General features: G+C 44.7%; 1 long non-coding RNA gene and 2 other non-coding genes across 3 annotated transcripts; 1 reads left to right on the forward strand and 2 right to left on the reverse strand.

Moving 5' to 3' along the window:
- Positions 1-13,501: 13,501 nt before the first annotated feature.
- 4930571O06Rik (RIKEN cDNA 4930571O06 gene) lies at positions 13,502-47,028 on the forward strand. The gene is made up of 3 exons (NR_110476.1): positions 13,502-13,604; positions 28,673-28,741; positions 46,783-47,028. It is a non-coding gene; the product is annotated as an RIKEN cDNA 4930571O06 gene (long non-coding RNA).
- Positions 15,696-15,826, reverse strand: Gm25766. Its single transcript, XR_003947700.1, has one exon. It is a non-coding gene; the product is annotated as a small nucleolar RNA SNORA17 (small nucleolar RNA).
- Positions 24,730-24,891, reverse strand: Gm24291. The gene has a single exon (XR_003947631.1). It is a non-coding gene; the product is annotated as a U1 spliceosomal RNA (small nuclear RNA).
- Positions 47,029-72,089: the final 25,061 nt, after the last annotated feature.

Genomic DNA, 72,089 nt, shown 5'->3' on the forward strand with positions numbered 1-72,089 from the left:
ATAATAATAAATCTTTTAAAAACATAAGAGTAGAATACTGGTAATAGTGAGATTGGCCAGGATAAGGATAGAGAGAGTGGAGGAATGAGTTAGAAATGAAAAATAAATTCTAGTATTTTCTACCCAGTAGACTGTCTATGGAAAACAATAGCAGACTCTATATTTCAAGATAACCAGAAAAAAAAGATGTTGGGTGTTCTCATTACAAGGAAACATTGACTATTTCAGTTGTTGGATATGTAGATGGCATTGGTTGCTATCCAATATATATCTGCATTGAGACTTCACACTGTGTCCCACAAACATGCACAATCATTGTTTTAATCATAAAAATATTATATAAGATAGTAGAAACTCTAAGAAGCTTGACCATCATCGAGAGAGCAGATTCCTCACTTCAAGTGTCCCTCAAGACTACCCACTTGATGATTCAGTACAAGTCTCTGAACTCTCCACGAGGTCCTGGCTGTTTCTTTGTAATGTGCTCAAAGATAACCATCAAATTGTTCCTTAGATCCTTGAGTCCCACAAACACCTCTTTTTCTTCGTAAAATTAAAGGAGCATCAGTGGCAAGGAAAATGATTGCTTCTGGAGTCATCCTCCAAGTACATTGTATTCTGTTCTTCTAAGAAGTAGGAAAGCATCTAATTCCTCGTTAGCTAAAATGTGGTCCAGGAGTGCTACCTCAGACCAGCTGCGACAAAAAAAAAAAACAGCTTTCAGCAAAACTCCCCAGTGATGTCCTCAGGAGTAAGAACCTACCTACTATTGATGTTTGACCTTTTGCTTACATTGAAAAGCTAAATATCTCCCCACCCCCACTGAGGCCTGGTTGCACCTAGGGATGAGAAAGAGTTTGCACATGCCCAAGTGACGTACTCAAGTGACACTATGTAACCTTGCCCCTGCCCCAAGATATCCCTGATTGGTGAATAAAGATGGCTACAGACAATAGTTAGGCAGAAGAGAGATAGAGAGAAATAGGTGGGATTCTTGGGTTCCTGAGCTTAGGGTCTGAGGAGACCATGAGAGAAGCAGGCAGGGGGTGGGGGGGGGGGGGGAAAGAGAAGGAAGACACCATGGGTTAGGTGTGTCATGTGGTGGACTGGCCAACTGAAGTTTAAGAGCAACCCTAAAGGAACACAGCAAGTTATATTTTGGGGTTATTGATAGAAAAATAGATTCTAATAGCATAGAGGGTAGATATCTGCCCAGCTCTAGTGCTGATTAAGGCTTATTATAAAGATAAAGGTTAAGGCCCTTGGTCCTGTGAAGGCTCTATGCCCCAGTGTAGAGGAGTACCATGGCCAAGAAGAGGAAGTCGGTGGGTTGGTGAACAGGGGCAGAGGGGAGGGAATAAAGGAAGGGGGCTTTCGGAGGGAGACCAGGAAAAGGGATAACACTTGAAATATAAATAAAGAAAATATCTAATAAAAAATAAATTAAAAAAAAATAAAGGTTGTATGTCTTTTATGTGAGAATTGAATGCTCAAAGGAGAGTAAAAACCCCTATTGAGATTGAATAATTTTCTTTTTTTTTTTTTTTTTTCCTTTTTGGTTTTTTTCGAGACAGGGTTTCTCTGTATAGCCTTGGCTGTCCTGGAACTCACTTTGTAGACCAGGGTGGCCTCGAACTCAGAAATTCGCCTGCCTCTGCCTCCCAAGTGCTGGGATTAAAGGCATGCACCACTACACTCGGCTTGAGATTAAATAATTTTCAACCATAACCTGGTAATGAGACTGAAGAAGATGATTTTTTTTTTCTAGAAAGAACACTGAATGTTTAAACCTTGGGGCCTGGACCATGTGGTCTCCTTGGCAGGCAATTTAATTTGTTTTGAGTTGCAGTGAGATTCTTATGGTAAAGCCTGAGGAGGCCTTTTGGTAGAGATCCTGAAAGCCCCAATCTCAGCCTTGGCCTTTGCTAAGGAAGTCTGGACCCTGGTTTCTGGGACTCTGTCCCTAAAGACGGATGTGCAGACAAAGAATGAATCTATCCTGCTTCAAAGCCGGCAAAGCTTTCATTACTATTTCCATCAAAAACTCCATAGCACATCTATTCTGGTCTGTGGGTCTTTTTATCCTGCCCTGCAAGGATGAACTGATGTAGCCCAATAGAAAGTCATCAAAGCAGGCACAATGAGTGTGTGTCCCCTGAGGCTTCTTCTCTGCAGCACAGCCTTGTAGTCCAGATCACCATTAGAAGGGCAGATATATTAGGACAAAATCTTTAGTCCTCCAACCAAGAAAGTAGAAGAGGCAGAACTTTGGAGTTAGTGGTAGGTGCTTCCAATAATAAAACCCCAGGTAAATAAGATGGCTTAGTAGGTAAAAATACTTATGTCAGAGGCCTGCCAACCTGAGTTTAACCCCCTGAACCCACAGTGGAAGGAGAAAAGTGTCCCGCGAAGTTGTCCTCTGACCTCCATATACACACTTTGACATGTTCATGCATGCACACACACACAATAACAATAATAATGATGATGATAATATTAATAAATAAAAGTTCAAATGCAATAAACATATCCTAGATACTGATTTAGAAACATGTCATTTCTTCGTGTATAATGATTAACAACACAGTTACCAGGAGTGATATGAGTGCCAGCTGCTCTCTGAAGGTAACAGTCTATGTCTGACTTTATGGTTCTTCATATGCCACTCCCAAATGTCATGCATTTCGGTGCTAACCAAGATTTATTTATTTATTTTTATTAACTGCCATTCACTTGTTTGTTTGCGGGTGGAGCTTGGAGGACTCAGTAAAGAACATCTCCAATCATGTGTGTCCTGGAACTCAGGTCATCAGACTTGGCTACAGGCACCTTTACCTGCTGGGCCATCTTTCTGGTCCATTTATTCAAATTCTTATGCAGTGAGTTTCCATGCTCTAAAATATACTCATTTTTCAGTGCACATTGCGTTGAGATTTAGAAAATATGTAATTATAGTGTTATTTCTTTCAACCCCCAATACTCCAATCCCCATTTCTGTACCCATCCTAGGCAAGCACTGCTTTGTCTCTATAGACTTACCTTTTATAGGAATTGGGTATTCAAGAAATCTGGTAATATGCAGTCTTATAAGCCTGACTACTTGCACTTTAGTGTAATGATTGAAGTATCTGTCGCATACATCTGAAAATTGTTTATCTTTTGATTAGGAAGTAGTGTTCCAGTCTACGAATTTCATCCATTCGACCACCAGTGAAGTGTTTGGGTGGCTCTGGCTCTTAGCTGCAGTGAGTACTATCATTTCTGCCTTTGTCTTCAGGCCCTTCTGCAGATTCCAAGAAGTATGATCGAAAGCTAGAGGCATTTGTACTGTGTTCATCACTGGTGGAGTTGGGGATGCAGGTGGGGATGGGAACAAGAGGGATCAGGTTGGGGGAGATGGAGGAAGAGAGTCCTAGGAGAGGCAACTGGAACTGGGGGAGTATCTTGTGGACAAGCTAGAAAACTTGTATGTGGGAAGCCACATGTGCCACCGCTGGCCACCACGCATACATAGGCAGTAAAGTTTTTTGCCAAGATGAGGTTTTGAGAATTAACCAATCAGATGAGAGACATATTAACCAATCAGATGAGAGACATGTTAACCAATCAGATGTGAGACATGCAAATGAGGTAGTAAGCATAACCCATGCATAACCAATCCGGGTGTGAGACATGCCTCTCCTAGGCCTATATACGCAGCACCAGTTCTGGGCTTGGGGTCTCTTTGCCTCTGCAATCAAGCTCTCTCAATAAACGTGGGTAGAAGGATCCTGTTGCGGTGTCATTCTTGCTGGCGAGTCGGGCGTGCGCAAGACTTGTACAATAGAAACTTCCAGGATCTGCTAAGGAGGGTGACCTTAGCTAAGACCTCTAGTAATGGGGAATACAGAGCCTGATCTGGCCATCCCCTCTAATTAGGAAAGACTTCCAGCAGAGGGACTAGGACACCAACCCAACCACAAAGCCTTCAACATATAATTTGTCCTGCCTACAGGATGTGTTGGGGTAAAGGTGGCACAAAAATTGTAGGAATGGCCAACCAATGACTGGTCCAGTTTGAGACCCATGGAATGACAGGAAGCCCATACCTGACACTGCCTCGAGACCCAAGACCCCAAGGCTGGATAGCCCAAAGACCTAGAATAGAACCAAACACAACTAAAAAAAGAAAAAAGTCAATGAAATGATTCCTAATGGTACTCTGCTATACTCATAGATTGCTGCCTAGTCCAATTGTCATCAGACAGACTTCATCCTGCAACTGACGGAAACAGATGCAGAGACCCACAGCCAAACATTAGGCAGGGCTCAGAAAACCCTTCAGAAGAGGAAGAAGAGGGATTATAGGAACCAGAAGTTTTTTTTCTTCCTTTTTGAGTTCTGTGGACTGTATCTTGGGTATTCTATACTTTTTTTTCTAATATCCACTTACTAGTGAGTACATACCATGCATGTCCTTTTGGGTCTGAGTTACCCCACTCAGAATGATATTTTCTAGTTCCATCCATTTGCCTGCAAAACTCAGGGTGTCCTCATTCTTAATAGCTGAGTAGTATTCCATTGTATAAATGAACCACATTTTCTGTATCCATTCTTTTGTTATAGAACATCTGGGTTGTTTGAGTTTCTGGCTGTCACAAATACGGCCACTATGAACATAATGGGACACATGCCCCTGTGGCATGGTGGGGCATCTTTTGGGTATATTCCCAAGAGTGGTAAAGCTGGGTCTTCAGGTAGATCCATTTCCAATTTTCTGAGGAACCTCCATATTGATTTCCAGAGTGGTTATACCAGTCAGCAATCCCACCAGCAATGGAGGAGTGTTCCTCTTTCTCCACATCCTCTCTAACATGTGTTGTCGCCTGCAGATTTGATCTTAGCCATTCTGATTGGTATAAGGTGGAATCTCAGGGTCGTTTTGATTTGCATTTCTCTGATCACTGAAGCTATCATAAGTGGGGAAGGAGGGGGGAGGGAAGGAGGGAGGGACCTGGAAGGAAAAGTGGGAGAGTGGAAGGAAGAGGGGAACCTGATGTGGTATTGGGTGAGGGAAAAAGACTGAAGCCCTGAGGGCCAACACAAAGAATGGAAACAGGCAGCCTCAAGAGATGGGGGGGGGGGGGGAGAACAGAATGTACCAGAGACCTAGGAAGTGAGAGACTCTCAGGACTCAAAGGGAGGGACATCAGATGAAATGCCCAACAGTAGGGAGGGGGAATTTACAGAGCCCACCTCCAGCAGGAAGACAGGACATCAAGTGAGGGATGGGGTTGCCATCCTACAGTCACCACTCTAAACCATAATTACAGGGATGGAAATGGAAAGGAGCCTGAGGAAAAGAAGTTCCAGCGACAGGCCTAAAGTGGGATCCAGCTCAACGGGAAGTCCCAAGGCCTGACACTATTACTGATGCTATGGAGAGTTCACAAAAAGGGATCTGTTATCACTGGCCTCCGAAAGACCCAACAAGAAGCTGAAAGAATCAGATACATATATTTGCACCCAACCAATGGATAGAAGCAGCTGACCCCTGTTGTTCAATTAGGGAAGGCTGAAAGAAGCTGAGGAGAAGGGTGATCCTGTAGGAGGACCAGCAGTCTCAATTAACCTGGACTCTTGAGATCTCTCAGATACTGGAACACCAACCAGGCAGCATACACCAGCTGATATGAGGCCCCCAACACACATACAGCAGAGGACTGCCGGGTCCGTGTTCATTCAGAGATGATGCACCTAACCCTCAAGAGACTGGAGGCCCCAGAGAGTTTAGAGGTCAGGTGGGGTGGGGGATGGGGGGCATCCATGCAGAGACAGGTGGGTGGGGAGGAGGTATGGGATATGAAACAGTCAGAGGGTGGATCGGGGCATTAGGGGGGGAGGGAGGAATAAAATATGGAGTGTAAAAAATTAATTAATTAATTAATAAAAGAAATAAAGGGGAAAAAAGGAGCCAGAATGGGACAAGGAAACCACAAGAAAACCCACAGAATCAACTAACCTGCACTCGCTCATAGGGGCTCACAGAGAATGAATGGACAAGAAGAGAGCCTTCATGGGACTGATGTAGGCCCTCTGCCTACATGTTATGGGGTTATGTAGCATGGCTTTCTTGTGGGTCTCCTAAAAGTGAGAGCAGGGGCTGTCTCTGACTTTTTTTGCCTGCTTTGGGGACCCTTTTCCTCATCTGGGGTTGTCTTGCCCAGCCTTGATATGAGGCAAAGTACCTACTCTCACTACAGCTTGCTATGTCATGTTTGGTTACTATCCATGGGAGGTCTGCCCTTTTCAAAAGAGACATGGAGGAGGAATGGGTGGGGTCAGGGGAGAGAGGAGAGGGGGAAGAGGAAACCATGGGGTGGGTAGGGATATTTAAAAACAAAACAAAAACAAAATGGAATGATCTGACCATAATAAAGGTTATATGTGAAAAGCCCATTGCTCTCATGACATGCCAGGTAAAAATCTGAATGATTCTCCTCTAAGCTCGAGAATAAGATGAGGACCCCACCCCGGAAGAGGCAGATGTACTTATGTTTACAAACAAAAACATATGTACAAAACTCCAGGCTTCCCACATGACAAATTCTAATAAACAAACTCAGTAAAATGTTAGGATACACAATCAACACCCAAATCAGTTATTGCTTCACATGCTAATAAAATATCAAAGGAAGAAAAATTTTTAATCACACTTACAATGCCGTATGTTAAAAAAATCAAAGCAAGAAGATGAAAGTTTCGTTCACTGCCATTGGTTGTATTTTGATAGTAGGCTGTTGTGGGTTTTCTTTAAGGTTTTTTTTTCAAGTGTGTGTGTGTGTGTGTGTGTGTGTGTGTGTGTGTGTGTGTGTGTGTGTGTATGTTTCTGTGAGTGGGGTTGTACAAGTGAGTGAGTGTGCAAGCAAGCGTTCATGAAAGCCAGAGGTTTCAGGTCCCCCTGGAGCTGGAGTTGCTGACAATTGTGAGCCTGTGGATGTAGGTGCTGAGAACAGAGCTCAGGTCGTTTGGAAGAGCAGTACACAGTTCTGAGCGTAGAGCTGTCTCCCCAGCCAGGAGAGTAGACTTTTCCTATAAGAGAATTGCTAGTGTGTCATAAAAACTACCTTTACCTTCAGCATGATCAGCACAACAGAATGCAGGTGAGTCCTTTCTCGGTTCTAACCTACATACTCAATGAACCTGGGTTTACTTGTCACTGTTAATACTAAGTGATGTTTGCAAAACATCTGTGCCCAGCCTCTTACACCTGAGCAGCCGCAAAGTGATGCCAGAAGACAGGGGAGAACAAAAGCCCACGACAGTGCCTATGAGATGCGATTCCACAAACTGTCTGCATTTGTCAGAGTATAATATTTGTATAAGGATGAACCAAGAGCAGTTAATGAATGTTTAATCTAAAATCCTGGCATAGACACGTTTTCTCTCTCTCTCTCTCCCTCTCTCTCTCTCTCTCCCTCTCTCTCTCTCTCTCCCTCCCTCCCTCCCTCCCTCTCCTCTCCTCTCCTCTTCCCTTCTCTCTCTCTCCCTCCCTCTCTCTCTCTCTCTCTCCCTCTCTCTCTATCTCACTCTCTCATAGGTTTGATAAAGAAGCTCAAATTCTCACTAGTTCTCTCAGACATAACTATCTCCCAATCCCACACCAAGCAAAGTACACAAAGCTTTTACTGGAAGTTTAAAATCTCCCCCAAGATATTGAGGGGAAAAAAGTAAACAGTTCACTGTTTCTTAAAGAACTTGGGGATGTTTTGATAGATTTTTTTTTTCTGAATACGAGGCAACACAACAGCTGGGCATATATTTTAATTAGTTTAAATGTGGGCATATGGAACTCCCTAAGAGATACAAGATTGCCCGCTGTTAAGATTCTGTGCGTGCCTTCCTGATAGTATCTCGCCCAATTATTTAAGAAAATTAAAAAATAATCTTCATCAGATGTTCATATTGTGTCCTCCATGTCCAAAGAGGATCAACTTTCTTCCAAAGCAGTTACAAAGGCCTTCTATTCTAGATTAATCAGGGAAAATACTATTCATTTCCCCAGATGTCTGTAATGTTATCAGCTAAGGACACACACACACACACATGGATGGGTGTCTATTACTACAATCCCAACCTACCACTGTAGGGAAAGGACATGAAAGACCACACCTTAAACAGAGAAACAAAAAGTCAATCAAATACCATGTTCTGTATTGTATTTCCTGACCACATTTTACCTGGGAACCAACACAGAATGAAAAATAAGGAAGAGGCCTTCCTGCCCTCTGCCTCTCCTCTTCTCTTTCCCAACATGGACACACACGCAGGCTGTCCTTTACCTGGCCGGAGGTCTTCCAAGGCAGTACTTTGAGTCGGCCTCTAATTTCCTCTGTCTGCTCCAACCTCTTATTAGGAGAGGAAAAGAAGAGGTAGCGTTTCTTCCCATAATAATTTCCTGATAGACTACTATCACCCTGGCCAGCCACCTAAAACCTCGAGTGGACATTTGCAGGGTCCACCCCTCCCCAACCCGCCCTTACACTGACAGCCATATTCCCAGGAACCTAATTGAAAGCTGCAGGGTTGCTCCACAGCGCTGTTCTCTGAAATATCTATGCCACCTCCACTGGGTTTTTATCAATCTCGAGGGTAGAAGCTCTCACTGGGAGGTGAGTTTCACTAACCCTCGTTTTATAAGTAGAATAAAAAAGAAGCCAGAGCCAAGAAAATATATAGGCCACTCTCCTGAAAGCCGTCTATCAGCTCAGCCAATTTCTCGCTCTCTATCGAAGACTAATTTCCCCTCTGAACCCAGAGAAAGGTGAGGTTGCTTCTTTCATGCGGCACAAAAGAAGGGCGTCATTCATGCCTACCAGTCCACGCAAGACTTCTGAGTCAATGTGGATTACAAAGGGACAATGGGTCTGGGGTGACACAGAACAGACTTTAAAACATACTGCACAAGGGGAAAGGACCCAAGAGACCCTTTAATAGATGCTTAGATTTTCCGAGGGTCTAGGTTTCTTTCCAATAAAGGTTTTTCTGTACTCGCACTGTGTTCATACATACAAGAATGGACATCCCAGTCTAGTCAATTACCCAAAATACTCTTACGTTAATTTCTCTAAGTTTTCTGAAGTTTGGTTTATAATTCTACAAAATTTGTCCGTAAAGAGAAAGAAGCATGAAAGAGGGTGGAGAATTCTGCTTCCCCTTCAGAAAACTCAGACAATGCTGATACATGTTCTGTGAGCATCTTCAAGACAGCTCTAACCTACACAGCTTTTCTGCAAGATCAGCAATTAATGGCGCTTATCTGAAATAAGTGCTCAGAGTGCAGGATTGCCTGAGAAGGTAAATTGAAGGCAGGAGAGGTGGTTCAGCAGGGAATAGCCTTACCAGACAAGGCTGACAACAACCTGATTCCCATCCCAAACCCATATGGATTGAAAATGGGCACTCCTTGCCGGGCAGTGGTGGCACATGCCTTTAATCCCAGAATTTGGGAGGCAGAGGCAGGCGGATTTCTGAGTTTGAGGTCAGCCTGGTCTACAGAGTGAGTTCCAGGATAGCCAGGGCTACAGAGAAACCCTGTCTCGGAAAAAAAAAAAAAAGCAGGGGGCACTTCTGGTGCTCATCTGTAATCTGAGCACTGTTATGGAAAGGTGGAGGCAGAGACAAGAGATCTGCTCAGACTATCACTGCATAACTTATCCGGAGTACACAGCAAGGTAGAAACAAGAAAGACCCTGCCTTGACAAGGTAGAAAGAGAGAGAGAGAGAACAAACTGCTACACATGCATCATGGCACAAACACACACACACATTAGATAAATTAATTAATTAATTAATTAATTAAATATTTTAAGTAGATTGAACTAGAAACCCTGAAAAATGCCTATAACCTTAGCACTTAGAAGGCTGAGGCAGGAGGATTAGCAGGAATTCAGACCAGCTTGGGCTACATAGCAAGTTCTAGGTTCGACTAGGTTAAAAAGCAATCTCAAAAAAAAAAAAAAAAGAAAAAAGAGAAGGTCACCTGTGGGGCGAATGGCTTCTTCAATACCTATATGCATGTATGCAATTATCAAAAGATAAATAAAAAGTATTTTTTTAATTTTAAGAGGTTGGTTAAATTTTCCCATGAATTAGCTTGTTGGGTTATCTTGCCTTAGATAATACTTGTGGTGATGTTTTTGTTAATGTTCAATAAAAACGCATATTTAAATTCAGCAGAGTTCAGCAAATTAGGCCTTTTCATTTCAGCCCCTGGTTCTACCCAGGGCCGAACTGACCTGGACAGAAGAAAGGCAGTCTGACAGAAGCTGGCCTGGAGCCATTCGGAGTTTATGCTTGCTGCTGCAGCACATGGGGCTGAAAACACTATTGATTGTAGCCCTGATTTCTTAAAAATGTCAGGGACATTTTACACTTCTCCTCAGAGGCACTAAATACCAGGCCTGCCATTAACCAGATTGTGATAACAGACGCAGATAAAGCCTGCTGCAAAGTGCACAGGTAAAGTATTCCTTCAAAGGTCACTCTACTGCCGCAGCATGGTGTAATGACCCTCTTCTTCGAGGGCTGCTGATATCTCACAAAAGATACCCTGGCCTAGCTCTACAACTTCTGCCTTCCCCACAAAGGGGGGCATTTCACAACAAGCAATTCAGAGAGCTGAATCCTGTCTCCCCTAACAATCACTGGACACAGCACAAGCCTTATAATTAACTCTCCCTGCCCCTCGTTTCCAACAGGAACCCTCTGCAGTTCACCCGGCTCCTCTCCTTTACGGCAGGAAGTCAGTAAGCCTATTTTGTTGTGCTGCAGACTTCTGAGTCCCTTTGTCTGCGTGGACGGGTCTCTGGGTGCACATGGGCAAGGAGTCGGCGGAAATGACAGACAGATGCACACAGGAGATTGTGTAGAATCTGAATGTATTTTGTCAGGTCGAGCATCAAACTTTTTATACAGAAGAATAACAAGAAACCAGGAGAGATACAATCCACCAAGTTACAGTGACACAATACAAAAGGAAATCAAAAGAAGGTGGGGAGCAGGCCAGTGCCACTAAAAAGAGAGCCAGGTGTAAAGCTAGTCTATTGTTAAGCCCACCACCAGGGGCCCTGCTATAGCAGACCTTCTCATGAATACTGCAATACCACAACCCCCCTATTTCCTGGGCCCTGATAATTTCTTGTATGAGTGTAACTTTTAAGTATCTGTGGAGAATCTCCATTTGTCAGAAGAATTCACCAACTTGCTTCTAATATGCAACGTAGCCTGTACTGAAGATTTCTATCTCAGTGGGATTCCCTGACTCTTTCTTGGTATTCCCTTGTTTGGGTGAGATTGGCTGTTGTCCTTAGTAAACACTCTGCAGACCAGCCTTGAGCTGCTGGCTCTGTCTTTTGTAATGCTTAATTAGTTACTGAATAGGTAACTTCCTTACTGCATTTCTACCGGATTCCAAGCTCCTCAGCTTCTGGAACATTGGAACACTGGTGGGAGGCTTTAGCTATATCAGAGTTCAATCTTAAAAGGCACTTAAAATAAAATAATACTAAAAGAGAGCACGCAGATCCATATACTAGACTAAGTCGGGGATAGGGTGTGAGTATACGGGTTAATGAGAACGCCAAAGCTCCAGGAGGTGAGTTCCTTTTGAAACTCTATGCCTCATGAGTGCTCCCAGGCTTCTCAGCCTGTCAAGCAGACTTCACTGGAGTGTGCGGGGCACCCTGGCAGTCCTTGACCGACAGATAATATCACAAACCATGTAGAGAGGCAAGATTCTCATTGTAATCTAGGCCTCGATAGACAGGCTTGCTCCACTCTGGAGTCTGGATAAATCCTGTGTCTTGGCTCTCCATCCTCTGGCTTACCAACATGAACAGAATGGCCAAGAACACGGGAGAAAACTCTTCTGTAGCTGGGCTTGACAGTCCGGCTGAACGTGGCCATGACCACTATCCTCAGAATCTGGGCCCTTCTTTTATCAAGATGCCCATACCATGAACAAGGATGCCTCTGACACATAATCTTCTACCTTTGCACCTCCCCACAAAGCATCATGACCAAGGTCAATTCAAGGATACAACCTCCTCCTGGCAGTCTCTAACATAATCCCTGTCTCTAGTTGTTCACAGTCATTTGTCACTGCAGTTCTAGGGAAGCCACCCCCTCTCTTCTAGCCCTGAAGGGCACCAGGCACACACCTGGTGTACCACCTACTTACAAGCAGGCACTCACACATACACATAAAAATAAATGAAGCCTTCAAGACAATGACTGCTGGTCTATCTGGTCTACCTTTTCTATGCAGTACCCTGATACAATTAAATGACTGGAACATCTTCAGACCAGGTTTTTCTAACCAGAACTGCTTTACTTATTAAGGCAACGTACAAATCGGACAAGGCTTGTTAAATCCAGTGGAGCTACAAGGAAACTAAAGTCTGTTTTAAGATATTGGCTCAGGTCACAAAGAGCTGCCATTGTTAAATAGCGTGTGCTGGTGCCATTAAAATTTTATACCATTTGGCTATAATTTTGCCACATTACATTATCACTAGAATCACGGCTTCCAGCAATACTATAAAACTGTCTGAAAGTCAAGGCAAGACTATGATTAATGAGCATGTACTCGAACTCTGACCCTTATACGGTAAGGTGCTGCAGTGGATTTCCCTACATTCAGAAACACCTGGTTCAAATTTGCTCATTCTTGGCAAAAGGGCTTGAGAAATGGCGATTTTGTTTGGTTTTATTTGTTCATTTCCATTTGCGAAGTGAAGACAATGGGTCGGTGTTGTAAGTTGTTAATGAGAAATGGAGAAAGTGGTTAAAAAGTTTTTTAAGACTTTAAGTTTCTGTGTGTCTGTCCATCTGTCTGTCTGTCTGTATGCATGTGAGTGCAGGTGCCCCATAGGTCAGAGAGTGTTTCAGATTCCCTGGATCTAGACTTCCAGGTAGTTTTAAGCCACCCAGGGTGCATCTTGGGAACCAAATTCCAGCCCCCTGCAAGAGCAGCAAGCAGGCTTCACCACTGACCTGTCTCTCTGGTCCCTCTTGAGAGTCCTGGAACATAGTCAGACTCAGTCCTCTTCCTTACACCATCATCCTTCATCCTGTACTCAGAACCCTGACTTCTCAGGAGTGTTCAAAGCACAGAACTCAAGGACTACAAATATTCTGAAGTGTGGAATGACAGACTGAAGCCAAAACATTTGAATTTTCATTTAAAAGCAAGAGTTTTAGTAGATATTGGATGAGGGTATAGTGTCAGAAGAGATCCCAAGCCTGTGTTCTTAGCTACAGCACGTATTTGATACCCTATGCCCAGGACTGTGTGTTTTATATCTTTTCTTTTCTCTTTTTTTTTTTTTTTAATTTTACATTGCTTTCTGATTGTATGCTCGGCTCAGGGAGTGGCACTATTATGAGGTGTGGCCTTGTTGGAGGTGTGTCATCACTTATGGGGTGGGCTTTAAGACCCTCATCCTAGCAGCGTGTAAGCAAGTCTCCTCTAGCAGCCTTCAGATGAAGATGTGGAACTCTCAGCTCTGCCTAGATGCTATCATGCTCCCACCTTGATGATAATGGACTGAACCTCTGAATCTGTAAGCAGCCCCAATCAAATATTGTCCTTTATAAGACTTGACTTGGTCATAGTATCTGTTCACAGCAGTAAAACCTTAACCAAGACGTGATTCTTTTTGAATTTCACATCATGTACACCAATCTACTTCATCTCCCTCATTTCCCCCTCCCCTCATAGCCACCCTTCACCCTTGCAACCCCCCCCCCCCAAACAGAGAAAACAATCTCATTGTGGGAGCTGTAGTGTGTCATAATGTGTCCCACAGTACACCCTTTTGTCCACATTTCTTTGCTTGCAAATATTCATTATAATGACTTGTCGGTCTCATACAAAGCCTCTGGCTTCTGCTACTCTAACAATACTGGAACCTCACTGGAACTTTTCTCAGATATCCTGTTATTACCCTGTGTCCTGGAGATCCTATAGTTTTGGCTCTGTAGGCTTGGCCTCTTCATTCACTCCAGCAGTTCATTGATGGGGTAGATGTCAGAGTGGACCCATTGAGATTCGTGGATCTGGATCTGAGAGGCATCTGAGCTGGTCAGCCAGCCTACATGGCCGGTTCATGAGCAAACCCCTCACAATCAGGGCTAGCCCTACCCTGCTGCCCAGGCAAAGATGCAGGGCCTGCTCTCCTGAGCACTGCAGCAAGTGAGGAACATGGCCAGTTCTTCTACTCTCATGACCCAGGATCAGCAGTCCCACCTGCCAAAGATGGCAAGGATGGGGAAGGGAAGAGCACTTCACCCTTGCCTTTGCTGCCAAAAAGCCTTTGCTGCCAAAAAGCAGACAGGCTGCAGAGCCAGCTCTCCCACACACAGACCTCACCCATTCCTCTGCCATCAGGGTTAGCTTTTCTGTGCTGCCCAAGTGAAGTACAGGGCCTCCCCTCCAGAATGATGCAGTAGGTGAGGAGCAGAGCCAGCTGTCCTACACTCATGACCACTTTGGGGCCAACTGTTCCACCAACGATGGCATCAAAGGCAACAGGGAAGGGAAGGGGTCTTTGTCTTGCTGGTGTCACCTCACAGCAGACAAGAGGCACCTCCCTCACACTCGTGCCCACAGGGCAGGCTCACCAGCAATCCCTACATCCAGAGTCAGCTCTTCTATGCTACCCAGGTGAGATATGGGCCTGCTCTTCCAAGTGATGCAGCAGGCGAGGAGCAGGGACAGCTCTCCTGCTCTGATGACCCCTCAGGGCCAGCTCTCCCACTTCCCTTAGGTGACAAGGTGTGAGAGTGGGGGCAAATCTCCCTCACTCATGTCACTTCACAGCAGATAAGTAGCTGGCAGACAAGTGACAGGGCCAATTCTTCTATGCTTACCCCCTTGGGGCTGAATTTTCCAAATTTATATCCTTGGGGTGGCATAACTATAACTCCCAAAACGGGTGGTGGGGCTTTCTCTCCCGAGCACTGCAGCTAGCTGGGGAAGAGTCACTTCGGCTGCTCTCATACCCCCATGGCAAGCTCTCCCCAGATGCCCAGGTGAGGAGTAAGGCCAGTTTTGTACAGCCCTCAGACATTAACATTTTCCCAGGAGGCAGCACAGACCAGGAATATCTGCTTGGCCTTTGGTGGTAACCATTTCCTACTGATTCAGAACAACAGACCCAGACTTGGCCCTTGGTGGAGGCACAGGCCAGGACCCCACTATGGTCCCAGGTGTCATCAGCAGCTACTCACATCAGGCTGTTCCTCACTACCAGACTCCAGTTCTGCCTCTCTTCATGGTGTCCACATCCTTCTGTTTCTCTTTCTTTTCCCTTTCTCCACCACTTACTTTCTCCTTTTAGTGGTACCTGGGGTCTCTGAGTGTCTGGGGTTGTCTCAGGAGTTGTCTCAGGCATGCTATGCTTCATCTGTGCATTATGGTCTGCCCCCACCACCCCCTACTCCGGGCCTGCTTGGTACCAAACTGATGGTAATCTCAGGGTAGCTTCCTGTCTAGGACCCATGGTACTGGTCTGGTGGTCATCTTGTGCTCACTCCTCAGCCCATCCTTCTGGAGTAGCCCTATGCAAGGGTCATCTGGGATTATTCCTGTGCGGGGGGGTGCGGAGAGTGATGCCAGACTGGTTGTTGTCTCAGGATCACTTTATTCAGGGAATGTTAGGCTACTAATCATTCAGATGTTCCTAGGTCAGAACACTGAGCATAGACACAGCCTCTCTCCTCTCTGCCACCTACTGACCCGAATGTGACGCAGCAGCCATGCCTACAACACCTCTGGGGCAAGATATTATGTTATCCTAATTTTTTTTAATCTCTCAGATTAAGAATGGTATGATATACACTGTAGTGACAATTTTGGAATGTTGGTTTCTTTAAAAACACAGAAACATTATGGGAATATGTTTTTGTTTTAATCCCAGGTGTGGGATACTGGGCTGCTTCAGATTGTTGATAGCAGTTGATTATGATTTGCCTCGGGCTCTAGCAGGGGTGTGATTTTGCCAGGTGCAGATAGTTTCTGTGATTGTATGATGTTTGGAACTCTGGGGACTTTTGATAGGATCTATGAATGCTAGGATCCCCAGAGGTGGGGTTGTTGGTCATGGTGGTTGGTTGTGGTTTTTTTAAGGAGTCATGTGCAAAAGAGAAAGAAGAAGAAATTAGATGCCCTGGAGGTGACGATCAAATTTGCCCCAAGCAACTCAACATCCCTAAATCAACAAAATTAGTCTAAAAATATCATCACCCCCTTTCTCTTTTTCTCTCTCCTATCTAGTATGGGGGGGGGGGGTAGGGTTAAAAGGTCACAAAGTAACAGCTATCCTACATCTTATTCTTTGCAGTCTCCAGCATCAAGGCATCAGTGAAGGGTCTGAGACCTGTATCACCTTACACTTTATCTTCCTAGGAAAAAAATCCTAACATCAGAAAATAGCTTGTCCAGCCGCATATGTAGCAGAGGATGACCTTGTTGGACATCAATGGGAGGAGAGGCCCTTGGTCCTGTGAAGGTTCTATGCCCCAGTGTAGGGGAATGCCAGGACCAGGGAGCAAGAGTGGGTGGGTTGGGGAGCAGGGGGAGGAGGGAGGGGATAGAGGGTTTTTAGAGGGAAAACCAGGAAAGGGGATAACATTTGAAATGTAAATAATGAAAATATCTAATAAAAAAGTAAAAAAGAAAAAAAAGTAAACATTTATAGAAAAATAGGCAGTCATGTTGGCTATGATACTAAAAGCACGTTGTAAAGTTTAAGCCAAGGTGCCCAACGATCTGTTAAAAGAAGCGATCAGTACATAGGACCATATTCAACCTAAAGGAAACTTTTCAAACCATCCCAAGACTCAATATTAAATAAAAATGATTTAGTTTGAAGCTGAGCAGAAGATGAGTAGACATCTCACCAAGGAGCACAGGGAGCGACTGATAGTCACATTGAGAGGTGTTCTATTGGACGTTAGAACATGAAAATCAAACCACAACGAGACCTAACTGTATACTTGCTAAGGTGGCTGAAAGAGCAAAGACCACTGAAGCCAAGGGACCATGCTGAGTGGTGACACAAAATGCCAGCAAACAGGGGGTTCCATTGTCCATCCCTCATGTGTGGAAGGAATGGTATGGTTATCCTGGAAAATGGTTTTTCTCCCTCAGCCTGCCCACCTCTGCATCTCTGTGCCTTTTCCTAAGCTGTTATCTTTCAGACCACAGTCTATCCTCCAGCCCAAGGAAGCAAAGGGGACTTCACCTGCAGGCTTTGAACGAAGGACATTTCCATCCCATAAAATGTATATCGAACTCTGTCTTTTCAATTTATAAGGCCCACAGGTGCAAATTTGCCACCCTGTCCCGTTACCTAGTTACCATTCACACAAACTGCATCACTCAGGTATCTGATGCCCACGTCTCCGAACGTGGCCATATTATTTACTGTGGTGCCCAGGCTCCAATTGGAGACACCAGCCTACACTTGGCTCTCTCCCTTCACAACTCAGGGCCGGCCATGCATCACATATGTGTCACAGGTTGGCATCTTCTTTGAAGAGCCCACCAGAATAGTCAGCATACCTCCCCTGCTTCCCCCGACCCCATCCATGTCTCCAACAATGCGCCTCACTGAGCTCCCAGCCTCTATGGCTCCTCCTCTTGAGTTCCTCTGATTCTCCGACTATAGAGCTGATGCCTTTTTCTCAGGGAAGGGCTCCTGTGACTGTCACGTCACTTAACTTTCTTCTGTTTTAGTTTGCTCCCCATATTTATTACTTCAACTTTTTACATCTACGTGGCTGCCTGTCCATTGTCATCTCCCTGCTCCAGAAGGTGAGACCCTTGAGAACTGAAGGCTCATATGCCTTCCCAGGTTTCCTCTCCACACCTCTCATACTGACCAACTCCCATGCGTGCAATCACCTACAGCAACCTATTCACACCTGGCTTCCAGCAGCCACAGAAATTTTGTGCATCGCCCCCCTCCTCTGACTGCATCCCTTCCGTGATTTCCCCACAGCTCTGCCAATAAGCCCGGCTTCTTGATATCCTTGAGGCTTATAATATCCTCCTTCCCAGACCTTTTTGTTCTCTGCTGACTTTGATTAGTGATGCTTCCCACTTGCTCCACTGGGTCTGGCCTGTGATTAGGCCACGGCTAACCAGAAACAAAAGTCTGGAATTCCGATGACTAGCCAGAAATGACACTACAGAGCCCAGAGGGCCATGAAGAGGATAGTCTGAATACTGAGCAAGCAGTCCCTGAGCCTTCGTGGATGAGGGACAAGCCTGTGTCCTAAGCTCTAGAGAGACAGGGCCATTTCTGTCTTCTGCTTGATTTCATGGTGAAAGCAGGCTGGGCTCTGATTTAAGGGCTTGTCAGTAGTGACATCTGTGGAAGAAAGCAGAATAAGATGGAGCCCTAATTGGCATAGCAATAGTAGAGGAAGCAGAAAGCACTCGATTTTCCCTAGACTTAGAAGGAAGAAGGCCCTAAATCTCAGATGCTGTGACGAATAAACAAGATGCCTAGGAGAATGCCAGAGGCAGTGGGATGCTACAGAGAGCTAGGGTCTACAGGAAAGGAACAATATGGAGCAAGCACTGACTTCGTGATGGAGCTGGAATTTGAACCCTGCATTTTCTGCCTCCACACCCTTATTTGGATAAGACACAGTTGGTGGTCAGAGCACTGATACCCATGTTGTTCTCTAGAGTTTGACATGGGAGCTGGGGCAGCACTCAGACTTACTGATGGCTATCTAGTGCTGGGAACACCGTTTTAGACTATGTTACATTACCATCTCTTGAAAAGGTCTATGCTCCCCAGGGGGTTATCTATTACCAGTGGAAGCACAGAGCTGAGACCAAAATTCAGTATGTCTTACTTGGACTCATCCAATCACAGAATGTTCTAGGATCTCCAAACACTGTGAGTTGAGACTAAATCTCCTATCCCATGTGCCTACTCTCTTGAATATTTGATATCTACTAACTGTTCAAAACAATCTCAAATAATGTTCTTGTAAACTTGGATATAACAGAAGGAAAGCAATAGTTTAAGCAGACATAAAATCAAATGAGCTTGTTTTTAAAGTAAAATAAATTCAAGTCTTTCAAACACACTTTGATAAAATAGTTTTCTGATCGACCTCTCTAATCATTTCTAAGTTAATAATTTCTTCTCCAGACAAACTCACTCATCAGCCGATAAAGCATTCATTCTATCAGCCATCTGCCCATACATCATACACCTTGTGGCTACCTATTACTAGTTGCAAACACTAATCTTGGGTCTGAAGATCTAAGGCCTAACAGGGCAGGACTCTATCCACAAAGGAATTTATAGTCTAGTAGGAGATACTGAGAATAAATCAGCAAGTTGATTGTTATGGCAACACACCTTATGTGTAGTAAAGGATGGAGAAGGGGAAATGAGGAGAGCAAGAGAGGGAAAGATAGGAAAAGATTCACATAGCAGGGGAGGATACACCAGAGTGGAGAGTGAAACCATTTAAAAGCTGAGAACTAAGTGACGAAACACAGAAGGGGTCTAAATGGAATTCTCATACCAAGAATTTTCAAAGGATGTTTAGTCTGTGTTTCGGTGGAGACACAGATTTATCTGGATATAAAAATACACAAGGTGGCTAGTGCTTTGCCCAGACTGTTCTAATCCATGTCCTCGATCTGTGCTCTGCTCCTACTGTGCTGAGAGAGATCTTTGGTACCCTTAGGTCCATTTCTTCAAAGACTTCCTGGCCAGTAACTGCTCAGTTCCTGGTTCCTGAGACTCTTTTTCTAACCCCTTAGTCCATGTTCAGAGTTCTATTTTACTAAAGAAACTAACTTAAAGTCATTGTGGTGGTTTGAATGAAAATAGCTCCCAGTGATGCATATGGAGTGGCATTTTGGAGGTGTGGTCTTGTTGGAGGAAGTGTCACAGGGAGTGGCCTTTGAGGTCAAGCCTGGACCCATGACTCACCTTCTCTTCCTGCTGCTTTCAGATCCAGATGGAGAACTCTCGGCTCCTCTCAGCACCATGTCTGCCTACTTGAGGACAAACACTGATGTGTTCATGAGTCTTAAGTTATTTCTAGGTTCAAAGTTATCTGACAACAGAATTCACTTGGATGGTTACAAATCCATTGCTTATCAAAGTGTCTGCTTGTGAAGGGAGTTCTACAAAGTAAATTTATCAAATCGCAGCAATAACAAAGCTCTGATTTGTTTTTATTTAGCTTTAATTCTGTTGACCTTGTTCAATAGCAACATGAATCTGTGTTGGTTGGTCCTGAAAATGTCTAAGTTTATAAATATCTATAAAGATCATAAGGATTAGTCATTTATATTATGAGCTCAGCTTGAGTTAATATTCTTACCCACTTATGTCCTCCATTTAGGATCTTGATCTTTCTTTCCCTTTTTTTCTGATATTATTTTAAGTCCTGTTACAGTGTGATGGTTTCCTTTGCATCAGGCGTAGTGCCAGGAATTTTCTAGAAGGGATACGTAGCCTAAGTTTTAGTGGATAAATAGAAGCTATCTGAGTAGACCAGTTAGTACAAAAGAGGGCCAAAGCTTGGCTCAAACATCCCTAAATCTAAATCTCACACCCTTCCTCTGCCCTGGTTGTCTTGTTTTTAGAACTGACCTAGCTTATACCCTTAAGCTTGCCACTTCATGCACTTGCTGGTCACTGATGCTTCAACAGCTGGTTTCAGAGAGATAGACAGACAGACAGACCCAAGATCTTAAATGCCAATGCTATTCTGAGTAGAATTTATTGTCTCTTTTGTATTATTGCTTTCAAATGTAAAAATTATATTTTTGTTTATCATACACTTATCTTTTGAATTCACACGGCTTAGAGCAAATGTTGAGATAACTTTCAGTGCTTCAACTACGTTCTACCTGTCCTTTACCTCCAGTGTCCTTCGTGAATGTTTCGGTTTTTGGTTTGTTTGTGTCTTTTGCGTTAGCTACTGCTCCAAAGATCGTAAAGGGACAATGGCAGGATCTGATCTCAGGTTTTAATAGGAAGTGGCCTTAATGCTTTATTCTTCAAAATATCATCTGCTGTTTTGGGACCTAGCATTTGTTATTTTCCAGTGGCCTTCTTCTCATCCTTCCTCCGTACAGTGATCCACAATAGCTTTTGCATTTTACTGAATAGCCTTTCAGCTGCGATTGATATGCCTGGGATTGTTGATATAATAAAATATGTTGATAAAGTCTGTGATTCCGAAGTCCTTGTGCTACTGGAATGCATTTCATTTGCCGTATCATATAATTTAAAAAATGGATATCTGGACTCAGACATCTAATAGTTTATTTGAAATACTTCCTTTTATATCTGTAATTGGAGTCCATGTAATTTTCTCTTGTGTGCTATCTTCATGATACTTTAGGCAATGAATTAAAGACATATCATTTTTCCCCCTGTGGAATGGAATTATTTAAATAACGTAAGAATTACATGACGTCTCCGTTTAGATTGAAAGCAGCAGTAAAACCAGCTGAACCTGCCACCCTATCTGGATATGGTTACTGGAATACTCAGAACTTTCTTCTATTTGGGGTCAAATGGTGTATTTTATGTTTGATAACAAACTATTTCTCAAAGATTTTGAACATGTATTATCTTGGTTTGTGTGAGATGCCTTTTAATATGCATTCTTAAGCTTTTCTGTATTTGTAGATGATAATTTAGTGTTGGCATCTAGAGCCCTTCTCTCTTTCCCTCTCTGTCTCTCTGTCTCTGTCTCTGTCTCTCTCTCTCTTTCTCTCTCTCACACAGACACAGACACACACATTCAGTTTTACTAGTTATTATTCATTTCAAAGATGATGCTATTTCAAGTCCTGAATTTATTTTGCATCATATTACATGGATTATAAAATATATTGCAAAAACTAAGTGTCTGTGTCTTAAGATAAAGGCTAGTTTTTATCTCATGTAAGAGATATCCCAAAACATGCAGCCTGTCATCCCACCAGCACAGTCAGGAACATAGACTTGGTCTTCATGCCTTGCTCCTAAATGCTACCTTCCATTCTTGCAGTCCTTGTAATCAAATGACTGTCTGAGCTCTGGCTCTTATTCAACAGTAGGTGGGAGACTAGAGAGCTAGAAGGATCCTGCCTCAGTCAGCAGGATGTAGCTCCCTTTGTTTTCCTTCCCAGAACTTCTGGACCACACTTCATTCTGTAACCCCTTGACACTGAATGACAAATAAACAAATAAACAAAGGGCGACTGAGGATGGAGAGATGGTTTCATTGATTAAGAACACTTACTGCTCTTGCAGAAAACTCAGATTTGGTTCCCACAACCCAGCTCATCCAACTCACAACTCTACAACCCCTATTCTGGGGAATCCATCACCCCCTTTCTGGCCTCTTCAGGCACCGCACGCATGTGATGCATAGACATATGTGAAGGTGGCATGTGCACACACATAACATAAAAATAAATGCTTTTTTTTTAAAGCAAAGGATATTTAGAAGTATACCTGTGTAACTTCCCATGCTGGAGAACTTTGTGGTGGGCGTGGTGGCTTGTGACTGTCATCCCTGTACTGAAAAGGTTGAGTAGGGGGATCCAGGCCATCCTAGATCTGGGCTACTGGAAAGAACCTGTCTTTAAAGCACAAAAACAAAACACAGAACCAGAATTTTCTACTACAAATCTATGTATTCTATCAGCCATATTTCGGTTTTGTGTCCACTTCATACTTCTGTAAGCCTTTATCTTTCATCTGAATAAGCTGTTTTTCCAAAGTTACGTTGGCTTGCCTTCTTTTCTAAGTCATGCTTTACGATAAATGTTGAGCTGAAACCTCTCGTACACTGACAACGAGCTATACCCCTGAGGTACCTGGGTTACTTTACTATGTTTCAAGTCCTTGAAGTCAAATATATTAGTTTAGTTTTATCTTTAGAAAACGACAACCAGGCTGGGAAGATGGCCCAGTAGATGAAGCACTGGCCGCATAAGTATAAATACTGTAGTTCAAATTCCCAGAAACCCTGTAAAATCCACACAGACATGGCAGAGAAGTGTCTGTAAGTCCAGTACTTGGGAAGCAAAGACAGAGAGGTCTGGCTGGCTAAAGAGGCTAGCCAGAATTGCTGAGATCCGGGTTCATCTATAGACCCTACCTCAATAAATAAGTAGAGAGTGGTCAAGAAAGATATTTAATGTCAACTTCAGACTATGTGGCACACACACACACACAAACAAACATAACACATACATATAAACCATATATAGATATATAGATATATGCCCAAAAATGTAAAAACTGCAATTAAGCTTCTAGGAATCTAAATTTTAAGTCCTGTGTTTTTATAGGATCGTTTGTTAGACTCCAGCCCTCTGCTGTGGGACAAGTGTTTACAGAGCTGCTTGGAGGTGGTTGAAACTAAGAGCATTGGATTTTAGGGTTTATGATCTTTGAACATATATTCCCTGAGCGTGGTAGTCATTTGACATATTAAATACCTCTTCTCAAGCGCATAGTGCCTTCTCTCTCATAATTCATTTAACCAATTGCCTTTTTGCCAGACATTTAGTGGTCTCCGATTCCTCAAGATTGTAAGTAATGCTGTTTCTGCCTTCCTTATGATATATCTTTGTCCATCTGTGTAATTATTTCTGTAGGCTCAGTTTCTGGAAACAGGATTGCTATGTCAAAGGGCATGCGCATAGAAAATCTGATGCCTTTCCAAAAACCACTTACCAGCTTGCTCCTTCTGGTTTCTGGAAAATATACACTGTCTGGCTCTCCTGTGTTTTAGATGATGAGGTCGCTGGTTTGACATGAGCAGACTTGAAATCATAGTGGCTGGACCTCTCCTTCATAGCTAACACTGTGTAAAGCCAAGAACTGCGATGCCAGGACTTTGACTGCCACCAAGTCCTAGTCCTACTAACCTTGCTCTCTACCAAAGCAAACCAGGGGCCAGAGCATGGTTTTATTCAAGTCAGAATTCAGAAAAATGAGCTGAAGCTCTCTATCTCAAAAAGGATGCAGGAGGAAGAGGAAGAGGAAGAGGAAGAGGGAGGGAGAAAAAAAAGAAAGAAAAAGAAATCCTCCATTTTCCAAAAGAGAATGGTTTCAGGGCCTTGAAAACCGTAGGCCCTGAAAGCTGAACTCGGCAGAGATTTTTTCCCCCAACATATTCTTAGATCAGAAATACTATAGGGCAGAGGCATGCTCTATCTTTTCTTTAAAATCAGTTCTGGGGCTAGTGAGATGGCTCAACAGTTAACAGCACTGACTGCTCTTCCAGAGGTCCTGAGCTCAATTCCCAGCAACCACATGATGGCTCACGACCATCTGTAACGGAATCTGATGCCCCTCTTTTTGGTGTGTCTGAAGACAGCTACAGTGTACTCATAAACATAAAATAAATAAAATAAACCTTAAAAAAAGAAAAGAAAGAACATCAATTCTGGTCTCACCTCCTATGTCACTCTTAATAAACTGATCTTACAAGTGAAGACCTATAAAAAGGATAAAGAAAGGGGGCGCCACAGTGCCCCTTCTTAATATTTAAAACACTCTGTAAAAGAATAGCTACAGATTAGACAAAGGGAAGAAGGCAGCTATCTAGGTGGGCTCTGCTGAGATCCATCAGGGAATGGCCACTTCCTCCTGGTAAAACATGGCCGTTTTTATAAATGCATGCTTTAGGGGAGAGTAGAAACTCAGTCTCCCACAAGTGATGTAGTTGAGGCTCCCACATTTGGGAAAGCTACAAAGGGCCAGCATATCAGAGTGCAATGGATAACCTTTCCTGCTGAAAGTAAAAACCACAACCCCTTTCATGATCATATCTCCCCTGCCAGGTAAGTATTATAAATTCATTCTTGTTCTCTTTTTCTTAAGCTCCTTTTTAATCTGTTCTCTTACATGATCACTGCCCAAAAGAATGATATCTAAGTCAGGTCTCTGGGCCTGGATAAAGAGATGACATTCTGAACTGACAGAAGGTCATAAGATTACTATCTAGGACAGGTTTCAGGTAAAGAACAAAGATTTACTATTGTCCTCTCCCTTAGGAGTTAATCTAAATGGACCTGTCAATCGCCTGAACAAGAAAACACCCCTCAGGAAAGATCTCTGTTCTAGTGGCTTTGGAAACAGTATAAATCCCACCTAAACGTGCAGGGCTAGCACACTGGTCTTTCTGGCCATTGTCCATACTCATCCCTTGGGAATTTGTATCTTGCTAATGGTCCATCTGGTCATGGTCCACTCTCATGGTATAGGATCTTATAGTATAATAAGCTCTGTCAGTCTTCTATTACATCTGGCACTCTTCACAGTCACCTCTGAATTCTTCCTATAGAGACTGCAGGAAACAGGGAACTGAGGAGAGTCCAGAACACAATCCCTGTCAACTGTGATACTGTACTGTCAAGGCTGCTGTAGGTGGCAAATGGGTGACATCAGTCAAAACTCAGTTGGGCAGGGTCTAAATGCAGAGTCCTACTGTCAAAGTCTGCATCACTGAATCAGTCCCATGGACACACGAATGTGACCTCTCTGTGTAATCTTCCTTCCACCTGCACACAAACATGTGCTGTGTGTGCAGACTTGAAAACATAATCAAGCTGGGCAGTGGTGGCGCACGCCTTTAATCCCAGCACTTGTGAGGCAGAGGTAGGCAGATTTCTGAGTTCGAGGCCAGCCTGGGCTACAGAGTGAGTTCCAGGAAAGCCAGGGCTACACAGAGAAACCCTGTCTCGAAAATAAAAAGAAAGAAAGAAAGAAAGAAAGAAAGAAAGAAAGAAAGAAAGAAAGAAAGAAAGAAAGAAAGAAAGGAAGAGAGGGAGGGAGGGAGGAAGGAAGGAAGGAAGTTAGGAAGAAAGAAAGGAAGGAAGGAAGAAAGAAAGGAAGGAAGGAAGAGAGAGAGAGAGAGAGAGAGAGAGAGAGAGAGAGAGAGAGGGAGGGAGGAAGGAAGGAAGTTAGGAAGAAAGAAAGGAAGGAAGGAAGAAAGAAAGGGAGAGAGAGAGGGAGGGAGGGAGGGAGGAAGGAAGGAAGGAAGGAAGGAAGGAAGGAAGGAAGGAAGGAAGGAAGGAAGGAAGGAAGGAAATAAAACTGTGGGGCAGTGGGCGCTGGGGAATAAAGGGGAGTGGGAGAAAACTCACATCCTGCCAGAGTCCTGGTGCTCTGGGCAGACGGACGAGGAAGACTGCCACATGCTTTCCACGAGACCTGAGTGGGTGTCTGGATGAGGGAAGCCACTGACCGCAGCTCAGCAGGTGGTGGGGCAGTCCTAGGCACCCGGTTCCCAGCCTCCAGCATCCCACGCTGGATACCTCAGAGGAGCTGAGAACAAATGGGGGCCCGGGGGATGGCTTGGTCAGCTCTGGGGCTGAAGGGAGTAGAGGGCAGGGGGATAGGGGGTGCTGGATGGTTCCCCCAAGGGCAAAAGTCCTTGGTCTGGGCCCTGGCTGGAGCGCAGGAAGGTCTTCTGGCAAGAGGTTAAATGCAGAAAGCTTATCCTATTGTTCAAGCACGGCAGGCCTTGATGAGCAGAGACAGTCTATGGTTTTAGAGCTTTATTGTAGAAAGGCAGGGAGAAAGAGAGAAGGTAGAAAGAGGAGAGACTGGCCATGGCCACGTGGAGAGAGGGGGGAAGGGAGAGAGAGAAGGAGGGCTAGAGATAAGAGTAAGAAAGGTGAGAGCTTAAAAAGAGCAAAGAGGGCCCAAGCAGCTCCTTTTATAGTGGGCTGGGCTATCAGGTAACTGTGGGGAGGAGCATACCTGGCTATAGTCAGGTAACTGTGGGGGTGGAGTCTGGCCAGAATGCCAGAAGCTTGGGACATTGTGTGACTGGTAGTCACAGAATAATGGAGTTGGGGGCTCTGTGGTTTCAGGCACCTGACTCTGGGAACTTGGCTCGCTTTTCTGTCCCCTGTAGAGTTCTCTACTGGGTCGCTGCCGGAGCAAGCCCCATTCCACCAAAATAGGCTGCCTATCACAGTCCCACATATAACCTAAAGACACTTAAATTAACCAGGAAAAAAAAAAGCACTTTGATGCCATAAACTATAGTAGAACTTCATCTGGTCAAAGAAAACTGCACAGTCACTAAGATATATTTGCAACTTAAATGCAAAGCAATAAGGCAGTCGCTGGTGAGAGAATGAACACCTCGCTCACAATCTGCGTCAGAGCCCAACTCTGGAGTCTCCAGTCACCCTCAATTTTGTAAGGGAAAACCTGTGCCAAGTAAAGGGGAAAATATTACAATAACCCCTCCTTAGAATTTGAAATACGATTTTACAAATGGCTTGGTCAGCACTTGGTACTACCCTTTGGTGAAGCTTTCGCCCTGGCAAGGGCAAACCCACTTTTGATAAAGAGAAAAATCCCACCGGACACTAGAAGGTAGGAATAAATATGGCACACCCAAAGATGAGATAAGAAGCAGTGGGCGGGTACTGGGGGCGGGGACGAAGGGAGGAGCTACCTCTTCCCGGAGGCATTCACATATCCCAGGAGCTCCTTCTTCAATGCGGTTATTTACAGATGTTCATCTTGAGCCTGCTGCTCTCTGAACTCTTTCCCCTCTCCATCTCTCTGTTTTGGACACTAGCCAACATCCTAAGGCTGCTTGCCTTGATACTCTTGGCATCGCATCCTGCCACCCTGCTCCCCGTACTCCATGCAGCTGCTGACAGACTGCCTCCGCTCATCCTGTTTTGCTTGCTTGACCTCTGGTTCATAAAGCATTACTTTTTCTCTCTCTCTCTCTCTTTTTCTGATCCAGCCTCTCTCCCTGACAGCTGCCAAGTATCTTCAGCTTCCTGCATTTTCCCCCCTCTCAAACTCCAGTCAATTTGTCCTCAAGTCGGTTGCTAAGTCTATTTTAAATTCTTTGATGTCTATGACAAAGAAGCTGGAAGAGGGATGGCGTGTTCCAAGTGGCAGTTACTTCTAAGGCAAAGAGAAAGACTGAACCCCGTTGGAGTCTGAGGTGAAAGGATGAGTTAGTCTAGGGTTGAGAAGAAATACCTTGTATTCGATGTATATCTCCTATTAAGATTATGCTTGAAATTTTGAAGCAAAAGCGGAACTAAAATTAAATAGGATCCCGGTGCCTTTTTAAAGTTGTCTTTAATATCCCGTTACCAGCTTTCTTGGTTGTACTTCAGTGTCTTTACAACAGCACAGAGGAACTGGCTCTTTTCTCGGTCACGGCTTTGCTAGGGATACACACTGGTTACTTCCGTTTCTGTTGTTAATAAAGGCCCAACAGTCAGGTATGTGATGTGCACGCTCCTGATTATAGAACTGAAGACTGCTTTGAAGAGAAGGCCAGCCTGGGCTGCACAGACAGCCATCGTAAAAGTTTAAAAAAAGAAAAAAAGCAGAAAAAATTCAGCGGAAGACAAAGGGCTTTGTTACTTTGTTACTTTGTTTTCACCAGAGAATGAAGAATCACAACACCTCTCCCAATGCAACATCCCTCTTTCCCCCCCTCCCCCTCCCCCTCCCCCTCCCCCTCCCCCTCCCCCTCTCCCTCTCCCTCTCTCTCAGCTAACACACACCAGTCCATGGCTGTGATTTTTTTTCCCCTCCAACCTTATTTCTGTACATAAGTGTCATCTGTCTTTTTCTTTTAGGCACAACATGGTCATCCCATGGCCTTTTTGGAGTAGAGATAACCCTGGCCCGGTAACCATGGCAATAAAGTAAGTAAAAGGATACAATGAATGGTTCGAATATGACAATGGAGATGGGGCTGTTCACACTTTGTCGCAGAAGATGAAAAGATGAGAGGACACTTGCAGGATCCTCACCTGACAGTCTAGCTGTTTCTCCCTCCTGCCAGCCAGCTAGCTCCTTGTGAGGTTTTGCTGTGGGGAGTTAGTAGTTCATGAGGATGCTGGCACGGATTACCAGGGGCTGGGGGCTTTATTAGAACAGCAATAAAGCTATAGACAGACAGACAGACAGACAGACAGACAGACAGACAGAGGGCAAAAGTATGGCAGAGGCTTGAGGAGAGTGATTCAATCAGTCTGGTGGGGTCTAGGAAAAAGATTTGGAGCCCACAGGGCAGAGGAGGGAGCCTCTTCTTCTGGGGTCTTAGAATGAGAGAGGTTCACAGCGAGGAGCTTCAGGCAGGCTCTCTGATGCCTGGTTTGGAGGCAGGGAAGGGGTGGGGAGTAGGAGGAGTGGGTGTCCAGAACACCAATACCCACTTTGATGTGAACTCACTTCCCCCGTGGGTGTGGCCTCACAAGCTGTCTAGCTCAGAATCCATAGACAGTGTGTCTCAGTGGGGTTCCTGTCGAAATCTGTGAGTAGTGCTTAGCTACTGCAAATCAGCAGCAATGCTACAGCCTACAGGAAATAGGAAGTTAACAATGTGGAGCTCCATGAAGTAACGTCTATGCACTCACCCTATACAGTGGGGTAAAACTCTGCACTGGTGATGGATGGGCTGCTCCTGAAAGCGACCTCTCAGCCCTGTTCCCAGAAGTAACCCCAGTAAACTCACTGGCTCCCCACGTCGAACCTGGGTGGATCCATTACTTTGGCTTATTGTTGATACCCTATATGGTTGACTAGACGCTTGTTCCTGTGCAAGAGTGAAGTGGAAGAGTTTGATGACTGAAGAAAGAATTTCTAGGTTGGCATTTAGTCTAGACTCTGTCCCACAGTTACCTAGCAACAGCCAGGTGTGTCTGACTCACTATAAAAGGGGCTGCTTGCTCCTCTTGCTCTCTTGCTTCCACTCCTTACCCCCTCTCTTCTTGCCCCCCCCCCCTGCCCATGTTCTCATGGCTTGTCTCCTTCTTCTTCTTCTTCTTCTTCTTCTTCTTCTTCTTCTTCTTCTTCTTCTTCTTCTTCTTCTTCTTCTCCTTCTCCTTCTCCTTCTCCTTCTCCTTCTCCTTCTCCTTCTCCTTCTCCTTCTCCTTCTCCTTCTCCTTCTCCTTCTCCTTCTCCTTCTTCTTTTTCTTCTTCTTCTTCTCCTCCTCCTCCTTCTTCTTCCTTCCTCTCTCTCTCTCTCTCTCCCTCTCTCTCTCTCTCTCTCTCTCTCCCTCCCTCTCTCTTTTTCTCTCTCTCTCCTCCCCTCCCCATGCCCTGAATAAACTCTACTCTATACTAAACCATCCTGTGGCTGATCCCAGGGAAGGGATGCCTCAACATAGGCCCCAAGAGGCACCCACTGTCCCCACACCATACCATGCCTCCACCAAACATATCTCTTGTCTCTTTCTTTTTATAAAACACAACAGTATATGCCTAAATAAAATCTGCCTTCAAAAACAAATGGAGAGCCGGGCGTGGTGGCGAACGCCTTTAATCCCAGCACTCGGGAGGCAGAGGCAGGCGGATTTCTGAGTTCGAGGCCAGCCTGCTCTACAAAGTGAGCTCCAGGACAGCCAGGGCTATACAGAGAAACCCTGTCTCGAAAAAACCAAAAAAAAAAAAAAACAAAAAAAAAAAAACAAAAAGCAAAAAACAAAAAAACAAATGGAAATAAACAAAGAACTACATAGAAATGGGTATCAAATAAGTAGCCAAATTTTTCACTGTGACAAAAGGAAGTCTTCATACCCTGTGATCTCTACCTTACCCTTCAGATTTTTTTTTTACGTACTTATTATAAGTTTAGACCTCAAGACAAATCTTACAAAGAACGACTTCCCCTGGAAAACCTGGCCAATGTGGTTGGTGTCAGAGTAGCTTGATAATGAGTGTGAAGGTTTGTGTCTGTCAAGGTTTGGGGAAGAAACTTTCTCTTCCAAGTGTACTCACAGATTACTAAGTTCCACAAGAAAACCTAGAGGACTCAACATTCACTCTGAAAGAAGGTAAAATTTGATAAATCATGAAATAAGAACATTATTTTAAGACTTTACCAACAGCATGGAGCTACGGCCATTTGTCCCTCCCCACCCCCAAAGAAGCAATCATTTAAACCTGGGATTGCCTGGCTCTGAGGTTTATCCTATTTTCATTTTGCTTGCTCTGATGAGGTACCCTGACAATGAGCAGCTCAGGGAAGAAAGGGGCTCGTCAGGCTTACAAGTCCATGTCACAGCCTGTCATTTGGGGGAATCAAGACAGAACTGAAGCAGCATTTTATATCACACACACAGTCAAGAGCAGAGAATAATAAACACACCCTTGCTAGATTACTTGCTTGCTTGCCTGACAGCCAGCCTCCTTCCTTGCTTCCTTCTTTCCTTCCTTCTTTCCTTCCTTCCTTCCATCCTTTCTTGTTTGGTACCTATGCTTGACTATCTTAGGATTTTACTGCTATGAACAGACACCATAATCAAGGCAATTCTTATAAGGACAACATTTAATTGGGGCTGGCTTACTGGTTCAGAGGTTCAGTCCATTTTCATCAAGGCAGGAACATGGCAGCATCCAGACATGCATGGTATAGGAGGAGCTGAGAGTTCTACCTCTTCATCTGAAGGCTGTGAGGAGAAGACTGGCTCTCTTGTGGTTAGGAGGAGGCTCTCATTGCCCACCACCACGATGACACACTTCCTTCAACAAGGCCACACCTCCTAATAGTGCCACCCCTGGGCCAACCGTATTCCAACCACCACATTAGGCAACTCTCCTTGTTTCAGTTTTATGCAGTTCAAGGCACTCTTCTCAGGTGACTCTCTGTTGTGGCAAGCTGAGAATTAAAACTCATCTGCAAGGGTCTGGTTTCAGGGAAGGAGTTTAAAGCAAGACAAAAACTCCATACTAAGCTTGGCCAAATATCTTTCCCCTCATCAGAGTCTACAAATAAGAAAGTTTATTGGAGACAGGAATTTGCATTGAGCAGAAAAATCATTTCTCCAAGGCCTGTAAGCCACCCAAGTGAATAAGGGAAGGTCAAGGTCATATAGAAAGGTCAAGGTCATACAAACCCCATTGCTGCTGTGAGCACACTCACCCATAGTAGTCTCTCTTTCTGTAAAGGAAGTGACAAGTCCCCTGAGTGCACAGAGTCTGTCTGCGAATCTCTTATCTCCTTACCAGACTCCCCAGCTGCCCAAAAGAATGAAAAGCCCCATGCTCATTTACCCAAGGAAAGTTCACAGGTCACAGGACATCAGAAGCTATGATAAAGCACCAACGTAACTTACAGAAGAGTTTATTGGGTTTATAGTTGCAGAAGATTAGAGTATATCATGGCACAGAGAGGCATAGCATTGGGTGCCTGGAGCAGGAAACTGAGAGCTAAGTCTTAAACTACAAGAAACAGAAAGAGGGAAGTACAGGTGAGACAAGACTATATGTTGCGGGCTGACCAGCAGCTCGTGAGGAACGGTACAACTGAGATGGCAGCTCGAGCTGAAAGAGAGGAACTAGACGGAAAGAAGAAAGAACGGAGCCAAGTCAAAGTAGACTCTGATCAAAGCTCAATTTTACTATTCCAACACGCAGTTTATGAAGGAGGGGAAGGGGGGGCGATTCCCACCAAATGATCCTGGAATCCAGTAGCAGGGTGACCATGTGTATGGCTCTGGAACAGCAAGGCAGCAGGTTCCAGCAGTGGGCGTGGCAGAACGATTGAGCGGCAAGCTCCATCCTTATGTAAACAGTGGAATCTTAAGGCTGGGGGAGGGGAGGCTACAACTATAGACACTGGAAGCCTGCCCTCAGTGCCTTATTTCTTCCTATAAACCCCACCTCCCAAAAGCTACACAACCTCCAAATAGGAACCAAACATTCAAATGTCTGAGTCTAGGGAGGCCATTTCATTCAAACTATCACACCGCTCTTCTCTACATCCTTAGAATCCCATCTTTCTTCCCAGAATTCCCTCCCCTCTCCTGCCCAGCAATCAAGGACTGTCCTAGCTTCTGCTACAACTGTGTGACTCTCAGAGACTTAGAAACCTGGAACCACACTGTAAATGCTGTCTGGATCCTGCTATCATCCCCAAGTCTCCCCCCTGGAGAACAAACTTCTCAAGCTCCCAGAAAAGGAGCAGCTAAAACCATCAAGCCCAGATCATAGCCAAGGATCTAGGACATAACCATACGTCCTGTGGAAAAGGAATACCCATGTGAGGAAGCAGAGACCCATGTTCTTACAACTAATCAAAACAATACTGAGGCCCAGGGTAGCAGCCTGAAACTGAGGGTTGAAAGGGAAACTGAAGAGCCTCTTCAGCACTCCAGCCAGGCTAGTGAGCGTTAGTCACCACAGAGTCTTCCACTTGAAGGAGAGGGTCACCAGTGCCTGTGAAGACTGTCTCTGTGGTTCTGACTCACAAAGGAAGATTAAGGTTGACAGTGAAAGGAAGACGGGACAAACAGGCCTCCAACAGCCCATCCCCACCCCAATCACAGGTAAATCTGGGAGCATTCAAAGCTGATCACCAATGGAAATCAGCCACAGGAATGGCAAAGCGTAAACCTAGCCCAACTGCTAACCAGGCAGACCCCACTCCCCTTAATAAAAGTCTACCAGAAGAAAAGTGTTGTTGCAGGATATTTGATCACAACCTCAAACCCCGATATTGTGTTATTTACTGAAAATACCTCTTTCTAATTGTGGTGTGACTCACCCTTAGCACACACCTGTGGAGAAACCCTGCTAATTAAGATTGCTGTCTACCATTGTCTGGACAGCTGTCTCGAGCTCCATACAAAATGGGGGATCCCTTTTAACTGCAGAACTTCTTCTCGGGCCTTGTCTGGGGAGCTTGAAACCCCCACATCATCTTCCTGTGGAATGTCAGGTCGCCTTGGTTAGATTACAGGTTCAGCTTCCCATCTCCCAGTGCAGGAAGCACCTGGAATTTCTGGAATGTCTCTTCATGCAAATGAGGCATTCTGAAGCACCCTAAGTCATACCCAATGATCATTATCCACCTTAGAAATCCCTACTCCCTTACCCAAAAACTATAAAGCCTTTGACTCTCCCCAGTTGAGCTGCCTCTCTGAAGCTGATCCCCTCGTCATTTCTGTCCCACTCATTGACCATCCAAACCCTTTTCTTTGACTCTGCCCACTTTGTCCACTTGCAGGACAAGAGAGGGCCACATCTCCCTTAATCTCTCTGACTAGAATAACACCCTTAGTACAGACCTTTAATCCCAAACAATGAAGGTAGAGTTAGTTTGTAGAAGGAAGCAGCCATGTTTGAAGGTGATGTCTAATTGAGTGGCAGAAAAAGTGATGAATCAGAGAAAGATTTGACAGAACAGGATATGGCCAACTCTCATGAGAAGAGCCAGGAAAGGGAAGCTGCTTAAGAGAACAGTGCAGAGAGAGAGAGAGAGAGAGAGAGAGAGGGAGAGAGAGAGAGAGAGAGAGAGAGAGAGAGAGAGAGAGAGAGAGAGGAGACAGTTTTACCAGGACAGTTATAGAGAGACAGGTTGCAGAGAGAGAACAAGCCAGACACAGGTGAAGTCAGAATGAGCCAGAGAACAAGAATGAGCCAGAAGATTAGAACAGATTGCCAGAGTTAGTTTCAGGCTAAGCAGAGCATCAGGAGAGGCCAAGAAGCTAGATTGGATCAGTCAGCTTGGAGAGGAGTTTGAGACAGCCAGCCAGCCTGAGATCAGAAAGAAGAAAGGGTGAGCTTATTCAGCAGCAAGTCACAGAGGCTGTGACATTCTAGGCTTAGATGATATTGTGTGGAAGCTAGAAGCTTCCAAGGCTAGGCCTAGGTTGGCAGACTAAAGCAGTAAGCAGGAGAGTAAAAGATACTTTCACTTTTATTTGTTATTTACTGTCTTTAACATGATGGTTACCTTTGTACAGAAAGTAAAGTGTCCTTCCCCTCTTCACCAAAAAGGGGGGGGGGGGGGGAAGACTAAAGAGAAATCCTGTCATGAAACAAATGAATCTGACCTGAGAAAAGAGATCAGTGACACTATTCTTTTGGGGTTAGACCCTTGGCACTGGACAGGAAGACAGGAAGCAAGTAGAAGAAAAGAGGAAGAGAGGAGAAGGAATGGGAAAGGGAGAGAAAGGGAAAGGAAGGGAAAAAAAGAGGGTATTCAGTATCAGTTATGAGACACACACTTATAATCCCAGTCTTAGGAGGCCCAAGAATCACGAGTTCAAGGCCAGTCTGGGACACATAGTAGTGAGATATTGCCCAACACACATAAACCAATGAAAAGATGATGTTGAAAGATAACTTATCCAGATAGCAGATAATTAAAAACAGAAAAATAGATATGCCCTAATTTATTATGCACATATGCTAATTTGTTGCATGCCATACTTATTAATTAAAGTCTGTGGTAGAAAGGCCACAAAATCAGCATCAGAGAAAGACAGTCAGATGCCCATTCTAAGGAAGAAAAGTCAGAGATTAAGTTCTGATACGCTCATCAGAGGACCCAACCAAGAATGGACATGGTTAGCTGAAAAGAATTTGCCCCAAACCAAAACACACATTGAGAGAGAGAGAGAGAGAGAGAGAGAGAGAGAGAGAGAGAGAGAGAGAGAGAGAGAGAGAGAGTAAACAAAGCCTTCCAGATCCCTGGGACAGCTCAAGGTAGCTCCCACAGCAGAATAGATAACTGTTTAGTCCTCCCTCCCAGCAGGCTTTGACTTTACTATATATGTATTTATATTTTCACGTATTTTATAACCCTTCTATTAGATCGTAGGCCCTGCGGCTGCCTCTCCTCCTCTCCCAGGAACCAAGCACTGCCAGCCTGCAGTTCTCTCAAGCAGGAGTGTGCCCTCTCTGTGTGCCTCTACAACAGGGCTATAAAGAGTATGCTGTGCTTCAGAGACTCCCCCATTGCAGCTGCAAGATTAAGTTTGTGGTGTCTAGTGCCTTCGTGCCCTTTGGCATGTAGGCCAGGCCAAGCTAGATCATGTGGGATGAAGCTTGCCCAACTCCATGAAAGCCCTTAGAATCAGGAATCCCCTTGCTCTCAGGCTTTGAAGGGAAGACTTTTTTTTTTGTTTGTTTCCTTTAGAGACCCTGTCATGTTTTACATGGTGGCTGTGTCTCCCAGCAATGTTATACCACAGTCTCCATTTTGACATAACAATTCCCTTTATGGCATCACACTGAGAGAGCACAATCATGCACTCTCATAGCAACCTTCCATTGTGATACCAAACTGCTACCTTGATACATCACAATGTTAATTGTAAGGCTGCCACATTTCACCATAACAATGTCCTATTGCATTATCACAATGCCCACTTGTGACACCACAGTGCCTACTTGTGATGTCACAAGGCCATATCATCAGATCATAATGCTCCCTTGTTATAGTACAATGCCCCATTGAGACTTCAAAGTGTCCTGTTGACAGCACAGCATCCATTGTGACACCACAATGCTCTATTGTGACATCAAAATGCTCCATTTTGACACCACATGTCACCTATGACTCAACTATGCTCCACTGGCATGACAATGCTCTCCTTGTGACATCATGATGTTGATGCCCCATTGTGACTTCATAAATTATTATGTTGCAATGCTCAGTTAGGCTATCACAGTGGCCTACTGTATCATCACAATGGCCTTTGAGGATGCCATGGCACACTCATTGTGGCCTCATGATACTTTGGTGTGACGTCACAATGATGCATGTGATTTCAGAATCTGTCACTGTTGCCTCACAACGCCCTGCAGTGACATCACAATGGCTCTATTGTACCTTACCAATTCTGAACATCTCAGCATACCATTCTGACAGCAGCATAATTCTCATTTGACATCACAAGCTAACACTATGACAACAACAACAACAACAACAACAATAATAATAACAATAGTAATATTTTATTATTTCATAATGCCTTATTGGGGCATCACAACTCACCCCTATAACATCACAGTGCCCACTGGCAATACAGATCATGATACAATTTCCCATTGTGATGTCACTGAGTTTTATAATATTGCAACACTCCACGTTGGCCACACAGTGTCCTCTTGTAATATGTAAATGCACGCCATGCCATTACTGTGTGACCTGTGGTATGGCAATGCAAAGGACCTAGAGGCCTGTACTCCCTCTCCTTCAGCTCCCGTTTCCTGGTGAGTCTCCCCTTCAGGGCAGTTTCAGGGCAGTTCCTTTCCACCAAACTGCACTTCCGTGATAGTACACTCAGCCTCCCATCTTCTTTTGTGAGTTGTGTTCATCCTCACTGAGACAAGCCCAAGCTTCCTCCATCTCTTGAATTCCGCTGGTGGACACCAAAAGTTAAAAACCGTTTGTCCTCATGGTTTTAGGCTGTTGCTGTTATTTTTCTCTGTGAATTTGGTCCTCCGGTTGTTAGAAATCTTGATTCTTTTTCTCTATCTTCTTATTCATGGGCCGTTTATTCTTTTTCACAAGCTGACACATCCAACTGAAATTATTTCCTTTAAGCCAGTGGAACCCCCATTAGTATTTCATATGGAGAGGATGAATATATCAGTGCTAAAGCCTCATTACTTTGTAGTAAGAAATGTCTCTACTTGGTTTTCACTTTTGACCATTATTTTGTTAAAAAGCGTTGTAAATTTGTAGATATTTTTAGTTTGGGTTCTATAAATATACCATTCACTTTCTTGGTTTTTATACTGTTTAGAAAATTACCTGTCAGTTTTATTCTTGCTTTCTTCAAACTGGCATTTCTCTCCCCCGACCCCTCTGTCTTTGGACTTTATCAGTTAAATGCAATGTGCCTGAGCATGGTATGTTTTGAATTTATTTGAGTCAGTGTTCATTGGGATTCTCTTTATTTTAGTTTGTTTTTATACATCTATTTTTATGTGTGTGGGTATTTTGCCCGCATATAGATCTGTGCACATGGGTGTCCAATGCCTGCAGAGGCCAGAAGAGAGCGCCATATCATCTGGAACTGGAATTCCGGGCAGTTGTGAGTGGTAGATGTACCTGTGGATGGTAGAAACCTAACCCAGCTCCTTTGAGAGAACAAGTGCCCTTAGCCAATGAGCCATCTCTCCAGACCTCATTGAGGAACTCGATCAGTAAAGCAACAGCTGCCATCGGATTTGGAGTCCCGGCTCTTCATTTTTTCAAGTGTGATTTCTGGGTTTTCCCATGCTCTCTGGGTTTCGTTAAGTATCCAGTCTACAGTTGAAAAAGTCCCTCACTCGGGTCTTTCTGTTCGCGTGGGAGGCTGCACGTCTCGTTGTTCATTATTCTCTACTCTTCAGACACCTTGATATTTACTCTGAACTACTCTTACTTACTAATCCTTTTTATTGTGTCCATTCTGGAGTTAATTCCTTCCTCTGAGTTTCATATTTCAAATACTGTGGGTATTTTATTTTATTTTATTTTTAGAATAGTCATTTGATCTTGATACCACTTTTTAAGGTCATAATTTATCGGTGAAAATTTCCACGTATTTAATGTCCTGTTGTCAAATATTATCCAGCTCTCAAAAGTCCATGTTTGCCAGCCTTTTGCTTTCAGCTACTTTATCACTAGACATTTGTTCTTGCTGTTTGCTCCTCGTGGTAGCCTTGCTAAGCTACTTGGGCTGTTATAGATAAGACTTTATTATATCTTGTTTCTCCTAAAAGTGTAGTGGAAAGAAGGCTCAGAGGTAAGAGCTCATACTGTTCTTACATACTGTTCTTACATACTGCTCTTGCATACTGCTCTTGCACACTGCTCTTGCACACTGCTCTTGCACACTGCTCTTACACACTGCTCTTACACACTGCTCTTACACACTGCTCTTACACACTGTTCTTACATACTGTTCTGGCCTCAGAAAGGACCAGCATTTATATGACTATACTTCAACAGACACACACATGCCTATAACTTTAAAAAAATATATCTAAAAACTAAGTAATGGCTTTTGCCTGAATAATAGTTAAAATTACCAACAGATCATTTTCTTTCAAGTGAAGCCCAATAGTAGATTATGTTAAGTATGCCTTATATCAATTTTTAGCCAGATACACGTCATTGCCAATATATCATTCACTTTTCAGGGTCTCAGCTAAATGATCCGGCAGTTTATACATTTTGAAGATCAGTAATCATGCTTTAAAACAAATAATCCTCTCTCATCACTCTTGTACTCAGTGAAGAAATGTGCTGTTCTATAATCAACCTGGATCCTGTGTGATTGGCAAGTCCAGGGAGTGGCCATTCAAAGGTGTGAAGCTTGCCACACCTACCAGAGTCTCCTTCATAGCTCTGTATACAACAGTTCTCTATTTTCCTTTAGTTAGGTGTTTTTTTTTTTCTCTTTGATTTTTTTTTCCCCAGAGGAGTTGGAGGGGGCTGGACCTTAAAGCCAGGACTTCACACACATTAAACTCACACTCTACCATTGAGCCTCTACATTTGCTTTCCTAACTACTTAAAAATTAGAAGATACATTTTCAAACAAACCAAAAAAAAAAAAAAGCCTCAGACTGAAGAGAATAAAACTTGTTACAAATAAGAGCACGCACTTACCTGTCTTGTTTCTTTCCCATTCCCTACCCTGTCTGCATTTACAATGAGTGCAACTATGCTAAAACTTACCAAGGATGAATGTCAAATTCTGCCGTAGAATTAAGCATAACAGCTTCCCAGGAATAAAGTAAATAGTGCTTGACTTTAATGAGCAGCTCATGTGAGGACAGAGCCTGTGCCAAGTCTTAAAGTTAAGGTTTTAAATTCAAACTAAACATATACCAGTACATAAGCCAGAAAATACGGGCATCTGAATACGCCCTAAGGCATCATGAGGGGAATGTGCCACTTCAGTATCTACAGGAAAATTGGAGAGTTCCCTCTTGTTTCCTCACTGAATTCTGTGCAAGAACATGAGGACGCAAAGCCAGGTTTAGAGAAAGGTGGCCGTATTGCTCAGGGTTCTCAAAAGGAACCAAGCCAATAGAAAGAACACGTAGGGGTTTATTAGATCAGCTCACAAGCTGTGGTCCGGGTAACCCAACAATAGCTGGCTCCCACTGGGGAGGTCTAGTAATCCAGTAATTGCTCAGTCCACAGGTTCAATGTGTCGGCAGTTTCAATCTAGCCTTGAAGCCCTTGGAGGATTCCTGGAGAGCTTGTGGTCTTCATTCTATTTAGAAATCCCAACGCGGTTGGGTCTAATGTCGGTGAAGGAGTGCTGCAGTAAATGGGCAGATGGATGGACTTGTCAGTAAACGTTAAAGCAAGCAGGCAGAAGCCGAGTGTTCTTTCCGTGTGTCCTTCTATCGGGGCCGTCAGCAGAAGGTGCTGTCCACATTTAGGGTGGGCCCTTCCTGCCTTAAAAGAATTGAATCAAAACTATCCCTCACAGGAGTGCCGGGAAATCTTGTGTTTCCGCTGATTCTGGATAATCAAGTTGACAACCTAGATCAACCATCACAGTGGCAGTATATACATACATGCGAGAGGCACTCAGCTACTTCCATGGAGTGAGGAGTGATCAAGCACGGGCACTAGACCCAGAGCTTCAGATTTCCCAGAGATGCTTTGGGACAATTAGATACTCTAAGTCCTCTTTCTTTCCTTGTGATGACTTTTCTAAAAAGTGTCTGTGTAAATACCGCCATCCGTGAGCTCTCCGGAGGAATTATAGATGGGTAATACCAGCAACTACAGAGCTAGAGAAGTAAGTAAGTACATAAATAATGTTCTCAAAGGGAGGGGCATGGGTGGAAGACATTACTCAGCAGCAAAAACACTCGTTGCTCTTGCAGAGGAGCCCAGTTTGGTTTCCAGCTCTCACATTGAGTGGGGGGAGGGGGGGTTGGGGGGAGAGACATCCCAGCCTCCTGTAAATCCAGCTCCATGAGATCTGACACTTTTCTCCTGGCGTCTGCAGGTACCCACACAGACATGCATACACCCATACACACACGTATACATGTGTATATATACATTTACTTATACATACACAGATTTTAAAAATAAACCTTTTTAAAAGCAAAATGCTGTACTGGAGTTCTTTCCGTGACATATATAGAGGTCTAAGATTAATCCCTAAAACCAAATAAATAAATAAATAAATAAATAAATAATAAAAAATAGAAGAATGATCTTTAGAAGGTAACCAATTGCATAAAACTAAAGCCCTTTTAACTGACAGGCCTTATTTGAGTTAGCCCTAGTAAACTTCAATTTACCTAGCTGTTGGTTAATTTTTGAAAGAAAATGAGAGAAAACAATACTTTTTTTTTTTACTTTATCAAAAACTTTGCATTTCAGGTGGGTAAGCAAATCTTTCATATCTTGAGCATGGTGGACATCACTCCATGAACAGGGAAGGTCAAGACTGTGCTCGACACCTGCTGAGAGATGTGAAGATAGAAAAAAATAAAATCTGTCAGGACTCTTCCTTAAGTACTTCTTCGTGTGAAACAGAAGTCTGATTTAGCACTTGTCATTCAGAACTTCCACATCTTGGCCTGTCACCCACTTAGACATGTAAATAAATGTTGATCATATGCACAGCTGAACACTGGGGAAGTGAACATTCCGTTAAACGCATTGAGTGAAGAACACACTGGAGGGCTTAATGGTATCGGTCTGGTTACTGACGGTTAACCTCATCCTACCTACAGCCTTGAAGCATAATGAGAAAGACCAGGTATCATCATGGTCTGGAGCACACAGAACCTGCAGAATCTATGTCAAATCAACGGAAACGCGTTTCATTGTCTACTCATTATCCCACTTTAAGAGAGGATGGAGATGGATAAAAAGGCATCCAAGGCATCTAGGGGAAAAAACTGAGACACAAAATGAGCATCTTCAGAACTCGCTGTGTGAAACGGTTTGCAAGAACTTGTGGGTGGAAAATGTGGTCCCTCAGAGCAATGTGTGGGTACTGATACTGTGCAGATGCACACTTGTGGCCTAATCATCTTCCCATTGCCTTCAGCATGATGGGATGTGGAACCTTGAGGCAGAACTTGCATCTTTCAGGTTACCAATCACTCTGTATTTGACCACCACCATCACCACCACAACCGCTGCCGCCGCTGCTGCCACCACCACCGCCGCTGCCACTGCTGCTGCCGCTGCTACTGCCATCACACCACCACCATCGCCACCAACAGTTCCATCTCCATACACTCAGACCCATTCCACAGTATGGAGCTCCAAACAATAGTAAATCAAAAAGAAAAGCAATTAGAGCAACAGGAGATAATTTTCCTCTAGTCTGGCTGGTGGATCGCTTGGGGCTCATCCTTGTTTTTAACAATTTTTTTTTCAACCTGGCTTATAATTATGCAACTACGGTACCCACTAGAATCAATTGGTCTTCCAAACCCAAACACGTTTATCTTTATCTAAATGTAATTTATCTGAAATGTCATGTTGGTGTGAGCATTATATAGCACTTGCATAGGCTCCTATTTTCTTCTTAAATAATGAAACACCCTAATGGAAAATATTCCCTCTAAATAAATTTTAATGAGCACTTATTTGCCCAAATTGTCCTTTCTGTAAATGGCAGAAATTTTAATATGAGCTTGAAATTATCAAGAGCATTTTTTTTTTACAATGGGCTTTGGGAAGAAATCATGCAAAGATGAATTCTTATCCTATCCCCTTCTGAGCTGCAAAGGCTGCCGTAACAACTACTTCCCAGATGCAAAGCAAGTGCCAGGGTCTTCTCTTATGGTTATACTGCAAAATGTCACCTCGAGAATCAAGGTGTAAGACATTGGGAAAGCTTAAAGTGAACAAGGAGGAAGCCAGATTGCTACAAAGGGCATACATCCCAGACAATGCATGTGTCTGCTAGATTTTTTTTTTTAATTCCATGCATCGAATCTTTGTCTTTTCTGAGAAAAGAAAGCAAATAGAACATATTACTCTGCATCATGGACAGAGTAGAGAACACGGCCCTTGCTGGACACAAGACATAAAGAAGGGAAAGATGGAGTGAGCTTGACTAAGTACCTTCCAGAGGGATGTTCAAGTCCTAGTAAAAATTCTGAGTGAGTAGCTCAGGAAGGCAGGAATGAGAGCGCCCCTCAGACTGTAGAACCCCATAGTCTTCATTACCCCTGTGGATTTTCTCTGCATCTGAAATGCTGCAGGGGGGTCATTGCTATTTCTTTCCTCTTTTCTTTCTTTCTTTCTTTCTTTCTTTTTTTTTTTTTTTTTTTGTTAATAGAAAGGACACCAAAAGGAATCATTTACTTCAGTTCAAGGAATACACACACATATCTCCCAGAAGCTTGGCCAGTATAAAATCAACCACCAAAGAAATGTTTCCATCCATCAAAGAGCTGTTCTCTGGCATGGGGGTGGGGGTGGGTGGGGTGGGGCGATCAGTAAAATCACCAGTGAGTGCCAGGCCTCCTGAATCTTCTCTCTTAAACTAACTTCAGCTCGGTGAGCAGGGCCAGGGGGTAAAAGCACATCAAAGCCTTGCTCTACTCTATGCGGAAGGCTTTTGAATGCAGCCAATGAGCACAGGCTCTACCCTCTAATGGCTGCCCCTCTCCCTAGCACAGTACTGCCATGTGGCCAATGAGTATCCTTAAAAACTCACCTCCTATCTTGAAACAAACAAACAAATAACAAACTGATGGGAAGGGGGAAGGGAAGAAAAGGGAAAGTAGGGAGTTGGGGGTGTGTGCTCAAGATATAATTTGTCTGAAGATTTCTTTGCATCACAGTCATGAATTTTTGAGTTAAAGCAAAACAAAGTGATTGTTTTAACTACTGTGTAGTCTAGTGAAGGGTAGATATATGGACCCATGAAATAAAACCCTAGTCTAAGTTTTTGGTAAATCTCTACTTCCTATTTAAAAACAAACAAAAAAACAAACCAAAACAAAAAGAAACAAAATAAAAAAAAGAAACAAAACAACCAACCCATCTTATAAGGCAGGTGGGAAGGTGCCCAGAAACAGCAGGGTTTCCCGGAGCATCTTCCTGGTCTCTACCAGCTCCATAGCCACCAATCTGTAATCTTCTCCTAGTTCACCAATGCCTCTGAAAGCCTGTCTCTTCTCAGTTTATTTCCTGATAAGCCACCATGTGTATGGTTCCTGAGCCTACCCTAAAGGAGGGAGCTAGTGTATCTCTCTCCTCAACTCACACTCCAGGACTTTGTGTTTCTCCCCCATACTAGAACAGCACACTACTTCCGTGAACATATTTCACACGTATCTCAGGTACATAATTACCTGGGATATGTGTGACTTTAATGTTTGCCCTCTTAATTAGAGACTGCAACCTTTTCTCCTCATGCATCTTGTCTTGGTCGTGCCAATCCCCAGCTCCTTTCACAACTGGTCCAAGAAGGAAATAACAAATTTTGAAGAAAAGGTTTACACATTTCGTGTAAGGGAAGAGGAGTGAGCTAAGATGGGGGGTGGGGAAGACAGAGACAGACAGACAGACAGGAAGGCAGACAGGCAGGAAGACAGACCAACAGACAGAAAGAAAGAAAGACAGAAAGACAGAGAGAGGAAGTTGCATGTGCTTACGTCATGGAGAAGGCCTACTTCCCAGGGTAAGTTTGCCAACCTTCTCATCACAGGACGTAGCTGCTTCTTCAGGAGCATTGGCCAATATTCCTTGGGTATCTGAGTTTGTATGACAAGGGGACGAGAGGTCAGATGAAATACAGAAGGTGCCCAGGGAGATCACTTTCCAGGACTCTATCGTCTGAAATGGGGCATTCACTAATGGAAAAGGCTTTGGTCAAGACTCGGGATCGACCTGCTGAGGAGTACAGTACCAAAGGATTAGTCAGTCTCTCCTCACAAGGAAAGAGAAGCATTTCTGGGAGCCTAATATGCATATATACTTTACCCTGGTTGTGGCTTGAGTATGAAATAGCGCTCACAGGCTTGGGTGTCTGAACACTTGGTCCCCAGCTTGTGGCATTGCTTTGGAACACTGTAGAGTGGGGACCCCTGCTGTAAGACGTGGGTCACTGAGAGAGGACCTTGAAACTGCATAGCTTGACTCCACTTCCTGCTCACTCTCTGCTTCTTAGGTATAGATGAACATGGCCAACCAGCCTCCTGATCCTGTCTGATGCCAACCCTTTCCCAACGGGATAGATTGTATCCCATAGAACCGTAAACTGAAATACATCTACTTTTTCTCCCTTAAGCTGTTTTGGGCAGGGTATTTTATCATGGCAACAGAAAGGTCACTAAGACAACCCCCCCAAGTTACAGAACACCCCCAAATCACTTCTTTACAGCATTGTGATGAGACTGCTGTCCACGAAGAAGTAGTGTGGTGTTGTACTTGAAAAATGCACTAGAAAGTTAGATCTATCTAGCTTCCGATTGTGGCTCTGGTAGTCACAGTTAAGATAATGGAGTCTTACTTATTACTTTGAAAACCAGTATGCGACACAGACCTCATTTGTCTATTATCCTTAAGCTTAAAGAAGATCAGGCAGATTAGATGTCTAGCATATATTACATCATAAATAAATGATAGGAAACATTATCGTTAATATTACTACAATTTTTATTCCTCCCCGAGAAGAGGACGACAATATCATTTATGGAAGTGCTGTCACAAGCCAGACACTTTCTCAGACAAGCTCCATCACATGCTTCACACACTCCCTCTGCCAACACGCACACACACACACACACACACACACACACACACACACACACACACAGAGTGAGTTAGATGCCGTCATTTCTATCCTGCAGAGAAGAGATCCAGTCTGAATGGTGGTCCAGAGTCACGTGGTGTGTAAATGGTGAGATGCTGGATGGTGGCAGAGTTAGCTACTCTTTTACTCTGGGAAAGAACAGTCAGATCCTCCACGGGAACCCTGTGCAGAGGATTCAGACCTGAGCGTGAAGTGTCTGGGAAAAAGGAAATTGGCAGAACCCACTGCCAGCAACGAGAAGGGGATCAACAGGAGAAGAGTCCGAAGGGAAAGTAATTCTTTCTGCCTTCTTTGAAACAGCTGATTTCCCTAGACAAATGGAGAGCCAAATTCTTATAATTACCTATGCACACATTCCTGTCATCTTCTATATTTGCAGAAAGTACATTTTCATTTTTAAGTTAAGGTAGAAAACAGAGATGCCATTTTTCATATCCTCACAGGCTGCAAACCTTCCCCCCCCCCCACGCATCCCCCTCCTTTCTATTATACTCATCAGCACAACATGGCATCAGGACTGTCTGCAGTAAGTGAACAAATGTATCTAGAAAAAAAAAAGCAATGAGAGAAATGTATTCTGTGTCTCATTAGTGTGAAAATATAATGAACTGCTCTCTCATTCTTAGAAGGTGGGAACTCAGGGCCTCTCCCTCAATTATACAAACACAGAGTGTTCTAGCTACTTGTGTCTGGTGAGCAGGAGTGTCAAGCCATAAGGACACATGTGGTCCTGTACTGTGGCCTGCCCACTCATTTTCCTAGACAGCTAACTGCTTTCCCGTGGTACACATGGGCTTTGTTTCCTCAATCAAGGGAAATCTAAGGATAGCACATTATTTTCTTGGACTAGTTTGCTACTATGGAAGGTGTGTGTTGTGCAGTGAGAAAGACCAGACATGGGCTGTCTAGATGACAGCTACTACCACAGTGTCCAACCTTTTGACACTGTAACATGATGGCATTATCTACAGATTTTTTGGGGACCATATCCATAGCTATGCTGACACACTTCTGGGCTGTAGAATACACACATCTTGTCAATTCCAAGTACCCTTGTCTATCCCTTAAGTACTGGGCTGAGGTCACACTGACATCTGTTGGCCAAAAAGGACTTTTTCTAGATTTGTAAAATTAACCTATTAAAATAGTTCTAGGGGTCCTCAAAGCAGCCAGTTAATTCATCCTGTGTTCTCCAGTTTCCATTTTTGCTAGGCCTGCGTTAAAGTCACATTTAGCCCAAGAAGCAGTGTGAGCAACATTTCCCCATGGACAGTAGAGACCTGGTCAGCTTCAATCATCATATGGGGACAGTGATAAAGGATTTGAATCATGACGAGCACCTGGTACAAGGGAAAATGACTAGAAACTAAGTCCACAAATGGGAAGCAGTTAAGCAAGGGGTAAAATGTAAGTCTATCCAATAAACTGTACAGGATTATGCTTGTTTTTGTTGAAACGGTGCAATGTGAGTGGTGTCTATATTTTTAGAAAATGCACTGTGGGCTGGGGAGACAGCTCAATGGGTAATACGCTTGTCATATTAACACGAGAACGTGAGTTTGAATCCCTACAACTCACATAGAGCTGAGCATCCATTATCCCAATATCCCAAAAGCAAAATGGGACTCAGAAACAGAAGAATTCCCAGAAGCCTTCAGGCCAGCTAACCGGACATAAATGACACTGAACAAGAGAGACTGTCACAAATAAGGTAGGTAGACCATGAAGACTGATTCCCTGAGCCTGCCCTCAGCTTCCATATCCACACAGTGGCAGATGCATATATGTACTGATGCATGCAAACTTGCACATGCATCATACACATGTGCCACTGGAAGGAAACAGCTACTTTGACTTGTTATCTCTAAAGTCTATAATTGCCAGTGATTATTTATTGGTGTTTATGCTGCCAACCTATTTTATTCCCTAAATTATCTCTATTAACCATATACCGATGTCATAAGAAGAAAGATGGTGCTTTTAAAAGTTTACAAATGATCCACAATGCCCTGAGAACTAGGAGGGGCAAAACCATTCATAGAGCCAAGTGAATCCAATAAAAACAAAATGGAGTCGCTCTCTAGCTTCCCCTGTGCCCCACAGATGGCGTCCTGGGTAACCAAGAGAATGAAGCGTTAAAATGTGCACACCATCAAGTGATTAGTCCTTAGAGTGCAAAACGTGTAGATAAGCAACTGCCTCTGTAGAGATCAGACTGGCGTTGTTCTGAACCGGAAGAAGTGAAGACAGCTTCCTCCTACCCCCATCTCAGAGCAGAGCAACTTCCTCTTGACTTTCCCTCCCCTCCCCTGGAGAATCAGGGAGTAGCAGGTAACACTCCAAGGGAGGAAGGAGAGGAAGGAGTGAGTGAGGGCATTGGCCTGATGCAATGGTTCTGATACAAAGTAACCAGGAGTCGGAGGAAACAAAGTTTCACACCCAGTTTTGCACCATCCAGCCTGCAAGCCTCTGGCAACTTACTCTCATCATTCCCGTATGGGTCCCCTCTCTTATCTCTAAGTAACCAAGCTTGCTGGTGAGGGGGTGGGGGAGGGGAATAGGCTAATCATAAAACAAACAAGAAAAAAATGGCAACTGTGAATCAGAAACACAAACACAGCATCTCGGCTCAGTAAACTTGCAATGGAAGTGAAGTGTGTTTGCCTTTGCCTTGGCATCAGCTGATAGGAAGCTCAAACGAGGTCACCCAATCCGTACTTCAGATAAGCTGCAACGAGCAGTATAAGAGAAAAACTGGGTACTTCCAACACAAAGCCAAACTGTCATAATCTCAGAGGTCTGTAGTCCACAGTAGCTGCCAGGCACACATGGCTGTGGAAGCACGGTTGAACCACAATAAGATGGGCTGTGGTGGGTTGCTAGGGTTGTATGCTTCTTTGTTTGTTTGTTTTTTGTTTTTGGGGTTTTTTTTTTTTTGTTTTTTGTTTTTTTTGTTTTTTGTTTTTTGTTTTTTTTTTTTTTTGCTTCTTTGTGTGCGTGTTTTAAATATATAACGTATTTATTTAATTCTTGTTTTATGTGCATTGGTGTGAGGTTCTCAGATCCCCTGGAACTGGAGTTACAGTTTTGAGCTGCCACATGGGTGATGGGAATTGAACGGGGGTCCTCTGGAAGAGCAGTCGGTGCTCTTATGAAACAGGGTTTAAGTTAGGTGGGGTTTTTATTATTAAATTATTTTACTTATTTACATTTCAAATGTTGTTCCCCTTCCTGGTCCCCCTCCACGAGGTCTTCACCCCATCCCTCCTCCCTGGGAAGAGAATCTTAATGAGGAATCATTTCAATCAAACTGGCTTATGGGCACGTCTAGGGGGGTGGGTGCCTTGATTCTTTGATGTAGACAGATTTAGCCCACTATGGGTGATACAGGTCCCTAAGCTTAGTCCTGAAGTCTGTAGGGGTGTAGCAGCCAGCAAGCACAAGCAAGGATGTGTGTATTATTCTGTTTTGCTCTTGACTTTGGATGTAATAGTAGTAGCTGCTTATGTTCCTATTCCTCCAACTTCCCTAAAATGATGGACTGCAACTCGATACTGAAAGCCAAATAACCCCTTTCCCATCTTCTGTATTTTTAGGCAGAGCAACAGGAATGAAACGAGAACAGGCTGATCTAACAAAGAATGACTCACTGTGCTGCTTATGCCTCAGAAATCCACTGTCTCCTGGCTCTGGGAACGGGAGAGCTAAGCTTTCTGGGTTGACACACAGTTGTATTCATTTTGAGGACTGTGGAATGATCCCGCCCATTCCTCCATTTGGATAATGTAGTCGTAATGTTTTTGTGCACTGTGTAAAGGTTATCCTTGTGTTATTCAAATGCTGATTTCTCTGCCCTCCTATCTTATTTCAGTGAGGAAAAGGCATTGCAATGCTCATATCAAGAAACTCCTGTCTCAAGTTTGTGTAAACAATATTACATTTATTCTCTGCCTTGTCAATAAATGTTGATCACCCAATGGCTGGACAAAAAAGAGAGAGAGAGAGAGAGAGAGAGAGAGAGAGAGAGAGAGAGAGAGAGAGAATTAGGGCTGGGCTTCCACCAGCCAGGGGAATGAGAGAAAGAGAGAGAGAGAGAGAGAGAGAGAGAGAGAGAGAGATTGATTCAGATCAGCACAAGGAGGAGAAGGTCCAAGATAACATGAATAAAAACCATCTGAAGCCTAAAGAGCCAGATCAATAGCAATATGCACGTATCATGGGATGGAGCTGGGAGGTAGCCATATTAGCATAGGGGTTATTATAGATCTCTTACCTGTCCAGAATTGAGGTGCAGCTTTGGTTTCTCTGTATGGTTATTGGGGAGTAGCAAAGATAAAGAAATACAGCCACTGGATGAATTCACTGTTTATGCTTACATTAAAGGTAATTCATTTTACAGGATAGTATCTTCCAGTCTCAACAGAATGCTTGCTCATGGACCCTTCTCTAGGTCCAGACCTTCCCTCTTCCTAAGGACACCTGCCCCACAGGACTACAGACTCACACTGCACCGTCCCTTCATGAACTAATCCTAACTAACACCTGAAGCAACCCCGTTCCTATATAATCTTTCATCCAGAGGACTAAGGCTTAGGACAGTAACATGGACATATTAAAGGCACACAATCCACCTCGTACTATGCTATAAATAAAAAATACTTACAGAGTAACAAAGACTGCATGTCTTTCAATTGTAATTTTACATGGATTATACACTGAGCTACTAATATTTTGGATGTGTCAAAGGGAAATACACAATATCAGAATTAATTGCATCTGTCACTTTTTATTTTTTTAATGCAACTTTCTAGGGTATTTTAAGTTTTTGTTACATTATTCATTTATGCTTATGTGTAGCTGTGTGGGTCTGTGTATGTGTGAGTCTTGGGGGTTTAACTTAAGTGATCAGTCTCAACAGCAAGTATCTTTACCCACTGGGCCATCCTTCCATGCTTTGAAGAGTCGTGTGCATAGCATATGACTATTGGACAGGGCTGATCTAGAAGAAATGCTTTCTTTCTGAGGACAGACACCATTGTCACATTCTCTCAGCCTCCGCATGCCATGGGGAGAGTAGACTAGGAAGTGGGGTAACAGGCACTAGGGGTAAAGATGGGTGTTGTACTACCACCCGGGACTCCTCGGGCAGAGGTGGCTGTAACTAGATTTGCTTTACTCCTTCCCCTGCACCTTCTTGTGTTCCTAATGTATTCTTTTCTTCATTCTTCTCCCTTTTACATTGTCTTTTTCCTTTTTGATAAGATTATATCGGCCAAGACAACCTGCCATTCGGAGCTCCAGCGGCAGCGAGTCCCCGGGATAATTAGCTGCCTTGCACCTCAGTCCTCATTAGAAGCTGATTGACTGAGAAAGCTTTACTCCGAGTAAAATCATCACCTGCCAGTGTGAGGTTACTTCTGAGAAAGGCTGGGCCTGCCCAGAATATGTCTAGTGTCCTTTAAGCAACAATGTACTGGTTCTGCTTTCCTAACCTCATCAATCCCCTTGATCCTGTCAATCAGAGCGAAGCGCTCGCTCCCCTTCCGCACGACTCTCGGGACCACTCTCGGAGGGGGAAAAAAATAATATGCCATGGGAGTGGAGGTGGAAGGCAGCCATGCTTACATCAGTGTCCTAAGGAGATGGCCAATTGCCCTTGCCGCCAGAGCCTCAGCCCTGCCCTCGGTATCGATTTTAAACTCTTCCTTTGATCTCAGGAGCTACCCAATAGCCTTGAAATAACTTCTTTTTTGGCACCTCTGCTGCCCACATCATTCTTTGCTTTTGCACACAGGGCTCTTACTATAATTATTCTGATTTTTCAAAGCAGTGAAAAGGACCTTTGTCCCCTGGCTTGCAAATCCCAGTGTCAGTGTGAATAGGATAAGGAGATAAAGCAGTTGGAGCCCAGCCACAGCTTTGTCTCTTGGAAAACTACAAGCTGCCTGGTGGAGAGCTGGGAGCTCTGTCTCACAGAGCCTCTGGGGTCCTCGGTTCCATGCCACAGGATGGAGCTCTAGGGGGTAAGAGGTAAATAGGATGGGGAAATCTGGGTTCTACCCCCAGATTTCCACCTCTGGAACAGTACTACAGAGAATTCTTCACACTCAATCTGTCCCTCATGAAATCAGGTTTGACCCTGTGCCTGGAGTTATGCAGCCCGGGTCATCTTTAAGGCAAGCCTTAAATTTTGTCCCCAAAGAAGCATCTATGTCCCTCTGACTTGTATATGCAACTTCAATTACCTTTATCACCTAGCTAGAATACTGAAGGTTTTGCCTGAATTTCCAGGTTGATCCAGGTAAACAGAATGGCTTGCTGTCTTCCCAATGGACACATAACTAACTGCACCCTTCTTTGGATGGAACAGACTTGGTCATTGTTTCTCATTGGTTCTAATGATTCCTCAGTTCAGTCTCTCAGGTGTTTTTATAATAGAACAAAGACGGGGTCTACATGAGACTTCGTCTAAGGTTTTTCGATCTGTTGCGTTTGCTAACCGAGCTATCAAGAAGCATGTTGTTTCTCTGTAAACTGAGTATCTGTCAGTCGGCGCTAGCTGAACTAATGGGTGGGTGCCAGCAGGAAGAGGACTCAGATTGAGCCCGGCCCCTTTAATGTGTGCAGGTGAATGACTTAAGTGTACAACAGCGCCTACTGCACACACTGAGTTTCAGGTACCAGTCTCTGGGCAAGGTGGTGTTATGGTTTATTTCATTTATTTTGTTTTTTTAATTCATGTGTATGTGTACTCATGTATGCAAGCACATATCAGTGTGTGTGTTTATGTGTGTAAAGCAAAGACTAATTTCAGTTGTCACCCTCAGAAACACTGTCCACTCCCACCCATTATCAACAAGATCTCACTATCAACAAGGCCAACAAGATTAGGCTAGATTGGTCACAGAGCCCCATGGAACCTCCTGTCTCCACCTCCCCAGTGCTGGGATTCCAACAATGTGCTTCCCAGGGTGGCATTTCCCATGGGCTCTGTTGACAGATCTCAGCTCCTTATTCTTGCAAAGCAAGCACTGTTCCAGCTGAACTGTCATCTCTCTAGTGTTGTGTTTTGGGTTTCTGTTGTTGCTGGTGGTGGTTGCTTAGCTTTTTGTAGTTGTGTTTTTGTTGTTGTTGTTTTGTTTTTAATCACAGAAGGTGAATGGAGTTTATTATAGATTCATAGGAGATTAGCATGGACTGTGGCAAAGGGACTGTAATGGAGAAAAGTATGGCATGATGGTCAACAATGGCCAGGAACACAGACATGGTTGTCATCACTTACCTGCCTAGGTTGGGCAAATACTGCCCCAAATGCACCCCTAAAATATCATCACAACTCTACAAAAGAGAAGACTGACTACCAAAATAACAGAGCCATCTGGCTATGACCACCCAGCTAAGAAATGGCAAGCCAATATTTCAAAGCCCATGTTTGTCTAATTCTGAGCCTTGGTTGATTTCTGTGGGGGTCACCTGGTCTCACTGGTACTACTGTTTCTGTCTCTACTTACCCTGCCTTCTTCTCCAATACTATTCTTCTCCAAAACTATGTAAAATAAGAATTAAAAAAAAAGATAGACTGTGAGGATGAGACTAACCAACAGAGAGGCAGGCTCCACAGCTCCTCCTCATCTCCTCATCTCTACCTGCAGAGCATCAGACAGAAGGGGCTGGTAGGCAGCCATTATCCTCTCTCTTCACAGGCACATGGGTGTGGCACTCTTTATCTAGTTCCCATATCCAGGGCCTGTCCCCTTCAGGCATTCTGCAAGATCCTTCCCAAAAGGCAGCATGTGAGCATACTTTGCCTCTAGGCTCCATCTGCTGGCTTCTCCCCTAGAGCTTAGCCCACACTAAAGCTGGAAGGACCTGCTGATACAATAAATATTTGAGCAGCAATACGGCTTTCTCAATTGCCCTCTGACTTTCTATCCGGGGTAAACCGTTTCCACGGGAGCAGGCTTGTAATAAAACACCTGAAATGACTTAAAACGTGAGATATTAGATTTTGTTGTTATTTCATAATAATCCACAGATGGATTTACCCCCATTATGATACACAGCGAGTCTCACGACAGCCATGAATGCTTTTTCAAATTAATCTCCAAAGCCAGGCGTTCCTGCCTCTGCCCGCTGACCCAGCATCTTTCTCTCTGAGTCCCATGTCTGGTAGAGGATGTGAGATGGCAGTCACTGCCCACAGAAACCGCTCTGTGCTCTAATGCATCCTCTGCATTATTTTTTTAAAGACTTACTTTACATTTAATTATGTGTATCTGTGTGCAGGTATGTGCATGCAACGTGTACCCACACCCAGAGGCCAGAGGCATCAGGATCCCATAGGAACCCAAGTTACTGGTAGTTGTCAGTGCCTTGACCTGGGTGCTGGGGACTGCCCTCGGAGGCTCTGCAAGGGCAGTAGTACATCCTCTTAACTACCAAGTCACCTCTCCAGCACTCCTGCCCCCATTCCCTGCATCATTCTTGGCTCCAGGAGGGGCGTGGCACTTTCTGCTTAGCTGAAGCTTCTGGGTTTCTGGCATTCAGTGCTGCCACTGCTCTTCCCGGGAATGGGTTAGGGCATTTTCGTTGGCGTCTAATGTGTGAGGTCTGTTAACGTTGCACTAGTACTAGTTCAGAGACCCTGTAGTTGAAGGCCTCTTCTGCCTGTGCAGGCTCTATAAGGCTAGGCGTTCATTTCCGTGCTTGAGCTTCTATGTGTGTACCTAGCAGAATTTCTAAGACGAGTCCTGAAGATGTCCTCCCCTAATCCACCGAAGTTGTGAAAGGAGAAACTCCAAAGATGTGCTTAAGTTACAAATTATTTCACCAGGAATTAGGGACACCATCTTGGTTTACCTAGGTGAGTATTTTGGGCACCAGAGACCACACCGAGTTACCCAGTTATTGGCATACAAGAGCCGGCAGGAACAGAGAGTGGAAGCGGAAGTTGGAGAGATTCTCAACATGAGAAGCAGGTGTACTCTTGCTTCCCTGGAGATGGAGGGGTCATGGGGAAAACCAAAGGGGACATGAGTCCTGCTGATTACCAGAGCTTGAAGGAGGACCCGGAGCCCCATCTGGGTAATTATTCTAATCAGAGACCCAGAGTAGAGAAATTAATTGAGCCCAACAGACATTTGAGAAAGTAATATGAGGTGATAAATGTTCTAGACTCTTCAGGAGGAGTGGAGAATCTGAGGAACTACAGCCAAAAAAGGCTGATTTAACCCCAAAGGTCTACCTCATATTGTCGTGTAGACATCAGAGAAAAAACAAACCTACATCATATAGTCTACTCCATACACAGGTTATAGGTATGTGTGCACTTGTGTGTGCACACACATGTGTGCCTATGCAGGGTGTTTGTGTATATGAGAAAACGAAGAGACATGGTAAACAGGAAATATATGAAGCTGCTGCCCAGCTGCCTTAGTTAGGGTTTTACTGCTGTGGTCAGACACCATGACCAAGGCAAGTCTTATAAAAAAAAACAACATTTAATTGGGGCTGGCTTACAGGTTCAGAGGTTCAGTCCATTATCATCAAGGTAGGAGCATGGCAGCATCCAGGCTGTCATGGCACAGGCAGAACTGAGAGTTCTACATCTTCATCCAAAGGCTGCTAGTGAAAGACTGACTTCCAGGCAACTGGGGTGAGAGTCTTAAGCCTACACCCACAGTGACACACCTACTCCAATCAGGTCACACCTATTCCAACAAGGCCACGCCTCCAAATGGTGCCACTCCCTGGTCCAAGAATATACAAACCATTATACCAGCCTATACACTACATTTCATATTACCTAATTTTAAAAGCATATATATACTCCAACACAGTGATAAGGCAGGAGAGATCAGCAGTGTCAACTCTGACAACCTGAGTCCTATCCTAGCATCTCCATGATGGAAGGAGATAACTGACATTTGCAAGCCATCCTCTGGTACCCATATGTGTACCACGGCATGCAGATGCCCACGTACAGAGTGATGAATACATAAACAAGTAACAGTATCAGGTTTCACGCATTGTATGCAATGGTATGTGCTGTGCTTTTATGTGACAGACACAATCATTGGTCTGTCTACACCAGCGTCACTTCAAACACAGCCCAACAGGAATCTTTCAGTTCCAACCTGATCAGACGGGATGCTGCAGAACGCGCTGTCTCGTGCTTCCTAAAATATCTGTGTAAGGCGTGAGATTATATATTTTTTAATTTCTTAATTGCATCTATTAATTTGGGTATGTGTGTGTGCGTGCGAGAGCGCGCCTGTGTGCGTGTGCATTTGCGTATGCATGTGTATGTATATGTGTATGTGTGCAAGGTGGTGGAGAAACAACTCCTGAGAGTTGACTCTTTCCTTCTACACTGTGGTTCTTGGGGATAGTACTGAGGTCACTGGCTTGATGACAAGCGTCCCTACCTTCTGAGCCACCTCGGAGCCCACGTGAATAGATCCTCATGAAAATGTTTCCTCCAAGCATGGGAAGACCCAGTGTCTGTTTCCTATAAACGTCATTTTCCTATCTTTCCAGACATGTATTTATTTACTTGGTGTGGGGGAAGGGAAGCATCATGGCACACATGTGAGTGTCAAAAGATGGCTTGCAAAAGTCAGTTCTCTCTTTCCATCACATGGGTCCCAGGATAGAACACAGGTAGTCAGACTTCCCTGCCTCTTTCTTCTACCCTACTGGAACCATATTTGGTTTACCATCCAGTCACGTCCACTGTGTTATTCAGACATCTTTGAGGGCTTTCAGCCAATCGGGATGGAAATATGAGGGGGGAGGAATGTAAATTGTGGCCAGACAAGCTACAACAACAACAACCAATTACAAAAGTATTATTACCTCCTTGCCAGTTCTACACTACATACAATTTGGGGTGGCATGGGGGAGTCCCGTGAGAGACAGGGGAAAAGCCTCTGTATGCAGGGCAAGGGAACCTTGTTATCAGGCAGGCATAAGAATGCTAAGGTTGAATGAGTTCAGACCCCGGGAATTTCGGGATTGAGAAGGGCAGGAGTGGAGTCCTTCCCTCCCTCCTCTCTCTGCTCTGAAATGGCATAACCAGGACACACCCGTGAAGGGCCATGATAATCAGTCACATCGAATAAACACTTGGCGTTGTTCTTCATGCTAATGAGATATCTGGGTAACCCTGAGCCGTGAGCCAATGAGCTCCCCTTCCTAGGTCTTCCTTCCTGCAAAAAGATATTTAATCCCTGGTTCACCCCACCTGGGTCACAGCCACTATCAGATAAACCAGTATGAACAAGGAAGGATCAGTCTCAGAGAGCTACCTTATTAAGAATCCCCACAGGGAAGGCCTTAGTCTTAAAGAGCCACACCTAAAACTCCGGAGGAAGGCCCTCTCCTCTTGAAAGACCCCCGAAGGGAGACCCTCACTCAAGCACTCAAGCCCCGGGACAGCCGCGGACCCAAGAAGACACTGAGACCGTACTCAAAATGTAGAAGGCAAGATTTAATAGAACAACAGCAAGAAAGCACATGGAACATAGACCAGAGCTCTGGGGTCGAAACTCATGCACCTAGTGGTGTAGAGGAGAATCGACGACCAGCCAAAATTTTTCACAGGCTTATATAGTAAAACTCAAGGGGGGAGAGCTGGGCAGGGAAAGTACAAGTTTACATCACTAGGGGGTTCTGCCAAGGGACAAGGGGTTCTGCCAAGGGAATCTACGTAACTAAGGGGTCATGTCCTATCATTTGGCAATGTACCCGATTCATTTTGAGGTTGTTCCAGGAGGCCCTTATCTCAAAAATGTTCTTGGAACAGTTTTTTAGTTGGGAGGGTTCGAACTCTAGGGTGAGGAGTTCAGGAATGTATTCTGGGGTGAAGAGTTCAGGAGTGTTCCGGGAACAATCTCTAGATGGGAGGGGTCGGGCTCTGGGGTGAAGAAGAGTTCAGTAAAAATTTTTATTCTTCATTCCCCACTTCTTCTAGGAGATAGCTCTAATCTTAGAGCGAGTTTTCAACCTCCTGAAGGACCCGATATTGTTGCCTTAGTACCATAACTTGGACTGCGTTTATCCTTTCTCTAATAAAAGCTACTAACTTATTAAGGATGCATGGGCCAAAAGTAAGCAAAAGCATAAGTGTAATTAAAGGTCCTGCTATAGTGGAGAGGAGAGTGGTGAGCCAAGGGGACTTATTAAACCAGCTTTCAAACCATCCTTGTTGGCTTTCTCTTTCTCTTTTACGTATATCTAAGCGTTCTCTAAGTTTAGCCATAGAATCTTTGATTACTCCTGAATGGTCAACATAAAAACAACATTCTTCTTTTAAGGCAGCACAGAGTCCTCCTTCTTTAAGGAATAATAAGTCTAATCCCCTTCTATTTTGTAGCACCACTTCGGACAGGGAAGTTAAAGATTCTTCTAATTTGGTTATAGACTGTTCTATAGTTCTAAGATCAATATCCATAGCTGCACGTAGTTCTTCATAGTATTGGGGGGTCTTATTTAAGGCAGCGGTTCCTGTACCTACTCCAGCTGCTACTCCCAATCCTAATAGAACTGCCAAAGTTAAGGTAACGGGTTCTCTTTTCCAGCGGACCCGATGTTCAAATTTATCTAAAAAAGAGCTATCATCATGATACAAGAGTCTGGGAATAAGCTGAACCAAAATGCAGAAATCTTTGGAACTATTAAAAACAGACATAGACACACAAGGAGTGAGACCGGTATTGCAAGCCCACACTGTGTCTAGGGGAGGTACCAAATACTGACCACTTTTGCTAGACTGGATGTTCTGGGTCTGATTACAGAGGTGCCCTTTATCCTGAGGTACCCGGCCCAGACAAAGCCCTCCTCCTGAAACTGCTGCTAGAGTCAACTTTCTGTTTTCTCCCCAAAGGCATTGAGAATGATCTGAAATAGTATTATAAGTCCTGATCTGAGCTATTCCTTCATAATAAGGGGGGCTAGAGGCATAGCATAACCAGCATGATTGAGTCATATTAGGGTTAGTTCTATTCAGAACTAAAAAAGCTCCTTGGACTAGACTGACCAGACGGTCCTCTGTTCCTAGGGGCGGTGGGGAAGCCAAGGTAGGCTTTATGAGGAGAGTATTAGTTCCTAGGGAGGGTACCACTGTGTTGGGCTGTGGAGTTGGTGGAGCTGGTACAGTCGGGACCTTTGGGGGAGCCAGTACGACTGGGGGGCCCTGTTCTATAAGGACCTTGTTGGGCCCTACGAGTGTCACTGCCGGGTCTCTCACTGTCAGTCTGATCGTGAAAATGAACCCAGGATCTCTTAGTGGAATGTATACTCGCCAACCCCACCTATTTCCTTTAAGCCAACTTAGACGGTGTTGTTTTCCGTTCTAGGTGAACCTTATACGTAGGGGGTTGCAGTATTTATCTTTGCATGGTCCTGAGGGTGCTCTGTTTTTAAAAGCGCACCCACTCTCTTGATATTTATAGGGGTTTCTTTCTCCTTCATTTGACTTATCATAGCCACTACCTCGTTTTACCGTGATTAGGTCCCATTTAGAGGAGGGCTTCCAGTAAGCATCCCCTGTCGTTTCACATGTCCATTTACCACAAAAGTAATCTGATGCCCCCCCCCCCCCCGCATTCTTGTTGAAGCCTTTTGCTCTGACCCTGACCAGGGCAAACATAAAAATGTGCAGCTCTAAGATTAGCTCGGTAGAACTGCCCCGAACACCCATATGTGCTCCCTATCCCATTTGGGACACACCGCTCCTCAGGGGGTGGGTTGCTAAGATCAGTATGATCTGAGAGGTCCCAATTGGGGGATCCTGCCACTAACTTACAGACGTCAGGCGTGAGATCAGGCCACCAAGTCCAGAGGGGATGGACTGCAGTGGTTGCCCATACAATGTTTCCCTTTTCATTAAGCACCTCCCAGGACTGTTGAATTGGAGCATGAGGGTTAAGGTTCCCTAGGTCTAGAGTGGCGCCTGCGACGCAGACGAAGCTTAAGAGGATTGTCAGTGGCTGCCACTGTCCAATTGTCGTCGTGGTTTTCTTCATCTTGGCTGGCGGCCCTCTTGACGTGGGAGGCGTGGATCCAGGAGGCGATTCCGTCAACTTTTACCACAGTAGGGGTTGTCAGTAACACCAAATAGGGTCCCTTCCACCGTGGCTCAAGGCTGCCGGTTCGATGCCGTCTGACCAAGACTTTGTCTCCAACTCGGAACCCGTGGGGTACTGCGGTGGTCCCTGGGGTATAGGCTGCTTTCAGTTGGTCCCAAATCTGGGTCCTAATCACTTCTAGGGCCTTTAAATGAATAAGCAAAGAGGAGGGTAAGACAGGGTCAGAGTCGGAAACTAATGTTCCACCAGCTTCCATTAAGGGGGGAGGTCCTCCATACAGAACTTCAAAAGGAGTGAGCCCGAAACGACCAGGGGTGTTTCGGGTTCGGAAGAGCGCAAGAGGAAGGAGAGCCACCCAGTCTTTTCCGCCGGTCTCAATGGCTAATTTAGTCAAGGTCTCTTTTAAGGTCCTATTCATCCTCTCTACCTGTCCTGAGCTTTGAGGGCGGTAAGCACAGTGTAATTTCCAATCGATGCCCAACTGAGTGGCCAAGCCCTGACTTACCTGGGCAACAAAGGCTGGTCCATTGTCGGACCCGATTACCTTAGGGATTCCAAATCTTGGCAGGATTTCTTCAAGGATCTTCTTGGCCACAATCTGGGCAGTCTCTGTTTTAGTGGGAAATGCCTCGACCCATCCTGAAAAGGTGTCTACAAATACTAACAGATACTTGTTACCATACATTCCAGGTTTAACTTCAGTAAAGTCTACCTCCCAATACACTCCAGGATGGTCTCCCCGTTGTCTCTTTCCAGGTTCTCTGTAGGCTTTAGTTGCATTAGTGAATGCACATGGTTTGCAGGAGTCTATAATCTTTTGAGCCACTGACTTCAGGTTGGGGACTTGGTATCGGGAATTTTTAATTAGTCTCATCATTTTTTCAACTCCCAGGTGGGTGAATTGGTGTAGTCCTTTCACAAATTTTATTCCTTCTTCGGGAGTTAATTCTATTTTTCCTTCAAAAAAATATGGGAAGGGATCTCTGGTCCACCATAGCTCTTTTATGTTATACCTCTCGTCCTCAGTGCTTTTGGGCGGATCACCTTTTTCAGTTAAGATCATGGCCCCTTGAGCAACTTGTTTTGCTACTGAGTCTGCCATTCGGTTGCCCCTGGCCACCAAGTCTTCTCCTCTTTGGTGGCCGGGGCAGTGGATGATGGCTACCTTCTTAGGTGCATGTATGGCTTCCAGCAGGGCCAGAATTTCTTCTTTGTTTTTTTTTTTTTTTTTTTTTTTTTTTTTTACTGTTTAGGTATCATTTTTTTTCTTTTTTTTTTCTTTTTTTTTTCCATTTTTTATTAGGTATTTAACTCATTTACATTTCCAATGCTATACCAAAAGTCCCCCATATCCACCCACCCCCACTCCCCTGCCCACCCACTCCCCCTTTTTGGCCCTGGTGTTCCCCTGTACTGGGGCATATAAAGTTTGCACGACCAATGGGCCTCTCTTTCCAGTGATGGCCGACTAGGCCATCTTTTGATATATATGCAGCTAGAGTCAAGAGCTCCGGGGTACTGGTTAGTTCATAATGTTGTTCCACCTATAGGGTTGCAGATCCCTTTAGCTCCTTGGCTACTTTCTCTAGCTCCTCCATTGGGAGCCCTATGATCCATCCATTAGCTGACTGTGAGCATCCACTTCTGTCTTTGCTAGGCCCCGGCATAGTCTCACAAGAGACAGCTACATCTGGGTCCTTTCAATAAAATCTTGCTAGTGTATGCAATGGTGTCAGCGTTTGGATGCTGATTATGGGGTGGATCCCTGGATATGGCAGTCTCTACATGGTCCATCCTTTCATCTCAGCTCCAAACTTTGTCTCTGTAACTCCTTCCATGGGTGTTTTGTTCCCAAATCTAAGGAGGGGCATAGTGTCCACACTTCAGTCTTCATTCTTCTTGAGTTTCATGTGTTTAGCAAATTATATCTTATATCTTGGGTATCCTAGGTTTGGGGCTAATATCCACTTATCAGTGAATACATATTGTGTGAGTTTCTTTGTGAATGTGTTACCTCACTCAGGATGATACCCTCCAGGTCCATCCATTTGGCTAGGAATTTCATAAATTCATTCTTTTTAATAGCTGAGTAGTAATCCATTGTGTAGATGTACCACATTTTCTGTATCCATTCCTCTGTTGAGGGGCATCTAGGTTCTTTCCAGCTTCTGGCTATTATAAATAAGGCTGCTATGAACATAGTGGAGCATGTGTCCTTCTTACCTGTTGGGGCATCTTCTGGATATATGCCCAGGAGAGGTATTGCTGGATCCTCCGGTAGTACTATGTCCAGTTTTCTGAGGAACCACCAGACTGATTTCCAGAGTGGTTGTACAAGCCTGCACTCCCACCAACAATGGAGGAGTGTTCCTCTTTCTCCACATCCACGCCAGCATCTGCTGTCACCTGAATTTTTGATCTTAGCCATTCTGACTGGTGTGAGGTGGAATCTCAGGGTTGTTTTGATTTGCATTTCCCTGATGATTAAGGATGTTGAACATTTTTTCAAGTGCTTCTCTGCCATTCGGTATTCCTCAGGTGAGAATTCTTTGTTCAGTTCTGAGCCCCATTTTTTAATGGGGTTGTTTGATTTTCTGAAGTCCACCTTCTTGAGTTCTTTATATATGTTGGATATTAGTCCCCTATCTGATTTAGGATAGGTAAAGATCCTTTCCCAATCTGTTGGTGGTCTTTTTGTCTTATTGACGGTGTCTTTTGCCTTGCAGAAACTTTGGAGTTTCATTAGGTCCCATTTGTCAATTCTCGATCTTACAGCACAAGCCATTGCTGTTCTGTTCAGGAATTTTTCCCCTGTGCCCATATCTTCAAGGCTTTTCCCCACTTTCTCCTCTATAAGTTTCAGTGTCTCTGGTTTTATGTGAAGTTCCTTGATCCACTTAGATTTGACCTTAGTACAAGGAGATAAGTATGGATCGATTCGCATTCTTCTACACGATAACAACCAGTTGTGCCAGCACCAATTGTTGAAAATGCTGTCTTTCTTCCACTGGATGGTTTTAGCTCCCTTGTCGAAGATCAAGTGACCATAGGTGTGTGGGTTCATTTCTGGGTCTTCAATTCTATTCCATTGGTCTACTTGTCTGTCTCTATACCAGTACCATGCAGTTTATATCACAATTGCTCTGTAGTAAAGCTTTAGGTCTGGCATGGTAATTCCGCCAGAAGTTCTTTTATCCTTGAGAAGACTTTTTGCTATCCTAGGTTTTTTGTTATTCCAGACAAATTTGCGAATTGCTCCTTCCAATTCGTTGAAGAATTGAGTTGGAATTTTGATGGGGATTGCATTGAATCTGTAGATTGCTTTTGGCAAGATAGCCATTTTTACAATGTTGATCCTGCCAATCCATGAGCATGGGAGATCTTTCCATCTTCTGAGATCTTCCTTAATTTCTTTCTTCAGAGATTTGAAGTTTTTATCATACAGATCTTTCACTTCCTTAGTTAGAGTCACGCCAAGATATTTTATATTATTTGTGACTATTGAGAAGCGTGTTGTTTCCCTAATTTCTTTCTCAGCCTGTTTATTCTTTGTATAGAGAAAGGCCATTGACTTGTTTGAGTTTATTTTATATCCAGCTACTTCACCGAAGCTGTTTATCAGGTTTAGGAGTTCTCTGGTAGAATTTTTAGGGTCACTTATATATACTATCATATCACCTGCAAAAGGTGATATTTTGACTTCTTCCTTTCCAATTTGTATCCCCTTGATGTCCTTTTGTTGTCTAATTGCTCTGGCTAATACTTCAAGTACTATGTTGAAAAGGTAGGGAGAAAGTGGGCAGCCTTGTCTAGTCCCTGATTTTAGTGGGATTGCTTCCAGCTTCTCTCCATTTACTTTGATGTTGGCTACTGGTTTGCTGTAGATTGCTTTTATCATGTTTAGGTATGGGCCTTGAATTCCTGATCTTTCCAAAACTTTTATCATAAATGGGTGTTGGATCTTGTCAAATGCTTTTTCTGCATCTAACGAGATGATCATGTGGTTTTTGTCTTTGAGTTTGTTTATATAATGGATTACATTGATGGATTTTCGTATATTAAACCATCCCTGCATCCCTGGAATAAAACCTACTTGGTCAGGATGGATGATTGCTTTAATGTGTTCTTGGATTCGGTTAGCGAGAATTTTATTGAGGATTTTTGCATCGATATTCATAAGAGAAATTGGTCTGAAGTTCTCTATCTTTGTTGGATCTTTCTGTGGTTTAGGTATCAGAGTAATAGTGGCTTCATAAAATGAGTTGGGTAGAGTACCTTCTACTTCTATTTTGTGAAATAGTTTGTGCAGAATTGGAATTAGATCTTCTTTGAAGGTCTGATAGAACTCTGCACTAAACCCATCTGGTCCTGGGCTTTTTTTGGTTGGGAGACTATTAATAACTGCTTCTATTTCTTTAGGTGATATGGGACTGTTTAGAAGGTCAACTTGATCCTGATTCAACTTTGGTACCTGGTATCTGTCCAGAAATTTGTCCATTTCGTCCAGGTTTTCCAGTTTTGTTGAGTATAGCCTTTTGTAGAAGGATCTGATGGTGTTTTGGATTTCTTCAGGATCTGTTGTTATGTCTCCCTTTTCATTTCTGATTTTGTTAATTAGGATTTTGTCCCTGTGCCCTTTAGTGAGTCTAGCTAAGGGTTTATCTATCTTGTTGATTTTCTCAAAGAACCAACTCCTCGTTTGGTTAATTCTTTGAATAGTTCTTCTTGTTTCCACTTGGTTGATTTCACCCATGAGTTTGATTATTTCCTGCCGTCTACTCCTCTTGGGTGAATTTGCTTCCTTTTTTTTCTAGGGCTTTTAGATGTGTTGTCAAGCTGCTAGTATGTGCTGTCTCCCGTTTCTTCTTGGAGGCACTCAGAGCTATGAGTTTCCCTCTTAGAAATGCTTTCATTGTGTCCCATAGGTTTGGATACGTTGTGGCTTCATTTTCATTAAACTCTAAAAAGTCTTTAATTTCTTTCTTTATTCCTTCCTTGACCAAGGTATCATTGAGAAGAGTGTTATTCAGTTTCCACGTGAATGTTGGCTTTCCATTATTTATGTTGTTATTGAAGATCAGTCTTAGGCCATGGTGGTCTGATAGGATACATGGGACAATTTCAATATTTTTGTATCTATTGAGGCCTGTTTTGTGACCAATTATATGGTCAATTTTGGAGAAGGTCCCGTGAGGTGCTGAGAAGAAGGTATATCCTTTTGTTTTAGGATAAAATGTTCTGTAGATATCTGTCAGGTCCATTTGTTTCATAACTTCTGTTAGTTTCACTGTGTCCCTGTTTAGTTTCTGTTTCCACGATCTGTCCTTTGAAGAAAGTGGTGTGTTGAAGTCTCCCACTATTATTGTGTGAGGTGCAATGTATGCTTTGAGCTTTACTAAAGTGTCTCTAATGAATGTGGCTGCCCTTGCATTTGGTGCGTAGATATTCAGAATTGAGAGTTCCTCTTGGAGGATTTTACCTTTGATGAGTATGAAGTGTCCCTCCTTGTCTTTTTTGATAACTTTGAGTTGGAAGTCGATTTTATCCGATATTAAAATGGCTACTCCAGCTTGTTTCTTCACTCCATTTGCTTGGAAAATTGTTTTCCAGCCTTTCACTCTGAGGTAGTGTCTGTCTTTTTCCCTGAGATGGGTTTCCTGTAAGCAGCAGAATGTTGGGTCCTGTTTGTGTAGCCAGTCTGTTAGTCTATGTCTTTTTATTGGGGAATTGAGTCCATTGATATTAAGAGATATTAAGGAAAAGTAATTGTTGCTCCCTTTTATTTTTGTTGTTAGAGTTGGCATTCTGTTCTTGTGGCTGTCTTCTTTTTGGTTTGTTGAATGATTACTTTCTTCGTTGTTCTAGGGCGTGATTTCCGTCCTTGTATTGCTTCTTTTCTGTTATTATCCTTTGAAGGGCTGGATTTGTGGAAAGATATTGTGTGAATTTGGTTTTGTTGTGGAATACTTTGGTTTCTCCATCTATGGTAATTGAGAGTTTGGCCGGGTATAGTAGCCTGGGCTGGCATTTGTGTTCTCTTAGTGTCTGTATAACATCTGTCCAGGCTCTTCTGGCTTTCATAGTCTCTGGTGAAAAGTCTGGTGTAATTCTGATAGGCCTTCCTTTATATGTTACTTGACCTTTCTCCCTTACTGCTTTTAATATTCTATCTTTATTTAGTGCATTTGTTGTTCTGATTATTATGTGTCGGGAGGAATTTCTTTTCTGGTCCAGTCTATTTGGAGTTCTGTAGGCTTCTTGTATGATCATGGGCATCTCTTTTTTTATGTTTGGGAAGTTTTCTTCTATTATTTTGTTGAAGATATTAGCTGGCCCTTTATGTTGAAAATCTTCATTCTCATCAATTCCTATTATCCGTAGGTTTGGTCTTCTCATTGTGTCCTGGATTACCTGGATGTTTTGAGTTAGGATCCTTTTGCATTTTGTATTTTCTTTGACTGTTGTGTCGATGTTCTCTATGGAATCTTCTGCACCTGAGATTCTCTCTTCCATTTCTTGTATTCTGTTGCTGATGCTCGCATCTATGGTTCCAGATCTCTTTCCTAGGGTTTCTATCTCCAGCGTTGCCTCGCTTTGGGTTTTCTTTATTGTGTCTACTTCCCCTTTTAGTTCTAGTATGGATTTGTTCATTTCCATCACCTGTTTGGATGTGTTTTCCTGTTTTTCTTTAATGATTTCTACCTGTTTGGCTGTGTTTTCCTGCTTTTCTTTAAGGGCCTGTAACTCTTTAGCAGTGCTCTCCTGTAATTCTTTAAGTGACTTATGAAAGTCCTTCTTGATGTCCTCTATCATCATCATGAAAAATGCTTTTAAATCTGGGTCTAGATTTTCGGTTGTGTTGGGGTGCCCAGGACTAGGTGGGGTGGGAGTGCTGCGTTCTGATGATGGTGAGTGGTCTTGATTTCTGTTAGTAGGATTCTTACGTTTGCCTTTCGCCATCTGGTAATCTCTGAAGCTAGCTGTTATAGTTGTCTCTGTTAAGAGCTTGTACTTCAGGTGACTCTGTTAGCCTCTATAAGCAGACCTGGGAGGGTAGCACTCTCCTTGGTTTCAGTGGGTAGAGTATTCTCTGCAGGAAAGCTCTCTTCTTGCAGGGAAGGTACCCAGATATCTGGTGTTCGAACCAGACTCCTGGCAGAAGTTGTGTTCCACTCACTAGAGGTCTTAGGATCACGTGTGGAATCCTGTGTGGGCCCTTGCGGGTGTCAGGCGACTCAGCTGGCAAGGTAGCCCGGGGCTCGAGTGGAGCGGAAGGGGTTTGTGCCCCAGATCAAGCCCGGGTAGCCTGCTTCCCTATGTACCGCAGTCTCAAGTTCCCCGCGATTGGATTGGGGCAGGCGCTGTGTTCCACTCACCAGAGGTCTTAGGATCCCGTGGGGAGTCCCGTGTGGGCCCTTGCGGGTGTTGGGCAAGACTCTGCTGGCAAGGTAGCCCGGGGCTCGAGTCTCGAGTCGAGCGGAAGGGACTTGTGCCCCAGATCAGGCCCGGGTAGCCTGCTTCCCTATGTACCGCAGTCTCAAGTTCCCCACGATTGGATTGGGGCAGGTGCTGTGTTCCACTCACCAGAGGTCTTAGGGTCCCGTGGGGAGTCCCGTGTGGGCCCTTGCGGGTGTTGGGCAAGACTCTGCTGGCAAGGAAGCCCGGGGCTCGAGTCGAGCGGAAGGGACTTGTGCCCCAGATCAGGCCCTTGTAGCCTGCTTCCCTATGTACCGCAGTCTCAAGTTCCGCGCGATTGGATTGGGGCAGGCGCTGTGTTCCACTCACCAGAGGTCTTAGGATCCCGTGGGGAGTCCCGTGTGGGCCCTTGCGGGTGTTGGGCAAGACTCTGCTGGCAAGGAAGCCCGGGGCTCGAGTCTCGAGTCGAGCGGAAGGGACTTGTGCCCTAGATCAGGCCCGGGTAGCCTGCTTCCCTATGTACAGCAGTCTCAAGTTCCCCACGATTGGATTGGGGCAGGCGCTGTGTTCCACTCACCAGAGGTCTTAGGGTCCCGTGGGGAGTCCCGTGTGGGCCCTTGCGGGTGTTGGGCAAGACTCTGCTGGCAAGGAAGCCCGGGGCTCGAGTCCTTCTTCTTTGTTTTTAATGTCTTTACCAGCCGAGGTCAATAGCCCTCGCTGCCTGTAGATGGCCCCATGGATGTGTGCGGTAGCAAAAGCATAGCGGCTGTCAGTGTAGATGTTAACGATCTTACCTTTAGCCTCTCGGAGGGCTAGTATAAGCGCTATAAGTTCAGCCTTTTGTGCCGACGTTCCTTCAGGCAAAGGGCTTGTCCAAATTACCTTTTTCCCGTCTACCACCGCAGCTCCAGCCTTTCGCTTCCCCTCTATCAGGAAACTGCTGCTGTCCGTGTACCAACTGGGAGCTCCAGGCCAGGGTTGGTCAGTCAGGTCACTTCTGGTCCCAGTTTCTTCAGCGAGGATGTCCATACATTGATGTACTGGGACGGAATCATTTGTTAGAGGGAGAAGGGTAGCTGGGTTGAGGATGGCAGGGGGCGCAAAGGTTACACGCTCATTTAGCAGCAGGCTCTGATAGTGTGTCATTCGGGCATTTGTCATCCATCTGTCAGGTGGCTGCCGCACGATACTTTCTAAGGCATGAGGGGCCACAACAGTCACCTGTTGTCCCATTGTCAATTTGTCAGCATCTTTGATCAACAGGGCTACTGCTGAAATAGCTTTCAGACATGTGGGCCATCCACTAGCAACAGGATCTAATTTTTTTGACAAATAGGCTACAGGTCTCTTCCAGGGTCCCAGTGCTTGTGTCAACACTCCCCTGGCTACACCCGCTCTCTCGTCCACATATAGGACGAAAGGCTTAGTCAAGTCTGGTAATGCTAGCGCGGGGGCAGTCATTAGAGACGACTTGATAGCCTCAAAAGCTCTTTGGTGTTCTTCTTTCCACTCGAAAGGAACCCCTTCCTTAGTCAAAGGATATAGAGGTGCTGCTAGGGTTGCAAAGCCTGGAATCCAGAGTCTACAAAAGCCAGCAGTCCCCAGAAACTCACGTACCTGCCGTGGGGTAGTTGGCGATGGGATCATCATAACAGTCTTCTTCCGGGCCTCTGTGAGCCATCTTTTGCCCCCTCGGAGGGTATACCCCAGGTAGGTTACCTCAGTTTGACAGATTTGTGCCTTTTTAGCCGAAACTCGATACCCCAAGTCACTCAGTTCTGCGAGGAGCCTCTCAGTTCCCTGGTGACACAGCTCCTTCTAGGCCGCCGCGACCAAGAGATCATCCACATACTGTAGTAGGGTAAGCTGAGGGTTTCGAGCGCGAAAAGGCGCGAGATCCCGATGGCGGGCCTCGTCAAACAGGGTGGGGGAATTTTTGAACCCCTGTGGTAGCCTAGTCCAAGTTAGTTGACCAGTCTGTCCGCCCTCTGGGTCCCTCCATTCAAAAGCAAACAGGAGCTGACTCTTAGGGTGCAAACGCAGGCAAAAGAAGGCATCTTTTAAGTCCAGAACTGTATACCATGTTCTCTCAGGTGGGAGAGAGCTTAATAAATTGTACGGGTTCGGGACTGTGGGGTGAATGTCCAGGACCCTTTTGTTAACCTCCCGGAGGTCTTGTACCGGGCGATAGTCATTGGTCCCTGGTTTTCGAACCGGCAGAAGTGGTGTATTCCAGGGGGACTGACAGGCCACTAAAACTCCTTGGCCCAGCAACCTCTGGATATGAGGCCGGATGCCTTCTCTAGCTTCCTTGCTCATGGGGTATTGTTTTACCGAAATGGGGGTGGCGTCAGCTTTAAGTTCTACCACAACCGGAGGCACTTGTTTAGCCAACCCCATTCCTGCTTGTTCTGCCCAGACATTGGGGAACACAGTTAGCCAACCTGAAGAGACTGCATTTTTGGGTTGTTCTTCATGCAACCGGTACTCTTCCTCTGTGTTGAGGACAAGGCAGGCAACAGGGGCCTTTTCCCAGCTTACTTGTGGGCCTTCTGAAGTAAATTGGACTTGAGCCTTTAGTTTGGTTAGCAGATCGCGCCCCAAGAGGGGAGCAGGGCACTCAGGTATCACCAGAAAGGAGTGGGTCACTATATTCTTGTCTATCTGAAGAGCTCGTTTGGTCGTCCAGGGGTAAAATTTACTACCAGTGGCTCCAATTACCATGGTCTTTTTGGAGCCTAGCTTGCCTAGGGGGTTAGTGAGTACTGAATGCTCTGCTCCGGTGTCTATCAGGAAGTTGACAGGGGTCCCCTCCACGGACAAAGTTACCCTAGGCTCAGGGAGGGGGTCTGAGCCCCGACTTCCCTAATCATCTTCTAGGGTCAGGACCTTGGATCGCTCCCGGTTTTTAGGGCAATCTCTAGCCCAGTGTCCTTTCTCTTTGCAATAGGCGCATTGGTCTTTTTCCAGTGGTATCTTTCTGCCACCTGGCGGTTTCACTGCCCTGTTGCCCAGTAGCCCTGTTTTACCTTTTCCTGACTGTCTATCATTTACAACTGCGACCAAAATTTTACTCAAATTTCTCTCCTGACGGCGATCCCGTCTATTTTCCCTCTCCTCCATTTCTTTCTTCTCTCTCTCCTGCCTCTCTTCTTCTGTTTCCCTCTTATGATAGACTTTCTCTGCTTCTTTTACTAAATCTTGGAGCGTATGATCTTGGAGCCCCTCCAGCCTTTGCAGCTTTTTCTTAATGTCGGGAGCGGACTGACCAATGAAGGCCATGGCTACAGCGGCTCTCTGCCCCTCTGACAAGGGGTCAAAAGGGGTGTATCTCCTATATGCCTCCATTAGACGCTCAAGGAAGACTGAGGGTGGTTCAGTCTGCCCCTGCAAGACCTCTCTTACCTTAGCCAAATTGGTGGGCCGTCTAGCAGCTCCTCTGAGACCTGCCACTAGAGTCCGGCGATAGACAAGGAGGCGTCCCCTACCTTCCGCGGTGTTGTAGTCCCAGTTGGGGCGGTTCAAGGGAAAAGCCTCGTCAACGAGGTTGGGGAGGGCAGTGGGTGTGCCGTCCTCTCCCAGAACATTTTTTCTCGCCTCCATCAGGATTCTTTCTCTTTCTTCTGTGGTAAAAAGAACCTGCAAAAGCTGCTGACAATCATCCCAAGTGGGTTGATGGGGCCCAGTAAGTCCAGAGGGGTTCTCTGAGAAGGGAGGGTGGTTAGTTTTCCAATTATATAAATCAGAAGAGGAAAAAGGCCAGTACTGTAAAGGAATGAGATCATTAGGTCCTGGTGCTGGCCCTCCTACATGTGCTCTGAGTGGCAAGGCAACTGTTGAGTCTGGCCCCCCTTCCTCCCCGGGGCTTCGGCCTCGGCGACTCCGAGTCCCCCCCACCGGTCCCTGAGCCCCTCTCGCTATTGGTCCCTGTGGTGGGGCAGCTGCAGGTGGCTGTTGGGGCAAGGGGTAAGGGGGAGGTTGGGAGTCCATCCAGAGGAGGTCGTCAATCTCTGGATAGATCTTGGGGGGTGCTGATGGGCCGGACTTTCCGGCTGCATTAGACTGGGCAACCGCTACCGTCAGCTTCGAAGAGTTTGGGGTCCAAGGCTTGACCCATGGAGGTGGGAATTGGACAAGATTCTGCCAGGTCACAATGTAGGGGATCTGATCAGGGTGACCCCCTTCCTCCTGAAAAACAATTCGCCTGACGGCGGCGATTAGTGACAAGTCAAAAGCACCCTCAGGTGGCCAGCCCACTCCAAACGTTGGCCACTCGGAGGCGCAAAAGGTCTGCCACGGACCCTTTCTGACCTCCACCGACTGGTTGTGGGCTCTGACCCGCACTTCCTTCCAATGCTCCAGAGTCAGAGAAAGGGGAGTGGACACAGATTGTCCCATTTCTAGAAAAACAGTAGTCACAACAAGAGCGGACACGAGACTAAGACAAAAAAGAAACCAGAAACGGCGGCGACTCTGCGTCGACCACAAGCAACTCAAAGAATCAGATGGCCTTTCTAAGGCCGGCCGATTGAGACCCTCTGCACGAGGTGGGACTCGAACCCACGATCCCGTGACCAAACGCGAGGTGGGACTCGAACCCACGGTCTCGCAACAAGGCGCGAGGTGGGACTCAAACCCACGATCTCGCAACAAAACGCGAGGTGGGACTCGAACCCACGATCTCGCAACTGGGCACGAGGTGGGACTCAAACCCACGATCTCGCAACCCCAAATGGTCTCTTGGCCTCCAAAGGGGTCCACCAGGCGTCCCTGGGCCTCCCCTGTTCCTCCTGGGACGTCTCCCAGGGTGAACGGACGGTGGACACCTGGACACGTCTATCCTTATCCACCCCGCGTTCCCTCTCGGAGCGCGGTCTCACTGAGCGTCCGCAAAACTGAAACTGCGATCGTACCAAACTTAGAAACAGAACACAGACATCAGACCAAAACAGAACAAAGAATCTTACCTCTAAGTGGGTCTAGGACCTCTGGGTGGT

This window comes from Mus musculus, chromosome 8, assembly GCF_000001635.26.
Source record: "Mus musculus strain C57BL/6J chromosome 8, GRCm38.p6 C57BL/6J".
NCBI lineage: Eukaryota > Metazoa > Chordata > Mammalia > Rodentia > Muridae > Mus > Mus musculus.